Here is a 67042-nt window from a genome sequence, read left to right on the forward strand (position 1 = left end):
ATAATAGTCCATTGTGTATCTGTACCATATTTTTCTTTACCCATTCTTTGGTAGATTGATATCTAGCTTGTTTCCAGGTTCTTGCTGTAACATTCTTAAATTGAAAGTTTTCTTCGTGGTTCCTTTATGTAGGTTTGTACATGGAGATAGATATTTTTAATTTTTCTTATCACAATATGTTTGCTTTCTACACATAATGTGACTGATAATTTTTCTAAGTATAATAGTCAAGTCTGTCATTTTAGGACTCTGAGTGTGTACAACACATCATTCCAGGCCTGTTCTGCTTTTAGAGACTCCATTGAGAATCTATTGTCATTTTACTAGTTTTGCCTTTATATGATTCTTCTTCCTTTTCCATTCCAACTTTTAATATTCTTTCTTGGTTTTGTACTTTGAGGCTTATTATTATTATTATTATTATTATTATTATTATTATTATTATGTGGTGAGGGGGTCATTCTTTTCTGGTTGAATATATTTGTTGTTCTATACACTTTTTCTCCCTTTGTATGCATTTCCTTCTTTAGGGTAAGAAAATTTTCTTATATGATTTTTTTGGAAACATTTTCTGAACTTTTGAGGTAGGCTTCTTCTCCTTCGTTTATCCTTAATAATTTTAGGATTCATCTTTTAACAATGACCTGTTATAATGAGGGCCACCTGTTTGTTTTGACTGCTCAGATTCCAGAAATAATCACACAGAAAATATATTATTTATAACTCTGTTGGCCCATTTCCTCTAGCTTCTTATTGGCTAACTATTTCTTTTAATATAACCATTTGGCAGTGGCTTATTGGCAAATTCTGGTGTCTGTTTTTCTCTTTTTCTGCTTTTCTGTTTAAATAAAAAGGAAGATTTCAACTTTAACATCTCTGTGTGATTTTCTTTGGGGCTTGCCAGCTTGTTGGGGCACTGGGCGGGCCAGAAAACCCAAGTAGCAAACCGGCATTCATGTTACACTGCTATTCAGGTAAACTCTTTATCTAAATATATTTCATTGCAATTGGTCACTGAAAAAGAAATTGATACAAGATATTCATCGGTATGGCTATAGGATAGGGCCATTCATAGAACCTTCATCTGGAGATGGATAGAGACAGAGACAGAGACCCACATTGGAACACTGGAGTGAGCTCCCAAGGTCCAAATGAGGAGCAGAAGGAGGGAGAACATGAGCAAGAAAGTCAGGACCACGAGGGGTGCACCCACCCACTGAGACAGTGGGGTTGATCTATTGGGAGCTCACCAAGGCCAGCTGGACTGTGACTGAAAAATCATGCGATAAAACTGGACTCTCTGAACATGGCAGAAAATGAGGGCTGATGAGAAGCCAAGGACAATGGCACTGGGTTTTGATCCTACTTCATGTTCTGGCTTCGTGGGAGCCTAGCCAGTTTGGATGCTCACCTTCCTAGACCTGGATGGAGGGAGGAGAACCTTGGGCTTTCCACAGGGCAAGGAACCCTGACTGCTCTTTGGACTAGAGAGGGAGGTGGAGAGGAGTGGGAGGAGGGGGATGGAAATGGGAGGCTGGGAGGAGGTGGAAATTTTTTTTCAATTAAAAAATGTATTAAAAAATAAATTGATCCAAGATTAATAGATAAAGTTAATGTTCTACAAAAAGCTATCCTTTTATGATAGCTTTGATTTAAAATATTTAGACACACTCACTAACATGTGTCATATTAACTATTATAGATCTTTATGTTATTTCTCTGCACTTTTTTGGATTAGAAATTATCTGAGCTACATAACAAATAATCTGTAAGATAGAAGGTATTTAGAATAGCTTTCACCTTCTATCCTACAGATTATTTGTTATGATTTATAAATATTGATTATTGATAATAAATTCTATTATTGACTGATAATATAAATATTGATCAAATTTAGAGATTATTAAATCTAATTAATTTTAGAATCATTACAATGAACACCTGTCATTCTTTCAATCATCTTCACACTTTCAGTTATCTACATTTGTTGCTGTTCTAAGATATATTCACATGCTTTCTTTTCTTGTTAAACAGAAAAGGGAAGCATGCAGGGGCCTGTGGAAGTATACAGCATATGGCAATGGAACATTCAGCTATCAATTCACAAGAGGAATAATTATCTTATGGAAATAATCCTATCTAGATAGGCTTACAGGACTTCTGACTCTGAACACCAGTTGCCCGTATTGTAATATCTCTCATGTCATTTCATTTCTTCCATAAAAACAGCGTTGGGTGTTTTCCCACTGCTTGTGTGTTTATTTTGTGAAAATATTCCATTTATTGGGCACATATATAGCTGTGGTCAGGAAGATGACTTCTGCTTATTTTGTATAATTCTGATGAGTAGAAATAGTATCATATTTTACATTACTCAGAACTGACATACGATTCTCAACCCAAAGACAGACCCTGGTCCGTTTCTTGCAGGTCGGGACACTGCAGTAGGAAATACAGGTGTGTGTGAGCTACCTAAGATGAGTGATGGGCATTTATCAGGTTGTGGTAAGAGAAACAAGTTCAATTAATTGGTGAGCTAAATATCCAGCCACACATTACACATGGAATGTTAGTTTAAGATATGTTACAATGGTTGATGCCACAGAGTATTACTTTAACTATGTGAGGATGATGTGGGAGTGTCATATATCAATCTGTTGATTTCATTGGTTAATTAATAAAGAAGCTGCTTGACCTGATAGGTTAGAACATAGGTGGGTAGAGTAAACAGAACAGAATGCTGAGAAGAGAGGAAGTTAGGCAGATGCCATGTGGCTCCTCTCCAGGGCTGACACGATGAAGCTCCTACCCAAGTTGGATGTAGGCTAGAATCTTCCTGGTAAGTCACCACTTCATGGTGCTACACACATTAATAGAAATGGACCAAACAGTGTTTAAAAGAATACAGTTTTTGTGTTGTTATTTCAGGTATAAAGCTAGCTGGTAGCCAGGAGCTGGGAGGTGGGAAACAGCCCGCAGCTCCTTCTACATGAGGATGTTTTACATTTGTTCCTGCCGCCTTTTTGATGATGTAAAGATGTGTTACATTAGTTTGTTTTGCTTATGTGTTTAGTGATATCCTCTGACACATGAATAACCCAGACATGGCCAAACTGATAACTAAAACTGGAAGTCTCTCTCTAAGTAGCCTCTAACTTTCAATATCTCTTCATTAAAGGTGAGACACTTTTGAGCATATTCCCAGTACTTTCATGAATTTTGACTGGTGTTGGCATTTTGATAAAGGTAATGAGTTGAGGTGGTGAGAATGGCTCCCAGCCATTCTCTAGACTCTGTGGTGAATTATCTCTACCATATTTTAAACCTGAGAGAAGTGGAGACAGCACCCAGGACTGGGAGACCAAGATGCTTAGCATTTTTAAAAGCCCTTCTGGACAGAAATAGATTTCAGATACACAGCTTTTTGTTTCTATCGCCTGCCTTCACCAAGCAGGGTAGGCACTTTGTTTGTGACCTGCCCACCAGCACGGAGGCCTGATCTCTCAGCGCCAGGAGATACAGCATTGGGGTGAGTTTCTGGCCCCGGGATGACAGCCTCAGAAGGGGAGCTCAGAGGTTCCTTGGCCCCCTATCCTTCTTGGGCTCTCTGCAGGGCCTCCACTCCCTGCATACCTCTTCTTTCTTCCTAGCCCACCCAGCTCCCATCCAGAACCCTCCCCACTTCGGCCCCACTGTCCTCTTTCTGCAAATAACATCACCCAGCCCAGCTTGTCTGGGCACTGGGTCCGAATCCTCGGGGCACTCAATCAGGCGGTACTCCCTTTGTTTCTATTGCCTGCCTGCACCAAGCAGGGTAGGCACTTTGTTTGCAAGCTGCCCAACCAGCACGGAGACCTGATCTCTTGGCGCCAGGAGAGCCAACGTTGGGGAGAGCCAGTGTTGGGTAGGCAAGGAGACCTGATCTGATAAAAGAAGATTCATAAGGGAGCATTTGGAAGAAGAGATGGGCAGACGCCAAGGCAAGAAATCGCCCAACAAGCTGAAAAGCAACATGAAGCCACCAGAAACCAGCGACCTCACAACGGGAGGACATGAACACCTTAATCAAGAAGAAGTAGAAAAGATTGACTTCATGAAAGTGATTGATGCCGTTAAACAGCATGCAAAAAACGCCCTTATAGAAATGGATGAGAAATATAACAGAAAGTTTGAAGACTTGAATAAATCAATGAATGATACTCTAGAAAACCAAGGAAAAACAATCAAACAGATAGAGGAAACATTTCAAGACTTGAAAACTGAACTGGAGGCAAAGAAGAAAACACAAACAGAGGGCAGGCTGGACATGGAAAATTTAAGTAAACAAACAGAGTCTACAGAAACAAGTATAACCAACAGAATACAAGAGTTAGAAGAAAGAATCTCAGATTCTGAAGATACCATAGAGAAAATAAACACACTGATCAAAGAAAACAGCAAGTCCAACAAACTCTCATCACAAAATATTCAGGAAATATGGGACACAATAAAAAGACCAAACCTAAGAATAATAGGAGTAGAAGAAGGAGAAGAAGTGCAGCTCAATGGTCCAGAAAATATATTTAATAAAATTATAGAAGAAAACTTTCCCAACCTAAAGAAAGATATACCTATGAAGATGCAAGAAGCATATAGAACACCGAATAGGCTGGATCAAAAAAAAAAATCCCCTCGCCATATAATTATCAAAACACAAAGCATACAGAATAAGGAAAGAATATTAAGAGCTGCAAAGGAAAAAGGCCAAATTACTTATAAAGGTAAACCTATCAGACTTACACCTGACTTCTCCATGGAAACTATGAAAGCCAGAAGGTCCTGGATAGACGTACTGCAGAAACTAAGAGACCATGGATGCAAGCCCAGATTACTATACCCAGCCAAGCTTTTGTTCACTATAAATGGAGAAAATAAAATTTTCCATGATAAAAACAAATTTAAACAATACGCAGCCACAAATCCAGCCTTACAGAAAGTAATAGAAGGAAAATCACTAACCCAGGAGTCCAACAATGACCACAATAACTCAGACGTCTAGAGACCCTTCACAAACACAAATCAAAGAAGGGAAACACACAAACTCTACTACTAAAAAAATGACCGGCGTTAACAACCACTGGTCATTAATATCACTTAATGTCAATGGACTTAACTCACCTATTAAAAGGCACAGGCTAAGATCTTGGATAAGAAAACAGGATCCAACATTCTGCTGTTTACAAGAAACACACCTCAACCACAAAGACAGGCACCTACTCAGAGTAAAGGGCTGGGAAAAGGCTTATCAAGCAAATGGACCTAAGAAACAAGCAGGTGTGGCCATACTAATCTCTAACAAAGTAGACTTCAAACTTAAATCAATCAGAAGAGATGGAGAGGGGGCATTTTATACTCATAACAGGAACAGTTCATCAGGATGAAGTCTCAATCCTGAACATCTATGCCCCTAATATAAAAGCACCCATGTACATAAAAGAAACATTGCTAAAATTCAAGGCAGCCATCAAACTGCACACACTAATAGTAGGAGACTTCAACACTCCTCTCTCACCAAAGGACAGGTCAATCAGACAGAAACCTAACAGAGAAATAAGAGAATTAATGGAGGTCATGAATCAAATGGACTTAACAGACATCTATAGAACTTTCCACCCAAATAGCAAAGAATATACCTTCTTCTGTAGCTCATGGAACCTTCTCAAAAATCGACCACATAGTCGGTAACAAAGCAAACATCCACAGTTACAAAAAAATATTAGTAACCACCTGTGTCTTATCAGATCACCATGGATTAAAGTTAGAATTCAACAACAATGCTACCAACAGAGCCAACAAACTCATGGAAACTGAACAGTAAACTACTGAACCATACCTGGATTAAGGAAGAAATTAAGAAAGAAATTAAAGTCTTCCTGGAATTCAATGAAAATAAAGAAACAACATACTTAAACTTATGGGACACAATGAAAGCAGTCCTGAGAGGAAAGTTCATAGCACTAGGTGCCCACTTAAAGAAAACAGAGAAAGCTCACATTGGAGACTTAACAGTCCACCTGAAAGCTCTAGAAAAAAAAAAGCAGACTCACCTAGGAGGAGTAGAAGACTGGAAATAATCAAACTGAGGGCTGAAATCAATAAAATAGAAACACAGAAAATAAAACAAAGATTCAATGAAACAAAAAGCTGGTTTCTGGAGAAAATCAACAAGATTGACAAACCCCTATCCAAACTAATCAAACGGCAGAGAGAGAATTTGCAAATTAATAAGATCAGAAATGAAAAGGGGGACATAACCACAGACACAGAGGAAATTCAGAGAATCATTAGATCTTACTACAAAAGCCTATATGCCACAAAACTGGAAAATGTAAAGGAAATGGACACTTTTTAGATAAATACCATATACCAAAGTTAAACCAGGACCAGGTGAACAATCTAAACAGACCTGTTAGTCGCGAAGAATTAGAAGAGGTTATCAAAAACCTCTCTACCAAAAAAAGCCCAGAACCAGATGGTTTCAATGCGGAATTCTACCAGAACTTCCAAGAAGAACTAATACCTATACTCCTTAATGTATTTCACAATATAGAAACAGAAGAGGCATTGCCAAATTCCTTTTATGAAGCTACAGTCACTCTGATACCAAAACCACACAACGACTCAACCAAGAAAGAGAATTACCGGCCAATCTCACTCATGAACATCGATGCAAAAATCCTCAACATAATACTGGCAAACCGTATTCAAGAACACATTAGAAAAATTATCCATTATGATCAAGTAGGCTTCATCCCTGGGATGCAGGGCTGGTTCAACATACGAAAATCTATCAATGTAATCCAGCATATACATAAACTGAAAGAAAAAAACCATATGATCATTTCATTAGATGCTGAAAAAGCATTTGACAAAATTCAACATCCCTTTATGATAAAAGTCTTGGAGAGATTAGGGATACAAGGGTCATACCTAAATATAATAAAAGCTATATACAGCAAGCCGACAGCTAACCTCAAATTAAATGGAGAGAAACTTAAAGCCATCCCACTAAACTCAGGAACATGACAAGGCTGTCCACTCTCGACATACCTCTTCAATATAGTGCTTGAAGTTCTAGCAATAGCAATAAAACAACATAAGGGGATCAAGGGGATTCGAATTGGAAAGGAAGAAGTTAAGCTTTCGTTATTTGCAGATGATATGATAGTGTACATAAGCGACCCCCAAAACTCCACCAAAGAACTTTTACAGCTGAAAAACAGCTTTAGTAATGTGGCAGGATACAAGATCAACTCCAAAAAATCAGTCGCCCTCTAATACACAAAGGATATGGAAGCAGAGAGGGAAATCAGAGAAGCTTCACCTTTCACGATCGCCACAAACAGCATAAAATATCTTGGGGTAACTCTAACCAAGGAAGTGAAAGATCTTTTTGACAAGAACTTTAAGGCATTGAAGAAAGAAATTGAGGAGTATACCAGAAAATGGAAGGACCTCCCTTGCTCTTGGATTGGGAGGATCAACATAGTAAAAATGGCAATTCTACCAAAGGCAATTTATAGATTCAATGCAATCCCTATCAGGGTCCCATCAAAATTCTTCACAGATCTGGAGAGGACAATAATCAACTTTATATGGAAAAACAAAAAACCCAGGATAGCCAAAATAATCCTATACAATAAAGGATTGTCTGGAGGCATTACCATCCCTGACTTCAAACTCTATTACAGAGCTACAGGAATGAAAACAGTGTGGTACTGGCATAAAAATAGAGAAGCCGACCAATGGAATCGTATAGAAGACCCGAATTTTAACCCACAAACCAATGAACACCTCATTTTTGATAAAGGAGCCAAAAGTATACAATGGAAGAAAGAAAGCATCTTTAACAAATGGTGCTGGCATAACTGGATGTCAACCTGTAGAAGAATGAAAATAGACCCATATCTATCACCATGCACAAAACTCAAGTCCAAATGGATTAAAGACCTCACTATCAGTCCGAACACCTTGAACCTGATAGAGGAGAAAGTGGGAAGTACCCTACAGGAGATGGGCACAGGAGATCGCTTCCTATGTGTAACCCCAACAGCACAGACTTTAAGGGCAACATTGAATAAATGGGACCTACTAAAACTGAGAAGCTTCTGAAAAGCAAAGGACACTGTCACCAAGACAAAAATGCAACCTACTGACTGGGAGAAGATCTTCACCAACCCTGCAACAGACAAAGGTCTGATCTCCAAAATATATAGAGAACTCAGGAAACTAGACTTTAAAATGCTAATTAACCCAATTAAAAAATGTGGCACTGAACTGAACAGAAAATTCTCCGCAGAGGAAGCTCAAATGGCCAAAAGACACTTAAGGTCATGCTCAACCTCCTTTGCGATCAGGGAAATGCAAATCCAAACAACTTTGAGATATCATATTACACCTGTCAGAATGGCTAAAATAAAAAACTCCATTGATAGCCTTTGCTGGAGAGGCTGTGGAGGAAGGGGTACCCTCATCCATTGCTGGTGGGAATGCAATCTTGTGCAACCACTTTGGAAATCGGTGTTTCGGTTTCTCAGGAAATTCGGGATCAACCTACCCCTGGACCCAGCAATACCACTCCTGGGAATATACCCAAGAGATGTCCGATCATATGACAAGAGCATTTGTTCAACTATGTTCATAGCAGTATTATTTGTAATAGCCAGAACCTGGAAACATCCTAGATGCCCTTCAAAGGAAGAATGGATGAAGAAAGTATGGAATATATACACACTAGACTACTACGCTGCGGTAATAAACAATGACTTCTAAAATTTTCCATGCAAATGGATGGAAATAGAAAACACTAGCCTGAGTGAGGTAACCCAGACCCAAAAAGATGAATCTGGGATGTACTCACTCATAATTGGTTTCTAGCCATAAACAAGGGTCACGGAGTCTACAATTGGTGATCCCAAAGAAGCTAAGTAAGAAGGTGAACCAAAGGAAAACATATAGTTGTCCTCTTGGCTATGGGAAGTAGACAAAATTGCCGGGGAGAAAATTGAGATCTTGGGGGTGGGGTGGGATGGTGGTAAGCGGAGATGGGGAGAGTAAAGGGAGAAGGGGAGAATGGGGGGAACTTGGGGAAAAAGGAGGATTGGGATAAAGGAAGGTTGGATAGGGGAGCACGGAAGCACAATTCTTAGTTAAGGGAGCCACCTTAGAGTTGGCAAGAGACTTGAACCTAGAGTGGCTCCCAGATGCCCAAGCCGAGGTCCCCAGTTAGTTCCTTGGGCAGCTGAGGATAGGGAACTTGAAATGACCCTATCCTATAGCAATACTGACGAATATCTTGCATATCATCATAGAACCTTCATCTGGTGATGGATGGAGGTTGAGACAGAGACCCACACTGGAGCACTGGACTGAGCTCCCAAGGTCCCGATGAGGAGCAGAAGGAGGGAGAACATGAGCAAAGAAGTCGGGACCACGAGGGGTGCACCCACCCACTGAGACAGTGGAGCTGATCTATTGGGAGCTCACCAAGGCCAGCTGGACTGTGACTGAAAAAGCATGGGATAAAACTGGACTCTCTGAGCATGGCGAACAATGAGGGCTGATGAGAAGCCAAGGACAATGGCACGGGGTTTTGAACCTACGTACTGTGCTGGCTTTGTGGGAGCCTAGCCAGTTTGGATGTTCACCTTCCTAGAAATGGATGGAGAGGGGAGGACCTAGGACTTACCACAGGGCAGGGAACCCTGACTGCTCTTTGGACTGGAGAGGGATGGGGAGAGGAGTAGGGGGAGGGGGAGAAGGGTGGGAGGAGGGGGAGAATGGTGGGAGGAGGGGGAGGGAAATGGGAGGCTGGGAGGGGGTGGAAACTTGTTTTTTTTTTCTCCTTTTCTCAATAAAAAAATGGAAAAAAAAGATTTCAGATACACAATAGGAAAGACAAAGACATAAAAGACCTCTAAATGAGAAAGAGTGTGTTTAAAAAATATACATAGGCTTGGGAGAGAGAAGAAAAAGAGTATAGAGATTAGAAAAAGAAGTAAATTAATTAAAAAAATAAACTAAGTCATTAAAGAGGAGTACAGACACGTTTTTCTGTTTTTCTCTAAATCAAAATGAAAGGTTTTAACTTTAGCATAGTAAAATTATATAGAACAAAAACAGTTATCAGCTGGGAATTATATTTACAATATCCAGTGTATTTGTATTTGGGAAATTAAGAAAAACACTCCTTATCCTGTCTTGGTGAGTCCAAAGTTTTGTACCTAATATAACTTCTACAATATTTAAGGAGAACTGTAACTATAACTGGTTTTCAACTCCATCAATGACCCCAGAAGAATACAATATTACCTGAGCAAACAGGAAATGTAGTGCAAGGCACTTCTAAAATTATAAAAATGAGAGACAACTCCAAACTTTGGTGGGTTGCTTCTACTTAAATTGCTATTTCTACTCAGTGAACTGGATTTTTTTCAGGCCAAATGTGTAAATTTGTGCCTCATGTCTGATTGCCAAATGTAAATTGCATTTTATTGGCCTACCTACCAGCTCCTAAATCATGACACTGAGACTTATTATTAGTTAAGAATACTTAGCTTTATCTTAGTTCTTATTTAATCTGTTTCACTTAATCTATATTGGCTTAAAGTCTTTTTACCTTTTTTTTTCTTTTTATATATTTTATTTTCCTACAGCCTCTATTTTTTCTGTATGGCTTCTAGGTGTGTATTGCAAGCAAATTCCAAAACTCTAGAATTGTCATAGACATCTTGCTGCCTAGACAGGCACTCAAAGTTCTTCTGTCTTGTTGGGGCATCCATCTTTAGCCTACAGGACCATTGTATCTAGCACACTTTTCCATTAAGCAGGAAATTTGAAAATCTGTTTTATTACAATGTCAAATCCACCAGTGTTTTTCTTCTGTGTTTTACAGAATGTCTGGCAGCAGACAATTTCACAAAGCAAGAATCCCAAAGACTGTCTCCACTTCTTTAGGCAGATTCAAAAGTCATTTTTTTTTGTGGTAATGAAAGTCCATTCAAGCAATTCAGTCCAAAACCGTTTCTTGCCCAAATGGCTAACAAACTCCATTAGGGGCCTATTAAAAGCCCATCATTGTCTTGAAGAGATTAGTGCTGCCAGGAGCATATGTGTCTCATTGTCATAAAAAGTCCTGAGTTTTTAAAACATTTTATGTGCCATATTCTGTAGTCTTTGAAAGGTTTTTTTTTCTTTTTATTTATTTATTAAAGATTTCTGCCTCCTCCGTGCCACCACCTCCCATTTCCCTCCCCTCCCCTGATCATGTCCCCCTCCCTCGTCAGCCCAAAGAGCAATCAGGGTTCCCTGCCCTGTGGGAAGTCCAAGGACCACCCACCTCCATCCAGGTCTAGTATGGTGAGCATCCAAACTGCCTAGGCTCCCACAAAGTTAGTACGTGCAGTAGGATCAAAAACCCATTGCCATTGTTCTTGAGTTCTTAGTAGTCCTCATTGTCCACTATGTTCAGTGAGTCAGGTTTTATCCCATGCTTTTTCAGACCTGGGCCAGCTGGCCTTGGTGAGTTCCCGATAGAACATCCCCATTGTCTTAGTGTGTGGGTGCACCCCTTGTGGTCCTGAGTTCCTTGCTCGTGCTCTCTGTCCATCTGCTCCTGATTTGAACCTTGAGATTTCAATCCGGTGCTCCAATATGTGTCTCTGTCTCTGTCTCCTTTCATCGCCTGATGAAGGTTAATATTTAGGAAGATGCCTATATGTTTTTCTTTGGGTTCACCTTCTTATTTAGCTTCTCTAGGATCACGAATTATAGGCTCAATGTCCTTTATTTATGGCTAGAAACCAAATATGAGTGAGTACATCCCATGTTCCTCTTTTTGGGTCTGGCTTACCTCACTCAGTGTAGTGTTTTCTACTTCCGTCCATTTGTATGCAAAATTTCAAGAAGAAATATCCATCTGAAATACATCTTTGTACATCTGGAAAACCCAGCTAACATAACTACAAGCTTGACTATTATAGATGACTATCTATTAGCCTGAATTTCTTAATTATAAATTACAGTTTTAAATGAGCTGCATTATTACATTGATAAAAAAAGAAATATACATATAACAAAATTGACCTTAAATTTATATCAATAAACCAAGATCCATACCAATGCAAAGTATTGATCTCTATATCATATCCCTCTTTAAATGAAAACACATATTTATAAACAGTCATTTAAGGAATTTGGGCATAGTTCTCGTCAACCTGCTCCATGCTCTTTGTTGGGTAAAGTATGTTTGGGGGTGTTCATTGCAATGTTTTAGAGGGTCTTGTTCCATCACACTACAGTTTCTCATCCTTTGTGGAAACAAAAGCAGAACCTCCTTTCCAAAGCAATAAATCCTTAGACCCAAATTTTGGAATCAAGATAACTCTCAAATATGTATGTTGGTTTAGCTTTAGCAGTCCATACAATGAAATATCTCTGTGTACTTAGCTCTTTCATAGTCAAAATTTAAAGTAAACACAATAATATACACAATCTAGACTCTCTGTGTATATTCAATCTTTATGTGTCTTATTGTTCTTTATTCCTTTAATCTATAACTGTCTGTACTGTCTCTGAAAGACTTTGTTTCATTTTTTAAATGTTTTACTTCTTTTATAACTCTCTATACTTTTTCTTCTCTCTCCCAAGTCTATGCACATTTACCCAACATTGTGACCCATTTAGAGAACCTTTTCATCTGAATCTCTCTTTTTTCTTTTTTAATCTTTTAAAAAAACATTTTATTATAAAAAAGTTCTTTAAATTTTATTATACATACCATATCAAATTCCCACTCCCTTTCCTCCTCCCATTCCCTCCATTTACTCCCCCACCTCCATCCACTCCTAAGAGAGGGAAAGGAACATTGCTTTAGGGAAGGTCTAAGGTCTTCCCTACTATATTTAGACTAAGCAAAGCATCCATCCATAAAGAATAGGTTCCCAAAAAGCCAGGAGAAGCGGTAGGGATAAAATCTGAAGCCATTGCCATTGTCCTTTCAGTCTGCCCCAGAAATGCAACTGTCAACCACATTCAGAGGGACTAGTTTGGTCCTATGCTTCTTCCTTCCTTGTCCAGTTGATGTTAGTGAGCACCCATTAGCTCAGGTACTGATTCAGTGGGTGTACTCATCAGGGTTTTGGTCAAATTCTCATTTCTCTCACTCTTCAACTGGACTTTAAGAACTCAGTTCAGGGCTGCAATGCAGGTCTCTGCTTCTGTTTTCATCAGTTGTTGGATGAAGGTTCTATGGTGATATTGAAGATATTCATCAGTCTGAATACAGGGCAAGGCCAGTTTAGGAACCTTCTCCTTTATTGCTTAGGGTCTTAACTGCGGTCATCCTTGTGGATTACTGGGAATTTCTCTAGAGCCAGGTTTCTTGCTAACTCCATAATGGTTCCCTCAATCAAGATAATCTCTTTATTTGCTCTCATCTCCATCCTTCCTCCATCTCAACTATCCCAATTTCTCAAGTTCTAATCACCATTTTCCTTCACCCTTCCTCTTGCCTTTTTACCCTCCTTTTTTCCCCAACCCCTATGCTCCCAATTTTGGCTTGATCTTGTCTATTTTAAATTTCCAGGTGGATATATTTATATTTTTCTTAGGTTTCACCTTGTTACTTAGCCTCTCTAGGATCATGAACTATAGGCTCAATATCCTTTGTTTATAGCTAGTAACCACTTATGAGTGAGTAGATACCATATTCATCTTTTTGGTTCTGGATTACCTCACTCAGGGTGGTGATTTCTAGTTTGATCATTTGCATGCAAAATTCAAGATGTCATAGTTTCTTACCACTGAGTAGTACTCTAATGTGTAATTAAATGTGCCATATTTTCTTTATCCATTCTTTTGTTGAGGGGCATCTAGGTTGTTTCCAGGTACTGGCTATTACAAATAATACTGCTATGAAAAGAGATGAACATATGTATTTGTAGTATGATTGAGCACCTTAGGTATACCCAAGAATGGTACTGCTGGATCCTGAGGTAGGTTGATTTCCAATTTTCTGAGAAACCACCATACTGATTTCCAAAGTGGTTGTACAAATTTATATTTCTACCAGCAAAGAATGAGTATTTCCCTTAGTCCACATCCTCTCAAGCATAGGCTATCATTGGTGGTTTTGATCTTAGCCATTCTGACAGGTGTATGATGGTGTCTTAGAACTCTTTTGATTTGCATTTTCCTGATGGTTAAGGATGTTAAACATTTCCTTAAGTGTCTTTTGGGCATTTTGATTCTTCCTTTGAGAATTTTCTGTTTAGTTTTGTATCCCATTTTATAAATTGGGTTATTTTAAATATTGATTCTCTATTTTTTTGAGTTCTTTATGTATTTTTGTCTGATGTGATGATGGTGTAGGCTGCCTTTTCTTATTCTTTGTCCTTTGCTTTAGAAAAGCTTCTCAGTTTTAGGAGGTCCCATTTATTTATTCTTGTTCTCAGTGTCTGTGCTACTGGGTTTATATTTAGAACATGGCCTCCTGTGCCCATGCATTGAAGGCTACTTCTCTCTTTCTCTTCTATCAGGTTTAGTGCAGTCAGATTTATATTGAGGTCTTTAATCCATTTGGGCTTTAGTTGTACACTGGGATAGATATTGACCTATTTTTATTCTTTTACAGGTTGACATCCAGTTATGAAAGCACCATTTGTTAAAAATTCTTTCTTTCTTTCCATTGCATAATTTTAGCTTCTTTGTCAAAAATCAAGTGTTCATAGGTGTGTGGATTAATATCTGCGTGTTTGATTTGATTTCATTGGTCAACCTCTCTGATTTCATTCTAATACCAAGCATTTTCCACTACTGTAGCTCTGTAATGGAGCTTAATGTCCATTCTGGAGGAATGGTGATGCCTCCAGAAGTTCCTTCATTGTACAGGATTGTTTTAGCTATCCTGCAGATTTTTGTTTTCCATTATTAATTTGAGTATTGTTCTTTCAAGGTTTGTAAAGAAATGTTGTGGGATTTCAATGGGGTATTTCATTGAATGAAGAGATAGCTTTTGGTATGATTGCAATTTTTATTATGTTGATCTTATCTATCCAAGAACAAGCAGAATCTTTTCATTTTCTGATATCCTCTTCAGTTTCTTTTCCAAAGACTTAAAGTTTTTGTTAAATAGGTCTTTCACGTTTTTGGTTAGTGTTACCCCAAGATATTTTATGTTATTTGTGGCTATTATGATAGGTGATGTTTCTCTGGTTTCTTCTCAGCCCCCTGATCATATGTATATAGGAGGGCTACTGATTTTTTTTTTGAGTTGATCTTGTATACTGCCACATTACTGAATGTATTTATCAGCCATAGAAATTTCCTAGTAGAGTTTTTGAGGTCGCTTATATATACTATTACATCATCTGCAAATCATGAATGTTTGACTTCTTCCTTTCCAATTCAAAGCCCCTTGGTCTCCTTTTGTTGTCTTATTGCTATAGCCAGAGCTTGAAGAACTATGTTGAATAGATATGGAGAGAATTAATAGGCTTGTCTTGTTCCTGATTTTAGTGGAATTGCTTTGAGCTTCTCTCTATTTAATTTGCTGTTGGTTGTCAGCTTGCTGTATATTGCTTTTATTATGTTTAGATATGGAAGCAGGGGTACAAACCAAAACAAGTCAAAGTCTGGTCTAAAAGAGTATCAGAAAAATTTCAAATCATAAAATTGTCTCTCCCCACTTCTCTTCCCCTTCTGTGTTTCTGTCTCTGTCTCTGTCTTTCTTGCTGTCCTCTCTCACTCTTTTCCCTTCTCCCCTTCCCTTATATAACCCACTTAAATATCCAACCTCACTCCTCATGGCATAATTATTCATGTCTCTGTTTCTTGCCCACTGTGTGGCTCCCTGCCCAGGACCAGTCACCTTCAGAGACCTGTGTTGTGGTCTCATGGCATGCCTCTCCATCTGTTTCTCCTTGTGGGATTTGATGCACCTCGTAGCCCACTGCAACCATTGGAGAACTGTGACATCTCTGCTTGAGACTGGCCAATCTCCGGACCCACTACCCACCAGTCGGGAACCTGTAGCATTTTACTTAATTCATTACAGGAGGTCCCTCTGTCTATGTGTTGCTTTTATTAGTTTATGAATAAAGAAACTGGCTTGGCCTGATAGGGTACAACAGAGCTAGGTGTGGGAAACTAAACTGAATGCTGGGAGAAGGGAGCCAGAGTCAGAGAAATGCTATGTATTCCTGCAAGACACAGATGCTGGAACTTTACCTGCTAAGCCACAGCCACATGGAAATACACAGATTAAAGGAGATGGGCTAGTTTAGGATATAAGAGTTAGCCAGAAAAACACTTTATTAGCCAAACAGTGTTGCAAATAATATGGTTTCTGTGTGATTATTTCAGGGCTGAGCAGCTGGAAACAAAAATATGGCCCTTTACAACAATTATTATTATGCTTAGTTTTATTTTCAAGATTTTGCTTGTTCATTGACTGATTGATTGATTCATATTTAGTGTGTGTGTGTGTGTGTGTGTGTGTGTGTGTGTGTGCGTGCTATGACACATGTGTGGAGATCAGGTGACAGGGAAGAAGTACAAAGATCCAGTGACCCTTCTCACCAAGTACATCAGCTGGGTTTTCCATCCTAAAGTTAGGGCTTAGGTAAAAAATCAGACTTATCATATGTCAGTAGTCTGCAGGTAAGGAGGAGATCTCACTTCTGACATAAGACATGCACCTGCCAAGGCATTTACAATGTCATACATCTCTCTCCAAGAAAATTTTCTCCTCTGGATGTCACATGACTTAGGCTTTCTCTTCTCCCAGCAAAATATTCTTGGAGGAATTCAGTACATTGATATCTCTTCTCTTGATAATCTCATATGCAGTACAAAAGGCACAAGTGTCTTTGTGTATCTTCATCACTGCCAGGTCATGTACAAGTCCCTATTTGCTGTTTCAGTGCCTCAGGCTTGAGTTGAGATGATATAGTAATCTACATTTTTATCATTTCTATATCATATCCCTTTTTATCTCTAGAAGGATTAATCATTTATAACCAAACCCTTTTAAAAGAAAACATACATTTATAAGCAATATTTGGGAATTTGGGCATAGTTTTTTAAGCTATTTTCTGCTGATTGGGAGTGTTGGCAATCTTTTGGGAATCCTGAGAAAATTCAGAATTATGATTAAAGCTTAATTATTGTAGTCTGTGAGACTGTATCATCTCATTCAGTTTCCTTGAAACTGTTCTGGATGTTGGATCACCTGGACCATTCCTTCCATTGGAGATCTCAGAAGATATTGCTTGATCAAACCATACTAACCTGGAAGGAATCCACAGCTTCTAATCTTCTGTGGAAAGAAAAGCAAAACCTCTTTTCCAAAACAGCATATTCTTAAACCTAAATTTTGAAGTAAAGATACCTTTATGTTGGTTTTGCTTAGCAGCTCCCACAATGAGATGTCTTTCTATAGTTAGCCCATTGAACAGTCAAAAAATTGAACAAAAAATAGTATACCCAATCTAGCCTCTCTGTGTATTTTTCTTCTTTCATGGGTTATTATATTTTTGTTAATTTATTTCTTCTTTAATTAATAGTTTATTTAATTATTCTTTTAATCTATGACTGTCCCTCTTCTCTCTCAAGTTTATACCATTTATTAAATGTAGTATGATATATTTAGAGGTTTATTTTTGTATGAATCTGTCTTTATTGGATATCCATAATCATTTTCTGACAAGGAGATTTTGTAAAATGCTAAGCAGGTATAGCTAGTACCAAAGTGGAGCCTTTGACTGCTGACTTCCCCCACTCAGATTTCCAACATGGCAGAGGTTTGTCTACTGCCAGTTCTTGTTTCCATGTTAACCACCCCCACTCTGAGAATCAGTGGGTCCATGCTGCCACCAAGCATCTTGCAGCATGCTGCCCCAAAACCCATTTAAGTACTCTAGAGTAGGTCCTCCAAAATGTTATTTCCATTCTGCCTGCACAGACCAGAAAGTTGTTTCTTAAAGGAACCACACATCTGCTCTTTGCCAATGTTAAGAGACTGGCCAAAAAAATGAGGCTACAGTGATGCCATTTCTGACTCTGTTTTTGTGTATCTAGAATTCTTTTTTTTTTATAGTTTCTCAGACTTATGTGTATGTAAGTGATCTGCAAGGGCACCATATGTAGTTGAAAGTTTAACTCTTGCCTGTCTGTTTCTGACTAACTATTCAGAGGCTTATGTTAGTTACAAACTGTTTGGTCTCTTAGCTCAGGCTTATTATTAACTAGTTCTTACATCTTCGATTAACCCATTTCTATTATTCTATATTTTACCATGAGTTTTATAGCTTGTTAACACACAGCTAGTTTCCCCGGTGATTATTGCTATCTCTCAGATCTGTCTACTCCCTTAGATTCCCTACTTGGCTCTATTCTGTCTGGCTATTGGCCAAATCAGCTTTTTTTAAATTAACCAATGGTAATAAATTCACAGCATACAGAAAGACTTACCACATCAACTAACTTATTGAATGCTATTAAAGACAATTAAGCCAAGCAAGTTATGAGTCATCTTATAAATTACCATGTTTTAATGTGTTCAGCACCTTCATCTTAATCACTAATGTAGTTAATTACTGGAATAAGCATAGTCTCCTGTGCATGTTTATTTTTTAGTTTATTTTACTTTATTATTTTTCAGCTGGACTGGAACTGAATGAGCATGTGATCAAACCAGACTCTCTGAACGTGGCTGACAATGGGAGCTGACTGAGAAGCCATTGATAATGGCACTGGGGCTTGTTTCTACTGCATGTATTGGCATTTTGGGACCCTAGTCTGTTTGGATGCACACCTTCCTAGGCCTGGATGGACGGGGGAGGTTAGAACTTCTCACAGGGAAGAGTATCCTGCCTTCTCTTAAGACTGAAAGAGGAGGGAGGAGGGTGAGTTGGGGAGTGGGACGGGAATGGGAGGAAGTGGAATTTTTTAATGGAAAAATAAATAAATAATAAAAAAGAAAACTTGAAATATCAAAAAAAGAAAACTTGAAATTTCATTGTATTATCCATTGCACATTGTAAAATTATGTAAGGCATACTAATTTACCTTTATAATAAACACTAAACTCAATTCTGAGATACTTTCTGACTTGACCCTTTCTCTAGCCTATGTCTCCTATCCATCCCTCTTTTCTCTAGATGGTTTTATTTCTATTTTCATTTTAAATTCTTTTTCCATTTCACATACCAACTACATTTCTCCCTCCATCCTCTCCTCCAGCACACGCCCTACCTTGCCCTCACCTCACTCCATTCACTCCCAAGAATGGGTAAGCCTTCCTATGGAGAGAAAACCAAGCCTGGTTTATCAAAATGAGGCAGGACCAAGTTCCACTCCACTCTCCCCCCTCCTTCTCCTGCATCAAGGCAGAGCAAGACATCCTACTATGGGGAATGGCATCTAGAAAGCCAGCTCAAGCATCAGGGATAAATCCTGGTCCCACCACCAGGGACCTCACAAACATACCAAGCTTCACAACCATTGTTCACTCGCAGAGGTCCTAGTTCAGTCCTGTGCAGGCTCTTCAAGTGTCAGTCAAGAGTCCATGAGATTCCACAAGTTTACCTAAGCAGTCTCTGGGAGTTTTCCTGTCATGGTCTGGACCTGTATTCCTTATATAATCCTTCCCCTCTCTTCATCTGGACTTCTGAAGCTCAGCCCACTGCTTGGCTGTGGATTTCTGCATCTGCTTCCATCAGTTACTGGATGGAGGTTCTATGATGACTATTATGGTAGTCACCAATGTAATTAGTGGAGAAAGTGAGTTCAGGCATCCTCTACACTATTGCTAAAAATCTTAGTTAAGGTTATCCTTGTGGATTCCTAGGAATTTCCCAGGCAATAGGTTTCTTCTTAACCCCATAATGGCTCCTTCTATCAAGATATCTCTTTCATTGTTCTTCCTCTCTGTCCCTCCTCCAATTCACACATCTCATTCCCTCATGCTCCCAGATTCCATTCCTCCCTGAGCTTACCCAGAAAATCTCATCTACTTCTTCTTCCTAGGACAGCCATGTGTCTCTTTTAGGGTCCTCCTTGTTACCTAGCTTCTCCCGGACTGTGGATTGTATCTGATATCCAGTCGAGAAAACAGTATAGAGCAGTGGCTGATCCAGCTGTAGCTGTCTTGTCATTCTTCCAAGGGTGATGAAGATCAACCACAAGGCACGCTCCAGGTCGGAACACCCAAGAGAGCATGTACAACCTTTCTCCTGCATTTTATCCAGTCTCATCTTCATAAAAAACCATGCCAATGACAAATCATCCCAAAATACTTTGGCCAAACAGATCAAGCTCCACCACTGTTTTTAGCTAATAAAGAGGGCTCTAATTCAACATCAGTTATATACAGTAAGAATTATCAAGTATTATCCAGATGAAAGAACAAAAATGAACAAAAATGAAACTACAACAAAAACAACATTAAGCAAGAAATACATTCTAAATGTCCAGACCATAATAACACTCCAATAGCTGTCCTATTCTGAAGAATCCAAGTCTTGTACCTAATATGCCTTTAGCTAAGGTACAAGAGAATTGTAACTATAGCTATCTATTCTTCAACCCCATCAAAGCTCTGAGAAGGAAAATAATATTACCTGAATAGGCAGGAAGTCCAAGCAAGTGACTACCAAAAATTATAGGAAATAACAGAATGAGTAGCTGCCTGAACAGACAACAAATGTTTCTCTCTAACATTGAGGCATATAGCTTAGGCTATAGGACTAGAATATTATCATTACTGTATTCAACCTCACCAATATCAGCACAAACTTTTCTTCTGGAGGAGATAAGAACACGCTAGAGGGACAGATAAGTAATCAGTCAGTGACTCACAGCTCCTGAATCAGGGGAATCTACAATGGACCTTTGGAGGTTGTTTTCTTCAGGGTGATGAATGCACTCACATTTTATTATTGTTAATCTTAGGGTGCTGGGTAAGGGTTAGCCTCTACCATTATGGTTTCTCTACCATTTGGTTTCTCTTTAGGGTAAATTCAAAATTTCTCAGTTTTAACATTAACCAATGCAATTTTGGTAAGATATTAATCTAGTTCTGTTGAGTACTACTATTATCATAGTCTCAATCTCAAGATTTTAAATTTCCTTCAATTGTTTAATATGATTAGACTTAAAAGTGCTTCTCATGGTTCTTAAAGCATCTCTGTCCCATCTATATTGTTGTAGGAGCTGCGGGCCACTTCCCGCCGCCCAACTCCCACACGGCTAACTTTACCTGAAATAACTACACAGAAACTGTATTCTTTTAAACGCTGCCTGGCCCATTAGTTCCAGCCTCTCACTGGTTAATTCTCACATCTTGATTAACCCATTTCTAATAATCTGTGTCGCACCATGTGGCTTACCAGGAAGGATTCTAGCCTACATCCGTAGCAACTGACTGACTCGGCTTCTTTCTCCCAGCATTCTGTTCTGTCTACCCCGCCTACCTAATTTTCTGTCCTATTAAAGGGCCAAGGCAGTTTCTTTATTTAACCATTGAAATCAACACAAAACAGATGACTCTCCTCCATCACTATATCTCTATCCCTCTGGAATGAGTGCTAATGCTTTTAACCCAGAATTATATTTTCCACCAAAAACCTTCAGAATGAGTCAAAAGCATGAATATATTGCCTTTTTTATAATGTGTATTCAGCACAAATTACACATAGTTGGACTGATAAAGTATCTAAAATTTTTATTTCTTTTTGTAAACTTAAAAAACAAATCTTAAGAGAGACCAAGACCATCCCCCTTACATCCAGGCTTAAAAAGGTATGCATCCAAAGAAAAAAGGATCCCAAAAAGTCAGTACATGCAATAGAGACAAGTCCCAGTGCCATTATCATTGGCCCCTCTGTCTGCCCCAAATGTCAACCACATTCAGAGGGTCCAGTTTGATCCCATGCTCATTCATTCCCAGTCCAGCTGGAGTTGTTGAGCTACCATTAGCTCAGGTACACTGTCTCAGTGGGTGAACCAACCCATCATGGTCCTGACTTCCTTGCTCATATTCTCCCTCCTTGTGGTCGTCAACTGGACCTTGGGATCTCAGTTCAGTGCTCTGATGTGGGTCTCTGTCTTTGTCTCCATCCACAGGGCTGGGTGCCTTGCCCTCCTTTAGGATTGGAGGGTGGTGGAGGAGAGGGTGTGGGGGGATTAGGAGGGAAGTGGGAAGAGGAGAGGAAGTGGGAATTTTGATTGTTATTATTTATAAAGTAAAAAAATAAATCTTAAAGAAGAGAAAAAAATCTTGCATCCTTCATGAAATCAACCTTAATCCACCTCTCAAAGGTCAAATGGACTCCAGATAAGTATTCCTGTCAATCAATAGTCTATCTTTTCACACCTATTGTCTATGCTTGTTGACGGGATCTCTTCCTCCTTCCTCTGCGTATGGAATTACCCTTCCCTAAGTAACAAAACTCTGAGCCTAGAAGTTTCAAATGCACATGGAAGATAAAAATATTCCCTAAACTCCTTAACTTCACATTCCATCACTCCTATGTATCTGTTCCAGCAGATTTACATTAATTAAAGGCTACAAACATCTCAAATGCTGCCTACTCTTTCCCAGGCACTGGTGGTCCCACAGAACCTGGGCAGTGAGCGAAACAGCCTGCTCTTTCTGAGCTTGGTGAGCATTCCAGCTTTCTTGGATTCCCAAAGATATTGATGCCCCCAGATAACAGGAAACAGTCTAAAGAGTAAGGTGTCCCCACTCTTATCTGACCAATCACCCCGTCCTATTTACTTACCTCTTACAAAAAAATATGAATGAAAGTTTTTCAACCAAGAACTACCCATATTCCAGAACCACGTGCTCCCCCATCACTCACCAGGCCTAGATATTTTAAAACATTTTATCTGTGTATAGATTGCGTAGGATGCACGAACATTTGCTTCTGCACTGACAGTCATGTGTATATAGACGTATGTCTGCATTCACCACTGCTATAGTGGCTAAGGGGGAACAGACAAAATGGCTTTCTTTGGAATTGATGGGAAAGCTTATGAGTGATGTCATTTGCCATGAGACATAAAAAAATAACAGCAGATGGAAATTGATATTTTAGTGGTCAGCCCACCAGGAAGAATAACTCTGAGGGGAAAAGATCCTGTGAAGTGACAGACAGAAAAAAATGATTTTAAAGGGTTTATAGCTTCGTGCTTTATAAGACTACATCTCTAATAGATAACAAAATGACTGCTCCTTTCTTGGCATCTGTAAGGTACAGCTCACAAATTAGGGAGCTGACTGAGAAAAATGTTCCATTCTTGCTATGTGATGAGTTATTTATATTTATTTCATGTGAGTTATTGGAATAACTCTGTTTTTATCATTTACCTAAGAATTGAAATGTGACATTCAAATGTTGCTGCTGGATCACTTGATAGATTCTGTTGGGTAAATATATCTGTGAAGAACAAAGAAGAACTGAAGAATTCAATGTAAGAGAATAAAAAAGGATCCATCAAGAGAATTTATAAGTATCTTTTCCCCAAAATATTCAGGTAGAAAGTCTTAGTTGATTTCTTTCATACACTGGGCAATTTAGGAGTTTGCTCTCTCTAGGTTATGATTGTTATTTCTCATTTAATAAATTCCAATGCTGTGGGGAGATAATATAGCTACTAAAATAATAAGAATGATGCTTCCTCTGACTGTTATTCTTGCTGTAGAGAAGACGGGAGCTTAGAGACATGATAAGAGATATGGAATTTAAATACATGCCCAGGATTATACATGAAGAAACAAGTCAAAAACAAATTTAAAATATTTGTATTTTGTATAAGAGCAAAGCATAAAATGACCTTACTCTTCCTGTATATTATACCTCTTTCTCTACAGCTTTCTGCTGCTCCTGTTCACTGTGTATCTCTTTAAAATGCAAGTGCTTCCAGTAACTGTAGGGGATCCCCAGCTAAAGAGTGTTCTCACCCCATCCACTTCAAAAATTTCTTTTCATATGTGTGTTCTGGGAAAGAGTATAGGCCTGTGTGTGTGTATGGTAACAAACTTCTACAAATAGTGAGTATTTGCCTCTTTGTGTGTTGTGTATGTAAGTGTGTGCACTTGCATGATCATGTGGAGGTCTGCGTTCAGTCTTTGGTGTTGTGACAGGGTATCCCAGTGAAACTCAGAGCTGGGCAATCGTACTAGATGAGTTGGCTCTATCCAGCGATGCGTTTGACTAAGTCTCCCACTGTAGTATAAATAGTAATCACCATGCGGTATGACCTTTAAGTTTTGTTTTCAATATAAAAGTATGTACTTGAACTGTGTATGACAAGAACATTGCTGTCTGAGCCATCTCAACAGTATTCCCACTTTACATTCTGAAAATTTCTTGTTATATAGTCCAGCAGGAACTTTGGGAACTCCTTTTTCTTTCACCTCTTTTTAAAACTGATGAAATGTCTGTTGAAATCAGAAGTACAAATTTAATATGTGTTGTCAAGGATATACAAGAGACAGAAACATAATTGTGAATTATTATATAGTTGGACACTATACATTTTATGTGGAAGCCATGTTAATTACAGGTTTAGCTAAATGAGAGTATAAGAGATGGTCACAGTGCTACAGAGAATACGAAATGGCAAATATTTGATGATTACTTCAGAGACTATAAAATGGAGACCTGATGATTTCCATGGGAAATTAGAGAGCAGAAGCTGTGAGAATGTGGAAGGACGCTGTATGCCTTCCAGGAAAGTGTTAAATACAAGGTTTGAGGGTGATTTCAGAGAAGAACACAGCAGGAACCAGGCATCTGATCTTCATTAGACAGGAATGAAGCAGAGCTGGAAAGGGGGAGGTAATACAGCAAATCCATTGACCTGTGGGGTAACATTGATTTCATTTGGGGGAACCAGAGATTTCAGCTTGAAGTTCTGTAAAATGGTGGTCAGGAACAGAAACAGCTCCATGCGGGCCAGACCTTCTCCTAAACACACTCGTTTTCCTGTAGGGGAAAAAAGTCAAAAAAGGTAACTATGCCTTGTATGTGAGTGAGTGTGGGATGCAGTATGTTTGGAACTAGCATTAGAGACTAATGTAAGTGCTGAGTTATTGGACGGTTGGTTAGTTGTAGGGGTGGGTTAGAGGACAATTGTTTAAGCAAATAAAAAAAGATGGCGTGTCAGGAGCTGTGTAATCCAATCTCAGATCAGCATATATAAGCAAGTCCTATGGGTCTCTGCAAAGGAATTCCAGTGGAGACGGTATGTCACTTGTCAGGAAAGAGTGGATCTGGGCACATAGAAGGACAGTGACAGATGTGCTAGGCTGGTGTGCACTCGTCTCTCTCATTATATTGATGAATCTTTTGGTGATTTTTACTTTTACTTTGGCTGTCACACATGCAACAGCTCTAATTTTCCCTGCAAACTCCATTCTTCCTCAAATGCTTTCCCTAAGATTCCTCAGGGGTTAATCCTTCCCAATTTTCTTATTTGGAAATATTTGCTATGCCTTATTGTGGAAACTTTTCTGATCAGTAGAGGCAGTAAAAATTAACTGGATATGCCTTATAATTGTTTTCAGGGAAAGGTAGATAGCAATACACCGTGAAGAAAGGAACTCAGAACGGTAATGGCAAGAATAATTGGTTCACATGAGGAAACAATACCTGGAACATTAACCATACCTCACAGTTCTGAGGAGATTGAGGAAATCAATACACAAGAAAGGGAATTACACAGTACCAACCGTTGAGAATAAGGTCCCTGGATACCGAGTAGGATATGGTATACTACAAGAGGACAAAATATAATGTAAAGTCTGGGGTGGATAAATCATTTTAACCACACACAGGAGCAATTTGTTGGTGGAAGTAGAAAGGTACAGTGAAAATGGGAGAAGAGTATGTTGACAAACTTTGTCTTTTATAAAGAGAATGAGAGCAATAGCACCTTCTTGAAGGCCAGAAAAAGATATAAAAGTATTTCCTAGAGATACAAAAGAATTGTTGAGGTTTAAATATTGTTGTCCTTAGAGCAGTGTACCCATGTCTATAACCTTTAACTTTTAAACTGTAACTACCTGCCCGCTTACATATGTGCTGTAAGAACAGAATGTGCTTGGCTAGATAGTTAATTAAACTTGCAAAAATGTCAGACTCTATACCTAGACTGAGGTTGTATAAAGGATGAAAATATGTGTTTGGGTAGTAGATGAGGGGAAAAAGAGTTTTTATGATGGGTATGATGTAATTCTTAGAAGTCAATAATAGAAACCAATAATAAAACTATTCATGGAATCCTGGTAGAACAAGCTCTGATAATGCATAAATAAAGATGGCTCATGTTATTTGGTGCTAATTGTGTGCATTCATTATCTAGTCATTAAGTGGCCCTTACTTTGAGGCAGGATGCTGGCACTGAGTACATGTTTTTCCAAATAGCATACGATCTTAAGAAGTATATTGTTGAAGACAGGTTATTCAGAAAGACAAACAAACCAGAGGAATGAATGAGCCATATAATTATATAGCAACATAAATCAAATTAGTGTAGCAGATTTTTTCTGATCATTTCACATAATCATTGATGATCTACCTTATTCTGAGCAGTTCATAAACCTTTCTCTAAAACTGAATACATACATGAACACAAAGCATTTTCAACAGACGCAAGAAAGTTAAAAGAAGACCTTGCAAACCATCTGATTGCCATTGACGAAAGACAAATACCACCACCTAAAGAAACTCTTGAATGTTTAAAAACTCATGGAAACTGAACAAAGCTCTGCTGAATGAAAAATGGGTCAAAGGAGAAATTAAACACTTTTAAAGTTGAATAAAACTGAACACTGAAAACGAAGACCCACAATGAAGTCCCTCCTAAAAGGTTAAGTCATAGACCTCATTGTCCAACAAAACAAAAGCAAGTGAGAAAAAGAAAGGGTTGTAAAGAGAAAGAGATACAGAGAGAACTCGCATTAACTGCACACCTGAATGCTCTAAAAGAAAATGAAAAAAATAATATCCAGGAGGTAAAGATGGAAAGAATAATCAAACTGAAGGCTGAAATGAGTAAATAGAAACAAAACAACAAGACAATGCAAAGAATTAGTGAAAGTTAGAGTTGACTCGTTGGGAAAAACAATACACTTGATAAACCTTTAACAAATATACTAAATATACTAAAAGGTGAAGATAAAAAATATAATTTAATAAAAGTAGATTTGAAAATGGCATACGAAAAAAACCACTAACTAAAGTCAGATGACAATAAGGGCACAGTGGAAGAATATGTATCTAACTACATTGTAAAACCTAAAAGACAGATACAAATTTTTGATATATACAAATTACAAGAGGTAAATCTGGTTTAAGATAAGAGATTCAAATAAACTTATGACTCACAGTGGAATTGAAAAAGTAATTAAAAGTTTTCAACCAAAATAAGCCCAGGGTCAGAGGTACTCTGTGAACCAATTTATCAATTTCAAAGAACAGTAAATAAAATTGACTCCCAACTACTCTGCAAAATAGAAACAAAAGGAACATTGCCTAATTATTTTATGAGGTTACAATTACTCTGATATGGAAACCACATGAAGACCTAACTGAAAAAGGGAATTCCAGGCAGATAGGGGTGGTGAAGGCTTTTTCTCAGCATTGGGTAGTCAGAGGCAGCAGTATTTCTATACATTCACGGCCAGCCTGGTCTTCAAAGCAAGTTCCAGGAAAACCAGTGCTTTTATACAAAGAAACCCTGTCTCAAAAACAGACAAAACAAAACAAGGAGGGAGAAGGAAAGAGAGAAAGCATTGCAGAATTATTTATAAATTTGCCTCATGACCAATCATGTAAAAAATCTCAATAAAATACTTCCAAACCAAATACAGGACCACTTTCAAAAGATTAAGTACAATATTAAAATAGGCTTCGCTTCAGAGATGAAGGAATGGTTCAATATACATACACAAATAATTTGATTCACCATATAAGGAAAGTAAAAGATAATAAGACAATTGTCTTTTCATTAGTAAAGGGTTTTTCCCAAACAGCACATTCCTTCCTCTGAAATGTCCAGAAATAGACTAGGGATTAGGAACTGAGGTCAACATTATAAGAGTGACTTAGTATTAGCCCATAGACAAAGTCAACCTAAACAGAAAATCTTAAAGCATTTCTATTAAAATCAGGCACACGATAGGAATGTCCACTTTCTCCATATATTTGAATATAATATCTGAAGTATTAGTTAAAGTTATAAGACACCTGAAAGAAATCAGGGTAGGCAAATAGGAAAGGAACAATTAAAAATATCCCTTACTTGTAGATGTTATGATTATAGCTATAAATTGCTAAAATATACACCAGGACCATCGACAGCTGAAATGCTTTTTCATCAACGTGACCGTATACAAATTTAACACAGTAAAATTAGCAGGTTTTCTATGTACAGTTGAGAATTGTATTTAGAAGGAAATTAAAGAAAAAATGTTTTTCGCAATATTCTAAAACAATGAGGACAAGAACAACAAAAATAAAAAAAAACCTAAGTAAACCAACCAACAAACCAACAATCAAGCAAACAAACAAACATATTTTTGAGTATTTCTAACCAAATAAGTGAAATATTTGTAAGATAAAAACTTCAAGACATTGAAGAAACAAAGATATCAGAAGATGGAAAGTTCTCTTGTGCTCATGAATAAGCAGGATTAATATAGTGAAATTGAGCACCACATCAAATCAATCTACAAATTCAATCCCATTTCCATAAAAATTCCAACACAAGGGTTTATGAAAACTGAGAGGAGAATTTTCAGCTTTACATAGAAACACAAAAGACCCAGGATAACTTAAAGTGTCTTGAATGCTAAAAGAATGACTACAGGTATCACTATCTCTGATTTCAAATTATACTCCAGAGCTATTGCAATAAAAATCAGCCTGATATTGGCACAAAAAGAAAGAGGTTGAAGGGATCATGTTACGAGTTTATTGTAAAAATCACGCGATTCATGAAGGAACATCCATGTCAAGTTATATATCAGAATACATACTGTAGGTGTGAAGATGCAATATATGGGTCCAGCACCCTACTTGGTGCAGTAGCAGAGACCAAAAGCTTCCAAAGAGTCTCCTGCCACAACTACAAGGATTCCATGACCTCATGGGAACCTGGAACTTACTTACACCTAGACCTAGGATTGTATATATATATGTGTGTGTGTGTGTGTGTAATGAAATTCTCTATTGTCTTTTAAAAAAATAAATGTTTGAATATGTACGTGAATGAATATGTCAAAGTTACTTGTTAAGGAAGTTCAGAGGATGGCTCCAGGTCTCCTGGAGCAAGGAATACAGGTGGTTCTGAGCTTCCCAGGATTAGCGCTGGGCAATTGATTCAGGTTTATGGCAAAGGAAGCAAATTCTCTTAATTGTTGATTCATTTACCCAGCCCTTTATTATCTTTGCAATAATGGTTAACATTAGTCAAAATCCCAGCCAGGACTGGGAATATGCTCAAAAAGTCTCCTCTCTAATGAAGCAATACAGGCAGCTAGAGGCTACTCAGAGTAGATCCAGTTTTCAATCATGAATTTTGCCAATTATAGGTTATTCATTCTTCAGATCATGTCACTAAACTTAAGCATACTAGCAGGACATAGTGCACTCAGTGCTTTAAGAGTGTGTTTCATTGCTGGGAGAGACTAAGGGGCAACTGGCAGTGGCACCAGGATTTATCCCTACTGCATGTATTGGCTTTTTGGGATCCTATTCTAATTGGATGTATACCTTGCTCAGGCTAAAAATAGTAAGGAGGGCCTTGGACCTTCCACAAGGCAATGTGCCTTGTCCTTTCTGAGGATTGGTTGTGGGATTGGTGAGAGGGTTTGTGGGGGAATGGGCAGAGGGGGAGAGAGTGGAAATTGGATTGGTATCTTTTATTTTTTTAAACCTAATAAAATAAAGAAAAAGATAAGGGGTGGAAACTGGAAGAGGCATAAAAGTGCTGTATACTAGTTGTATACTAACAAAGGAATGTGTACGAACTTGTAAGAGAGAATAGTGGAGGGTGAGAATTAAAGGCATTTGTTGACTGGGTTGAAATATAGGTGTGGTTTTGAAGAGAAGTCTTTGTGTAAATATATAAAACTCAAACAATAAATGAGATTGTAAAATGATAATAATTTTTGTCTTTCATTTATGTCCTTTTTGTCAGATAGAAAGTCATAAATTACAATGTTGATTCATATTTGTGTTTTATATTTGAAGTATTAGAGAGAAAATTGTGCCTATTTCTCCCTAGCAACTGTCTTTGTCAGGGATGGGTGATTCTCTCTAAACACAAGTCCAAGCACATCAACCTCTTTTTCATCTGTTTTCCTGAGTGGGCTTCATCCTATCAGAGCTTTTCTGTAGTTTTTTTTTTAATGTGTTTCTACATAGCTGATCCTGGAGAACTGTGAAACAACAAAAAAGTAACATTATGGCAGTCTTTATTTAATGGTGATTGTTCAAAGGCTAGGTTACATTTATTCTCTATGATGATTGTCTTTTGTATAAATGACATGTACACATAAAGAAAGACTGCAAATTGTATAACTACTAGCATTCTTTACTTTATTGAAGTGTGTAAGTGTAACCTCCAAATTTGATCCTAGCAGGGAAGAGGTGTCAAGGACAATGCATAGGTACTAATCATGCAAATACAATTTTATGAGTCCCTTAGGTGTCACTGTAAAATTTCCCACAGTTCCTCTTTTCACCAAAGTCATGAAAATGAGGTTATATTACCTGCTGAGAAAGGCATAAAGTAGTCACTTTTCTTAAAGTTTCCTTTTGCATCCAGAAAATGACCAGGATCAAACGTCTCTGGATTGGGGAATTCGTTGCTGTCATGCAAAACTGATGATAGTGATGTTATAATGGTCGTTCCCTGCAAACAATTCACACAAAGCCACCAAGTTACAAAGATATCATGTCTCCATACAGTAGGTACAAAGAAGATCAGGGGCATCTCAACAGACAGAACATGCAGGGAACAGGGAGGAGTCTGAGAGAAGCCACAGTGCTATGGCTAATGTGCCTCAACTGAATTTGAAGTCAGAACTTAGGTTTTGGTACTAATACTTTGAGTCTGTTCCCTATTCCTGCACACTTGGACATGGGTGTTTCAACACCTGCTGCTCTAGTTTATCAGTTGGTTTATATAAGTCGCATTGGTCATGATATCAAGTGGAGAGCTGGACTGTATGTAAATAGTATAGGAACTCATTCATGATGGGACACAAACAAAGTCTAGACACACAGACACCAATTGGTTACTCTCATGGATAGAATTCAGATATAGATGCATTCCTATAGGTCAACGATGGAACAGCCGCTTCTCACATATACTATCTATGTATATAAACACACATATACAAGCAGGAGGGATGCTGTTTATGAGGGACCAGAACTAATGGAACATGAAAGGAAGCAATGTAATTTTTTTTATTCATCCTTCTTTCATATTCTGTATCCTCATCTCCTTCCAATCCCCCTATTCCCATAATTAACCCTCTCGTTCAGAACCACTGCCACTCTGTTCCCCTTCAGAAAAGGCAGTCCTCACAGAAATGTCATTTTAGCAAAAGTTAACAATATCCAATAGAGCTATGCAAAAATATCCATATCAAGGCAGGAAGATAAAACATAATAGGAGGAAAAGGGTAGAAGAACAAGAAAAAGTGCCGAAGATACCTGCACCGCCAGTGTTTGGAGTTTCACTAGAAACCCAAGATAAACAACCAAAGCTACTTTCAGAGGACATAGTGCATGCAGATCCATACAGGCTCCATGATGGCTGCTTCAGTCTCTGTGAGCACCTGTAGCCCTCCTGAGCTAATTCTGTGTGCTGTGTTCTCCTGGCATCCATGACTCCTCAGACTCCTACCATCCTTCCTCCTCTTCCACAAGAACCAAAACTCTGCCTAAGGTTTCACTGTCGGTCTGCATCTGTTCACATTAACTGCCAGCGGAAGTCTCTCTGACGACCACTGATCTATATAGCAGATTATCTTCAAAGAACATCTATTATTTTTCATTTTTGTTTTATGCCAGGTCTTTTTCACTCTACCCTAGGTCTCTGGGTGGTTTAATTGTTTACTGTGCTTCCGTCCAGGTGCGTTTGACTTGGGTCTCCTTTCCTGGCATGGGCCTCAATTAGACAATTCATTGGTTGGCCACTCCCACAAGTTCAGAGCTACCATTACCCCATAACATCTTGTAGGCAGGACAAATTGTTGGCTAAGGTTTTTGTGGCTGATTTGTATTCCAGTCCCTCACTGGAAGCTTTGCCTGCTAGTAGAAGATGGATGGTTTAGGCTCCTTAGCCCCTATTACTAGGAGTCCTAAAAAGACACTTACAGATTCCAGGGATTTCCCCTGAACAAGGTTTCCACCATTATCCCCAAATGCCACTAAATTTTAGTTATTTTGTCCCATGAACTCTTCTTCCATCACCCAACAAACATGATCCCCCCCTTTCCCATTCCCAATAGCCTTCAGAACCCACCAAATCTATTCTACTTTTCTTTCCAGGTTCATCCGTGTAATTCGCCTTGAGCCCTCCTTGTTATTTTGCCTCTCTGGGTCTGTGGATTAACAGTTATCCATTAACTAATAGCTACTATCAACTTATAAGTGAGCAAATACCATGTTAGTTTTTTCTGAGCCTGGGTTACTTTACTTTGATGATTTTTTTCTAGTTGCATCCATTTGCCTGCAAGTTTCATGATATAATATTTATAGCAACTGATAATATTCTGCTAGTAAATAGACCACAATTTTTCTATGGGGTCTTAAATTAGGGGCAATCTATAGTTTTTCTTGTTCATGGATCTTATAAGCAAAACTGCTATGAACATAGTTGTGCAAGTGTGGTTTTGGTAGGATGGATCATCTTTTTCAGTGTTTGCCCATCAAGTGGAAAATTTGGTTCTTGAGGTAGACAGATTAATAATATTCACAGCAACATGCATATTAATTTTTGTAGTGTATTTAAAAGTTTGTACTCCCACTAGCAATGTAGGAGCATCCAGATTGCTACACATTCTTGTCAACATGTGTTGTTACTTGTGCTATTGATTCTAACAGGTATAAGATGAAATCTCAAAATACTTTTGGTTTACATTTCCCTGATGGCCAAGGATCTTGAAAATTTAAGGTTTGCTCAGTGACTTATGATTCCTCTATTGAGGCTCTCTCTCTCTCTCTCTCTCTCTCTCTCTCTCTCTCTATATATATATATATATATATATATATCCTATATTTAAGTAGAGTTTTTTATTTCTCATTTATAGCTCTTTGAATTCTTTATATATCTTAGATTTTGGCTGTTAGATGTGAAATAAGTGGAAACTTCTTACAATTCTGTAAGCTTCTGTTTTCTCCTATTGAGGGTGTCCTTTGCCTTACAGAAGCTTTTCTGTTTCATGAGGTCCCATTTATTAATTGTTAATCTTAGTGACTGGGATATAAGTTCCTGTATAGAAAATAGTCTCTTGCCGGGCGGTGGTGGCGCACGCCTTTAATCCCAGCACTTGGGAGGCAGAGGCAGGTGGATCTCTGTGAGTTCGAGACCAGCCTGGTCTACAAGAGCTAGTTCCAGGACAGGCTCCAAAACCACAGAGAAACCCTGTCTCGAAAAACCAAAAAAAAAAAAAAAAAAAAAAAAAGAAAGAAAATAGTCTCTTGTGCGAGTATAGTCAACGCTAATATGTATTTCCGCTCGTATCATGTTTAGTGAGTCTGGTTTTATATTGAAGTATTTGATCCACTTGTTTTAGTAATAAGTCATTTCTGTCCCATTATTTTAGTCTATTTACTATTATTTAGTTATATGTAGAGTCATAAATTAAGTGTTGTTATATTATGCTAGACTTCAGTACTAAAAACCACAATTCATATCTCAGGAAGATTCTTTTGCCACAACTTAATCAGATATAAATAAATCCCAAATTATCCAAAGACATTGGTTTGACAGGTGGATATTGCAGTTACATTGATCAGAAATGAAATGCGTGTTCCCTATTCACTCACTCAACTTCATCACATATTTGTGTCAACTCCATCTGTGCTCTAAATGAATCATGAATTGAAAGCATAATTTACATTTTGAGTTTCCCAACTCCCTTCTAGTCTGTAATTGCTCACACATTCTTTGTGTACTGATAAAAATTTTAAAACATTCTATTTTAGTGAGGATAGAAATTAAAACCCAGTTTTATTTCATGCTATCTATAATTCATCAATTAGTTCAATAATAACATAAGCAATAGTATAGAAAAAAAGATTAAAAATAAAAGTATACATAAAATATTACGTGGAAAAATTAAGTATAATGTACATTCTACATACATTTTAAGATAACGCATTTGTTCAACTAGTAAAATATATGAGTTTGAGTGAAGTAAGATCAATATAGGGATTAAATCAATTTTTACAACTTTATTTAAAAATACAATTACAAGAATATTCATTATTCATTGAAACTCAAAGAAAATATTTTCAAACTACATCAGTGAAACCAAATCATTTTGCAGAAAAAAAGCACAGCTAAAAGTATAATTTTTTTCTATTGCTTGAATAATGCAGGATATAACCTCCTCAAAGTTTTTATTAATTTTTTTCTCTATGATAAAAATCACAAAATTTTCTTGAATGAATTTGAATGAAAATTGGAAAATCATGTGGAAATATATAACCCCAATCTTCATCCAAGCAAAATATAGAAGGTTGAGCAAAGTAGAATTATCACTACGGTGTCCCTGCCTGCTGTAGGACTGCCTTCCTGGTTATGAAGCAGCATAAGGAACCCAAAAAAACAGTGTGACTCAGAGGACCGGAACCACACTGTGACCTGGGAGCATCACTAGCACAGAAGTGCAGTACAGAAGAAATAAACTTACCTTGGGGATGAGGTAGTTCCTGAATTTAACATCACAGGTCACTTCATGGGGTAGGTTGTTGGGGGCGATATCAAGGAGTCTCTGAACCTCATGAATCATGGCGTCTGTGTAGGGCATTTGCTTCCTGTCCTGCAAGCAGGGGCTGCGTTGTCTGCCAATCACACGGTCAATCTCTTCCTGGACTTTAGCTGGTTAGGAGCAATGACAAATGTTGAAATAGGAGAAAAGTAACAGGGTGTGTGTGGGTCTCCGTACAGTTTTACTCCAGTTACCTTATTAATCATCAGTGGGCGGGTTTAACACCAAACACTACTTGGAAATATATTTGTATTTTAACAACAACTGTTTTTATATTGAGTTATTGGTATGGAAAAAGAAAATGTCAATTAAACACACATTCTAGTTATAATTGCATATCTATTAATACAAACACATATCACACACATGTCAGTACACATGTACACATGCATCCTTTCGTTTCTCGATAATAGATCTTAGATTATCATACTCAGTAATATAGACACTCATTGTGGAAAGAATTGCAGATACATAAATATCATTGCCTATATCAAATATTAGAGTTAGGTTTCATTTTTGATACTTATTTTGATTACTTCATGTCTTTTCACTCTAGTTTGTACTTTTCCCTTTTGTCATTTACAATATATTAAAGCTGTTGGCTGCTCCACCAGACAAGAAAACTTTTGTTATGTTTGAAAAGATTATTGTTCAGCAGAACCTTTATAGACTCTGGTAAAACTTTCAAATACTGATTTAATTTCAACATCATTGAAAATATACTTCTAAATGTCCAAACAGTCTTGATTTCTTCACAGAATGTAAATTTTCACAGGAAAAATGCATAAAACACTAAGATTACTTATTAACTTATGTGAGGTGATGTCTTTTTTCTTTACCACATAACTAAATTTATGAGAATAAAGAAAGTAATTCCAAGAATTCATCTTTTCTAAAAGCCTGAAATTGGTGAAGTCAATATTCAGCCACAGTTCCATATATGCTTTAGGAGCCTAGAACAGACTGCCTGCCAGGAAGCACAAATAAAGGACAATTTTTGATGGACATTTCTTCAGCTGTGGTTTCTTCATTTTTCTCAGTTGTGCTCCCCTTTGCAGCCAGTGGAACTGCAAGTTAAATATTGAGATTTTTGAATAACACCACACAGGGTACTGGCAGCATCTTGCCAGCATCTTCCAGAATGCTTTGATTTACCACGTACAATCTCACCTGTGACATGTGGGTACTTCAGCAGGAGCAAAAGAGCAAATCTCATTGTTGTCTTTAAAGAATCTGTTCCACCAAGATACAGATCAATCAACGTGGCTGTCAGGTTTTCAGGTGTATATATCGATTGTTGATTGCGATTCTCCTAAGAATGATTTGATATTGTCAACTAACAAATTCTCCCCTGCCACAGCTAGGCTACAATTGAATATACAATATTGTACAATTCTAGATTGTTGATATCACAGAATCTAGAAGGTACAGCAGTGGCTGAAATAAATGGCATTTCAGAGACTGTGGTATAGATATCTAAACTTCATTATTCATACTTATATTTCCTGTTGGTCAAAATTGCACTTCTAAGATTACATACCTGTGTGTGTGTGTGTGTGTGTGTGTGTGTGTGTGTGTGTGTGTGTACAATGTTGAACTGTTAAGACTGTGGAGAAATTTATATGGACATAAGAAGACTCATTTGTAAGAGGAAACCCTGTATATTAAAGATGGTAAGAACATTGGCAGGTACTTGACTCTAATGCTTCATGTCTACTGTATGACAACAACATGAAGGTTATAAGTCTCTTTCTACCTGAGTTCAGTAGACATTTGATTTAAGGCACTCATAACTCATTTTCCCCTTAAATAAGAAAACATAATTTGAATTAGAATAAATAGGAGAATTGGGGAAACAATGCTACCTTTCCAAAGCTCTTTCAAGATACTTAAAATATTCTCAAAGTTTTTATGGACTAAGTATAGCTGTACATTCATTACTGAGTTCAAAGTGTTTAAATAGATGAAGCACAGCTAGCAAGATTAGGTTCCCGGTCAAGATGACTTAGCTCCATTCCATTAAGGAGTAAAATAGCAACATGATCTATGAATTAAGCAATGGTGAATGAGATACAAATGAGATACTAAGTCATGAAGCTAGAACATGACCCAGTCATGGCCTGCAAGGAATAAATCAAAAGGCTGAATATTGATTTGACTAAGCTGTAAAGATGCTGTGCTACAGGATTGTCAACAATGTTACATCTTGAGATGCTGAGGCAAGTTTAGAGATGAATCATCATTATTTTATAATTATCAAATTGATAACATTTTCATGACTACAAGAAGGCCTCTAGTGTATTAATATTGTATAGCTAATACTATTAAAATAATTTACATTCCCTTCACTGCAACTTCCCAAGAAACTCATCTATTTCCTTTTGTAATACATCTTCATGTGATTTTCTAACCATAAATTGGCATTGCTTATGTCCAAATTAACTTTAATTAACTCTAAAGAAATATACTTAAAAACTAACAATTACATTTATATATGCTTAAATGCATTTGGATATACAGTGGTGCAATTTTGGCTCATATTTTGTTTATAAGTACCACTTGTTGAGTGTAAGGATTGTTCAACAAAGGGAACACATGCATGCTAGTAGAACCTTAGTTTCTTGCTCTAGTGAGGAAATAGTTCTAAGAAAATAGTACCCTGAATGCAATTTGACAAACCAGTAAATTTCTTAACTGTGTTAAAAATATTTATCCTAATACCCACATAGTAGTGGTGTGGGATATACTTCTGTATATGTGTTAGTTTTATAATTGGGGAATTAATAAAGTGGCCTTGGCCTATGGCAGGGCAGATTATAGCGAGGGTTGAAGGACGGGCGGGGAGGGAGAGAGAGAGAAGGCAGAGTCATGGAGAAACCATGTAGCTGCTGAAGGATAGGAAGCCAAAACCTTACAGGTAGGTCATAGCCTCATGGTGATACACAGATTAGTATATATGGATTAATTTAAGATGTAAAAGTTAGTTAATAAGAATCTTGAGCTAGCTGGGCAGTGGCACATGCCTTTAATCTCAGCATAGAGAAGGCAGAAGCAGGCAGATCTCTGTGAGATTGAGGTCAGCCTCGTGTACAAGAGTGAGTTCCAGGACAGGCTCCAAAAACTACAGAGAAACCAGGTATTGAAAAAACTGAAAAATAAAAGAAATCTGAGTTAATAGATCAAACTCTGTTATAATTAATACAGCTTCAGTGTGATTATTAGGGTGTGTGCTGCCAGGAAACAAATATATAGTCCTTGTTTACAAAATGGCACCCACTCTCTGGGGCACGGATCCACATAAGTCCTAAAAAAACTTAAAGAAAATAGGGCCTCTAGAACTACCAAAACAGGAATCAAGCACAGCTTCTTGGTAGCCACATTTTTTTTTTAGATTTTTTTCTGCTTGCTGGTGGTGTGCAGAGACATGGCTAGGCTCTTTTAATAGAAGGCTTCCTGACAAAGCATTAGCAGCAAAAACTGCAGAGCCCTTTTAGGAGCCAAGACCCTGTTTCATGCTGGCAGCACACAAATAGCTCTATATTTGATGGAAGGTTTTGTTATGGAGCATTTAAGTGGGGTTTGTAAGCAGAGTGCTTCAAATTGCTTAATGGCAACATAGACCCACTGTTTCCCTAGAGCTGGGGTAGTAAGCATGGCTGACAGAGCCTGTGAACATGATTCCACCATGTTGGACTGGGCAGAGCACACAGTCAGGGCCATGAAGTTGGTCCTATTCATGCCTGCTTAACATTTAAAAAAGTGATTCTGGTCAGAAAATGATTACAGACAAATAGTAAAGAAAGATACAGATAGAAATAAAATGCTGAACGGGTCAGAGTGTGTTTAAAAAATGTACATAGGTTTGAGAGAAAGAAGAAAAAGATTATTGTTATGAAAAGAAATAGTTTAAAAATAAAACAGCTTCTATAAAGAGACAATAAAAGTAATATAAAAGAGTATAAACAGTTGTGTAGAAGGAACAGTGAGCTGCATTCCGCCACCTGGTTCCTAGCCGCCTGGCTAGCTTATGCCTCGAAATAACAACACACAAATTGTATTCTTTTATACACTCCTTGGCCCATTATATCTAGCCTCTTCTTGGCTAACTCTCACATCTTGACTAACCACGAGGTGGTAGCTTACCAGGAAGATTCTAGCATATGTCCATCTTCATCCTGTCTGCCTCAGAGAGGAGAGCTATGGCATCTGGCTCACTTCCCTTCTTCCCAGAATTCTGTTCTGTGCCTACCTAATTTTCTGACCTATCAGACCAAACAGTTTTCTTTATTGATTAACCAATGAAATAAAAGATTGACAAATGACCTCCCAACATCACAGTTGTAGATTAAAGGTGTAAAAACGATAAAATAATCCACATAAAAATGGAATATACACAGGGAATCTAATTGATGTACATTATTGTGTTTTCCTTGACATTTTTGACTGAAGAGAAACATTTGATTCTGGGGGCTTCTAAATTAAACCAACATAAAGTCTCTTGAATTGAAAATTTGAGTCTAAGATTATGTTGCTTTGGAAAGAGCTTCTGCTTTCGTATTCACAGTAGATGAGAACCTGTGGATTCCTTTCAGGCTAATAGGTTTTGATGGGACAAGATTCCCTGAAATATCTCTGTTAACCCTAAAAATACATTTCCCAATGAATAGAAGGAAGCAATTTGAAGAAAACTATGCCCAAATTTCCCAAATGATTGATTATAAATATTTGTTTTCATTTAAAGGGGAATATAATCTAAAGATGAACACTTTGCATTTGGTATGGATATTAGTCTATTGACACAATTTAAGGTTGATTTTGTTACACTTTGTGCATGTATTTCTGTTCATGTTTAAGATAATAAGTTTGCACAGCTAATTTGAAAATACATTGTATAATTAAAAAATACAAGTTAATAGATTGTCGATTACAATAATCAAACTTCAGTCTTATTAGTTAAGTTTTCTAGATATATAGAAATATATTTCATTTAGATAGATAAACTTCAACACTTCAAAGACCTACAGAATATGGAATTTAAAATGTTTGAAGAACTTAAACTTTTCTTGATAATGATATATGTCAGCTTGGGGGAGCAACAATCTATTTAAAGAGGTTGATGGGAATTGAAGAAACTCGTTATGGAATTTCCCCTTCAGTGTGGCAAGGCTAGCACTTTGGGTAAGAAACACTCTTAGGTGGACTTTGTGATGGTAGCTATATGATCTGTATATGCAGGACCCAGAAAAAATTGATTGCCGATCTTGCTAAAGAAGATGAGACAGTACTTCAGTGTTCCTGCTCCACCAAAGAAAATGCCAGACATCCTGATGGACACAAAAGAAAGTGACTGACGAAGTACCAATATAGACTAAGTAGTCTTTCAAATTTCATGCTTCATGGAAGAAGTCTGCTGGATACTATGGATCTATATGCTGAAGGTGGATGCCTCAACATTAGAGAAGAACTCTGGGTGATTGTCCTGGCAGCATGATGTCTCTGTCAATTCTAGAAGTTTGGAAGCTGCTTGCAATGACTTCCTGCTTACTTAGGTAAAATTATATCATTCTGGAGTCTTTTAAGAATTGAAGAAAGATATTTACAGTTACAGTTTTCCTTAGTTATGATAAAGGATAAACTAGATATAAAACTAAATATTGTAACTATTATTCTTGCTTGATAAATGTTTTGTACATTTTATTTTTACCATGTTAAAATTAAAACTTTCCTTTTTATTTAGACAGAAAAGGGGAGATGATGTGGGATGTCCTCCTGTATATGCGTTTCTTTTATTGGTTAATGAATAAAGCTGCCTTGGCGTGTGGCAAGGCAGAATATAATCAGGATGGAAGAGATATATGGAGAGAATAGTCAGAGTAGGGGAGAGATCATGTAGTTGCTGAAGGAGAATGAGACCAGAAACTTAGCAGTAGGCAACAGCCTTGTGGTGATACACAGATTAATGGAAATGGGTTAATTTAAGATGTGAGAGTCAGTTAATAAAAACCTGGAGATAATAGGCCAAAGTTTTGTAATTAATATAGTTTCTGTGTGATATGTTTTTTTGGAGCAGAAGGAGACATTGTTACCTATTAGCTTGTGGAAAACAATTGTCTATGGGATGTTCAGCCCCAGTTATAACATTCATGATAAACCCATTACACTTGAGACTTAGGGTATATCTTAGAATATGAGGGAGAATGATAGCAATAATCAGATGGTAAGGAACTTTGCTACAGGATGACTTTTCTAGATATGACAGGGCAGCTACACTCATGAATTCTCTAAAATATGGCTGTTGAATATAACCTAAATAGTTATAACATCAAGTGAATTACGATGTTGTGAGAAGAATTACTTGGGACGACAAGCCCAGATGATGAGTTGCAATTAAAATCCTTGGAGAAAGACAGATGAGCACCAGAAAAGGTTATCCAATGTTAAGTGGTCAATCCTAAAATATACAGACGCTCAATATTAAATGTGATCACACTGTTGAATTTATATACTTATCCTTATGCACTTACACATGTAGCCACAATCATTAAAGAACATTCGATCTTGAATATCAAGGAAGGTTGGTGCATGGTAGGTGTTGGTCGAAGGAAAGAGCAGGAAGAAGTGGTGTAATTATATTATATTTAAATAACATACTAAAAATAACACTGGCATTCTTTAGATCAGTTAAAAATAAAGAACAAAAAGTAGTAGAGGAGTTAGATAACTCTTTTAAGGCCTATAATAAATTAAAGAAGATATATAAAGATAAATCAGGAGAGCACTCGAGCAATGGTAAGAAACCCAGCCTTACAGACATTAAGGGCAACATTGAATAAATGGGACCTCCTAAAACTGAGAAGCTTCTGTAAAGCAAAGGACACTGTCACTAAGACAAAATGCAACCTACTGACTGGGAGAAGATCTTCACCAACCCTGCAACAGACAAAGGTCTGATCTCCAAAATATATCGAGAACTCAAGAAACTAGACTTTATAATGCTAATTAACCCAATTAAAAAATGGGGCACTGAACTGAACAGAGAATTCTCAACAGAAGAAGTTCAAATGGCCAAAAGACACTTAAGGTCGTGCTCAACCTCCTTAGCAATCAGGGAAATGCAAATCAAAACAACTTTGAGATATCATCTTACACCTGTCAGAATGGCTAAAGTCAAAAACACCAAATATAGCCTTTTCTGGAGAGGCTGTGGAGGAAGGGGTACCCTCATCCATTGGTGGTGGGAATGCAATCTTGTGCAACCAATGTGGAAATCAGTGTTTCGGTTTCTCAGGAAATTCGGGATCAACCTACCCCTGGACCCAGCAATACCACTCCTGGGAATATACCCAAGAGATGCCCTATCATATGACAAAAGCATTTGTTCAACTATGTTCATAGCAGTATTATTTGTAATAGCTAAAAAGTGGAAACAACCTAGATGCCCTTCAATGGAAGAATGGATGAAGAAAGTGTGGAATATATACACATTAGAGTACTACGCTGCGGTAAAAAAACAATGACTTCTCGAATTTTGCATGCAAATGGATGGAAATAGAAAACAGTATCCTGAGTGAGGTATCCCAGACCCAAAAAGATGAACATGGGATGTACTCACTCATAATTGGTTTCTAGCCATTAATAAGGGTCACGGAGACTACAATTGGTGAACCTAAAGAAGCTAAATAAGAAGGTGTACCCAAGGAAAAACATATAGTTATCCTCTTGGCTACGGGAAGTAGACAAAATTGCCCGGGAGAAAATTGGGATCTTGGGGGCGGGGTGGGATGGGGATAAGGGGAGATGGGGAGAGAAAAGTGCAAAGGGAAGTATGGGGGGAACTTGGGGAAACATTGGGATTGGGATAAAGGAAGGTTGGATAGGGGAGCACGGAAGCACATTTCTTAGTTCAGAGAGCCACCTTAGGGTTGGCAAGAGACTTGAACCTAGAGTGGCTCCCAGGAGCCCAAGGTGATGTCCCCAGTTAGTCCCTTGGGCATTGAGGATAGGGAACCTGAAATGATCCTATCCTATAGCAATACTGACGAATATCTTACATATCACCATAGAACCTTCATCTGGTCATGGATGGAGATAGAGACAGAGACCCACACTGGAGCACTGGACTGAGCTCCCAAGGTCCCAATGAGGAGCAGAAGGAGGGAGAAGATAAGCAAAGAAGTCAGGACCGCGAGGGGTGCACCCACCCACTGAGACAGTGGGGCTGATCTATAGGGAGCTCACCAAGGCCAGCTGGACTGGCACTGAAAAAGCATGGGATAAAACCGGACTCGCTGAATGTGGCGAACAATGAGGACTGATGAGAAGCCAAGGACAATGGCACGGGGTTTTGATCCTACTTAATGTGCTGGCTTTGTGGGAGCCTAGCCAGTTTGGATGTTCACCTTCCTAGACATGGACGGAGGGGGGCAGACCTTAGACTTTCCACAGGGCAGGGAACCCTGACTGCTCTTTGGACTGGAGAGGGAGGGGCAGAGGAGTGGTGGGAGGGCGAGAAGGGTGGGGGGAGGGGGAGAAGAGTGGGAGGAGGGGGGAGGGAAATGGGAGGCTGGGAGGAGGCAGATATTTTTTTTTCCTTTTCTCAATAAAAAAAAAAAGAGAGAGAGCACTTCCTGCTAACAAACAGACAACTCCTGCAAAGGAAGCAGGTATTCTGACTGTATATCTTCTACTGTCCCTCTGTTGCCCTATATCTAATCACCCAGTCTCATTTCCAGGAACTACATATGCTAACTTTGCCTACTCCCCATAATAACTGCATCACAGTCATATAAAGAAAAACCACAAGTTACAAAAGAAAAAAATTTCTCATGTTCAAGTTGGGGGAAGGACGGAGTGGAGAGAAATGAAAGAGATATCGCAACAGAGGGAATCATGGGGTTATGGAGAAACCTGATGCTAGGGAAATTCCAAGGATTCCACAAAAATGACCCATAGCAGTAGTGGAGAGGGTGCCCAAACTGACCTTCCTTTGTAATCAGAATGGTGAATTCCCTAACAATCATTATAGAAACTTCATCCAGTAACTGATGGAAGCAGATGCAGAGACCACATCAAGTACCAGGATGTGCTATATGAGTCCAGTCAAAAAGACGGAGGACGGTTTATATGAGAAAATGGGGTCAAGCCCAAAATTGTGGAAACTCAAGAACTCTAGACCAACAGCTGGGGAGCCTACATGGGACAGAACTAGGACCTTTTTATGTGGGTCACAATTTCGTAGACTTTTTTTTCCCTGGGACCCCTGCCAGTGGAACCAGGATCTGTCCCTAAAGCATGAGCTGGCTTTCTGAAGCTAACTCCAAATGGTGGGATATCTTTCTTAAACTTGATGCTGTTGGGGAGATGCTTAGTCCTCAATTGAATGTGCCAGGCCTTGTTGACTCCCCATGGGAGGCCTTACCCTTTCTGAGGAGTGGATGGTGTGGGTTAAGGAAAGGGGTTGGAACAGAAGGATGGAAAAGATGGGAAACTGTAGTTGGTATAAATTAATAAAAAAATAGAAAAAGAAAAATTTACCAAATCGAATAAATTCCATGAGTGCAATTTGAAGTAAAAAATTAAACTTAGGTATGACCTGAACTATAGAAATTAGTGAACTAAAATGAAATCAAAAGTAATCACATTTAAATTGTTGTAAAATATTTAGTATTGCATAATTATATGCATGAAAGATTGACACACTTAGAACCATTTCTGGATCTAAGAAGTTGAAAAATATATAAATAAGTGGAAAATCAATTCATGCACAGTGCTGAAATTTGGAGTAACATTAAAAGTTTGGAGGTATTATTCCTCAGAGTAATCTAATGAGTCACTTCTATCTGTACTAAAAATCAAATAAGAAACAAGTCCACAGATTCAAGTGAAACTATGGAGAAAGATCTGAACCCTCAAAATGGAAGCCTACAGCAATGAATGCAGTGTGGTGTTGGCACACACATCAAGATGCAAAATACTTTGATAGCCAGATATACACGGGATAATATGTAGGCGAGGAAAAAAAGGTAAAAGTCTCTTAAACATGAAAGAAAACTTAAAAACCAAAAATAAAGATTCTGCAAGATGTGAATCATAAACTGTTAGTTGAAAATTTTGTGTGTTCTCCCCAAATATAAATATGAAATGAATATGAATCAGAAACTCTGTGCTGGAGATATGCACAAAGAAACTGAAAACCTGCCATCAAGAATCACATGCACACATGTTTCTGACTCAGAAGAGTCAGAGGTAGAAATAATGCAAAGACAAAGAATGACGAATGAGTGTGTTGTTCTCCTGCTTGTAAATGAAGGTTGCAGTAACAGGTGACCACAGTACAGAAACAAGCTGAAATTTTAGGAGCATCCAAGACATTATGCACGTGCCGAAAGACAGAAAGTAAATGCCCTCTACTGAGAAGTGTTTTAGATGTCAGTATACTCTGCCAGAGAGATACAGGAAAGTCCATAAAGAGAAAAATTACACTCACAGTTACTAATGATGACATGGAGTTTGGAAAGAAATTGTTAATGGCTTGGTGTGTTTGGTAGAGTGACACAACATTTTGAAACTAGAAGGTCGTCAGTGCTTCAAATTGGAGACTGGTAACATATGTTAATATTATCTCTGTTTTTCAAATTGCTCAACCCCCTTAAATAATTGACAATTTAAATGCAGTCTGTGTGAATTTCTACTGGCCTCTTTACAAATATTGACAACATATCTTAAATTCATGTGGAAATTTAAAGGATTCAGAATGGTTAAGCATTCTGTGAGAAACATGTAGCAAATTTCAGGGATTCACAATTCTGGATTTTAAATACTGATATAATAATTCAATAAAAAAGACTTCAGACACTGAACCACTATAAAAATATACAAACCATGAAAATGGAAGTACAACTGACTCGCATCACACCAGAATATTTATCATTAGTTTTTTTCTAAATAAGAGTGCAAAGTAAATTGTGGAGAAACACTTTCTGAAATTACACATTGCTAACAGTTAATCCTGAAGCAAACCCAATCTCTAACCGCACTGGTATTAATTTATTAACTCATGAGGAATTATACTCAAAGCTTTACTCTTTCATCCACCTACTATTCCCCATGGTACACATCATTCATCCTTTAGAAGTCATATGTGGCGTCGATCAGTAAAAATGTGTACTGATCTCTTTTAATCTATATGATATGTAAGTGATCAAAAAACAGTCATTGATGATATTGGTGCTCAAAGTAGACAGAAAAGTTTATGATTTATGACTATATTGAAATTTGTTTCCTTTTGTTTGCCTTTTGTGTAGTTTTTCTACTATGCTAGATTTTTATGAATTTTTCTTTTTTGGTTTTAAATAAAAAAACGGGGTCAATGGGCTTTTATTAACAATTTTAACCATTTTTTTTTCAGGCTTACACACACATAACAATACTAAATTGTTTTTCAAATGATACTGACATGGTTTTAAACATCACTTCAAATAAGTATAAAATACTTTACCAATTTAATAATTGAACAAATGAATATTAGCACTTTACCTGCCTTCCTTTAATTAGGAAATAATCAATAAAGTCCCGAGGGTTGGTAGCATCCAAGGATTCCTCATGTTCTTTTATTTTTGCCGAAAGGTAACTCTGAATAGAAGTCAAGTTTTTATAATATGTATTATGGGTCCCTGGACAATAATCAATCAGAACAGGGAACATATTGCAAAGCTGCAAGAAAATGCAAGAATTTACAAAAAATAGACACTGTATTGACCTAAGTAAAATATATTAGTAATGGGTCATATGAAGGATTTGAATTGCTAGATAGAGGAATGATTCATATTCATCATAAATTCATTGTTTACATTCTTTATTCTAATAGAGAGATTTGAGGAAGAAATTTCTCCCATAATAGTTAATGATCTTAGTATAATTTCCATATTCACCATATCTCTTAACAAAAATTTTGTTCATGTAAACTCATTTAAGGCTCAAATGAATCCTGTCCTACAGTTTGAAATACATGTGATTTAAACACTCACACACTTTCAATGTGACAATATAAGTTAAAAATTTGGGGGTAACATTTACAGAAAAATCTAGTGCCCCAGATTCAATATCTATTGATTATCTTCAAAATGCAATGACTCTTTAGTGGTGGGTTTGGTTCAAAGAAATGTGTGTTTGGTAAAATTAATTGCACCACATAGGCCTTAGGGTTTTCTCTTTGATCAAACAATCATTTTGTATGCATAGAGCAAGAAACTTTCGTTCATACTAGAGCAATTCTATGAGGATATTTATGGTCCACATAGCATTAAAACATACATCTTTCCATTTTTACTGACAACCTATAAACTAGAATCCCAACTGACCCATTGAATGACAGGAGTACTCAGTGTTTACTGTCAGCTTTCTTTGCCAATAGTATTTTTCCTCCTTTGAGAGAATATTCTGTCTACACTGAAATAAAGCTCCCTAGTATTATGTTCAGAGTTGGCTTAATGAAAAGAAGATAAAGTATTTGGTTAGTAAAAGGCCCTTTGAATAGGTGTGGGAGGTCCTTCTGTCTATGTGTTGCTTTCATTGGTTGAATAAAGAAACTGCCTTGGCCTTTTGATGGGGCAGAACTTATGTGGGTGGAGAAGACAGAACTGAATTCTGGAAGAAAGAAAACAGAGTGAGAGAGCCGCCATGGAGCTGCCAGAGTCAGACATGCTGAATCTTTCACAGTAAGCCACGACCTCATGGTGACATACAGATTATTAGAAATGGCTTAAATCAAGATGTGAGAGTTAGTCAATGAGAGGCTAGACCTAATGGGCCAGGCAGTGTTTAAATGAATACAGTTTCTGGGTGATTATTCCATGTGTAAGCTAGCTTGGACAAGACAGAAAAAGGGGCCCTGCTCTCCTAAATCAGAGAATGACAGATCACTCTTATATAAACAAATGCAGTATTTTAAGAAATAATTCAGTAGTAAATACAGGGAGATTCATGGATAAGAAACAATTAGGCTTGAGTTAGTTGGCATCAGCATCTAAGTTTTTGCTATTTGTATACTTATGGGTTTAGACCTCCCTTCCAAGAATTATTTCCATAATACATTAGCCCTTCTCAGCTGTTTACCTCCTTCCCTCATGATCCATATTGAATTTGAGCTGTAAGGAAGAAAGACCATAAGTGTGTTCTCATAAGGAAAGGATATTGGATTTACCTGTGCCCAGAGAGAGCTCAGAATCTTACTGTTCGCATTCAGTTTTTCTATCAAGCTAACAAAAACTTGATCATTATATTCAAAACGATTTTGGAAAATAATGGAGCAAATGACATTGCAGGGAGCACAGGTCAAGATGAAGGAGGGATCATAGGGTGAGCCTGAAGAGTTAGAAACAAATGCCAAATATTAATAAAATATATGAAGAAGAAATGTTGCTCTTTGTTAACTACTGAAAGTAATTTAAACATTTTAAATGGAATGTAATTCTGAATATTCTTAACTACTATAAATCTACCTGGTGAATAATACACAATCATATCTACATTACTTTTCAGTTCATCTTCAAACTTACTAGTTTAATAAGAAGATATCACGTCTATTTTACTGGCTGGTTTAACCTGAATTACGTGCTATTATCTGAAAAATGATTTTTATTTACTTATTTAATTCTGACTTTGGTTTTCCCTTCAAAAAAGACAATTGGGGATCGTGGAGTAAATAGTACTCAGTAACAATTATTTTGGCAAGATTGTAATCCAAACCTGAAGTACATACAGGCTATTATATATAAAAATGAAAGGCATTAAATTGTAGGTTATTCTAGGGAGTAAAGGGGAAGCATACCATACCCAACATACAGTATTACTAAACATACCAAAATTCTATTATGAGATTAAAATGTGAAAATCTCTACTCATTTCTGCTAGAGAGTAAATGCTCCTTTTTCTGGATTCTCCTAAGTAGTAGTATAAGAGTTTACGTTTAACCACACATCAAAGCTTTAATCTCAGGACAAATCAACCAGAGAACACATGAAAAATGTTTGTTGGTTTATAATTACCCTGGATCATCCAATGTGCAATGAACACAGTTACAAGCAATGAACACAGTTACAAGCAAACGTTGGGGTGGCCATATACCAACTGAAAAGTCATAACTCGATGACTAAAAATTTTTTTCTTAAAATAAGCAGATCATTTTTACTTCTCGTGAGGAGGTCACACTGTCATTTGATCATCTGAATTACAGCAATTACCCATTGCCCATTTGAAAGGATACTGATGACACTTTTAGAGCATTCTGTATCCTAATAGGTAAGGTCACTAAAAAGTTTTGTTTGTATTCTACAAGTTGTGTAACAGAAAAACCTACCAAGTTCAAGGATCTTACAATAAATGGCACTACATCCTAAAAATTAACCAATTACATTAACAGACTATTCACAGTCCAAAGATGGAACAATGACTAATATTAATTATTTATTTTGTTAGCTATATAAATGAGGTATGATGAGTCCAATACTAGTGTTCTAAAACATTTATCAAATGAACAAACTTCCATTACTCAGTAATGCATAAGGACTCTCTAGTTATCGTTTTGGGCTTACTTCAAGATCATTCACAATAATAGCATTTTCATATGAGTTGTAGCATGATATTAAACCATTTCATCTCTTGTATGTACATGGGCACTGCTGGCTTATAATAAAAAAGGTTTTCTGGCATTACGTTTTTAAGTTAAGTTACATCCATCTATATATGTGGCACCAACATCAATGTCCTCATCTCATTTTTGGCAGATAACACCATTTTAATCTTTGGTATACTTACATTTTTAAATATACCACGTAAATATGTTCAATGTTATCTTTTCTTTTATCATGAGAAGATACTTTTTCCACATCTTTCAAAATTTTATTATTGATCCTATTTGAACACAAATCACTTTGGCAAATCCTTTTGAAATATATATTTTTAGAGTCTATTTCCATCCATCTGGGAAAGATTTGTACCACTTAAAGGTCTGCATCACACATCTCCTTTATGATATGTCGTATCCTTGTCTTCTTCACTTTTCTTTTAATTCTTCAATTGTTGTCACCATTCTCACTAGGATTTTTGATAATGAATGTCCAGAGTTTATGATATATGTGAAACCAATTTGATACCCACAGACATTATAAGAATCAGCTATTGTTTGTCCCTTTGGCAAGACATGCAGATCTGTTTCAAGATTCTCACAGTTAGGACAGAAAAAAAAACTTTTATAAATATATCAAAATGTCTTGCAGCTTATTTGTCTTATAAGAGCCAGTGAAAATATAGTAGTGATTCTTGACATCAAAATGGGTCTGTGCTTCTAAGGTCACAAACAAAATATTTAGGTGGAACTGCTGGAGGCCTTTGAAATATTATCCATGTTGATTATAACTGACTGAGATATAACTGAATTGATTACAACTCTTTTCATTCTAGTCTTATTCCTCATCCTTGGCAATCAAATGAGGCAAGTTATTGTAATAAAAGTGTTTGAGACAGTGCGATTGACTTTGACAGGTACTTTGGCATATCAGTTGTTTTAACATAGAGGTCAATGTTTCTTTCATTGTAATTTGTTATGTTTTGTTTTTCTAAAGAATAAGGTCTTGTAGCTCCTGCAGCCGGGACTGACATAATTTACTTCAAGTGTTCTTTCTTACTTACATGAAAACATTTTTTACTACTAAATTTTAATCTTTTTGCTTCTGTGAAATATTTTCTGAGAATAGGTACCAGTGACGACTCAACATCTCCTTTCTCAAATAAAGATATAAGCCCTTGGGGCTCATCACTGAAAGGGAAAAGAGTCCCTGGAATCTGTCAGGATTGACAGTTTTTCTGTGCTTGTGTGTGCAGGGCTGAGAAGCCTATGGGCCAATCTCAGCAATGCTCCCATCTGTGTCAGTAGTACCTAATCCTGGAAAACTGGAGAGGACAATTCTGTGAGCCATAGGTGAATCTGAGTTCCATGCAAGCCTTGTCTACAGATCTACTTCCAGGCCATTCAGCTCTACACAGAGACATCCTATTTCAATAAGCAAGGGAGAAAAAAAAACCCAAAGCAAAACAAAAAATTACAATCTATTGTGCTAGTAATTGGAATATATGGAATCATGTAGAAACATCAAAGAATTAGGAGAAAAAATGAAAAATAGGGAATATCAGTGATCTATGGGAAGAAAATGTAAATGCAACAAGTTTAACTATGACATGATCTGTTTACATAACTAAATTGTATCATAGCCTATATTTGCAAAGTCCATTACAGGTAAAGCAAAAATCACGAGAAAACTATTGAAGACTCTCCTTTTCACATATACATGATTAAAACTGTGAATTTAGCTGCTTACAAAAGAATTATTTCATGTTAATACCTGTAGTGAAAGTATGATAAAAGGAAAACTGGATGGTAAGTAGAAAAAATAGAAGAAAACGGAGGAGAAAAAAATCAGTGTGACTTAAAACAAAGTTCATAATCTGTCATTAGAAACTTGTCTCCACGTTCTCATCCCAGAATCCAGTGGATTTTCAACAATATAAAGAAATATTATTTATTATGCCAAACTTCACATTCAATACATTTGGGCAAACTGACAGTTGTGGATATTTTCATTGCTATTTTAGAGTAAGTATCGTGATAGTGTATCCAGAAATGACTAAAATATATATATTACATAGATCATGTGATTGATTTCACCAGTATAGAAAATGAGTAATCGGGTTCTGTGTTGATTAGTTTTAGTCAAGTTGACACAAACTACAGTTAGCAAAAAAGAAAAAAATATCAGACGAGTAAATGCTCCATCAACCTAAACTGAGTTCTTATCTTTTCATGCTGTTCCTTCATTTCTGATGATGTGGAAAGAATCAACATCCTATGGATGATATCACACACTTGGCTAGATTATTTTTATGACCACACAAAAGAGAATATCTCGATAGGAGAAAATGACTATTTCTGTTTTTATTCCTTTCAGTGGTGAATTTGCTGTGACCAAGAGACAAAAATTGTTTGTATTGAAGTTGATCCTAATTAATGTATACTCAAATAAGGGCAATTGATTTGACAAAGTTGGTTAGTAAGCATAAGAAATTCTTAGAACTTACTGATATTTTACCATACAATTAACATAGTACAATACTCTAATCAATATGCTTTGTTAAAGCAGAGCATATGGAAGGTAAGATTTTGACATTGTTATTGTATGTGTGTATGTCAATCATATATACAATCTGATAGGCAGTCTTTTATTATATTTTTCAAGAATGCTAAAACAAATTCACTTACTGATGCACAGACATAATAAGACTGTTCATTCATAAGCAACAGGAGTAGCATCCAGAGTGTTGGCAAAGAAACAACCATCACTTTTCTAACACAAAACCTTAAAGGGGAAAATGACATGAAGAATGAACACACACAGGGAAATGCTAGAGAACCAACCAAGCCAACTTTTTAAGTAAAATTACTAAGTTTAGTTATTTCCAAGTGTAAATTTATTTTGAATATTTGTGTTGAAACATGTTTTATTAAGGCCATAAATCAAAGCCTAAATGTTATGCAAGAAGAAATAACAATACCGTTCTGATACCATGCAAACAGCTGAGATACACTAATCAAAAAGAATTCTACTACACTCATATGAGAAATAAAATTATTACATCATGCCACAGTTGCCAAAAACTACAAACAAAATACAAAATGGACCCTTAGACACTTTAGAGAAGAAGTCTAGATCATTGCTGTTCAAGAAAGAAAGAAAAGTGTAGAAATGGAATATGAAGGAAAGAAAGCTAATTCAATCTTTGCTAGGGTTCTTATGTTTGATCAGTAACTATTGCTATTGGAAATTGTATTGCGGCGAGATGATAAGCAAAGCAAAACCCTTTTTTTGATGAGTGGAATGTATGGCTCCATAATGCTATAGAAAATTAACATGAGACCCATACCCATGACATCTCTTTAGAAAACAATGCTTTGAATAGGATGGGAAAAATTGACTGATGCAGATATACATAGAACACGATGTAAACGTCAGCTTATAAACCTGCACTTACCATTGGTTTTCTTCAGTTCCTCCACAAGGAACTGTGCTTCTTCTTGAATTTGGTTCTCAATACTTCTTTTCCCCATACCCAGTTTTCTCAGGGTTAAGAGTGAAAAGTGCTTTGTTTCTTTCCATGCATCTCCATTGCTAAAACCAATGCCTAAAAAAATTGGAATAGAAGACTATGGAGTATGTCTGCGAGATAGATAAAGGAACAGACTGGTCACACATATAGAGTCCCAAACTTATTCCTGAAGAGCAAACATGACGTAATTTCCACCCTCCTTCTCACTATATATACTACCAAGGAATACACAGAAGCACATGCATACTTACCAAAGCCTTTCAAAACCATATCAAAAATAGGGACTTTTCCTCTTCCACTAAACTCCTCCCCATGACCTATGAGAGCTTCTTTTATTGCCTCATAGCCGTGCAACACCACAGCGGGTTTCATGCCAAAATACAGAGTGAACACAGGGCCATAGATTTTAGAGAACTGTAATGATAATAGGAAACAAATATTCTAAAATTGTCACTGTAGTTGACCTCTTCATACTGGCAATAGATCTGTGTTAAAATATTTTTATGAAGAAAAACTAAGTTTGAAGTTTGTATATACCTTTCAATATGATGATTGTTTCATATAAATGACCTTCTGGGTGCCAAGCAATATCCCAGGCCACTTAAGTCTAAAGAGAAAGAACCACCTTACTATGATATTCAACAGATCACTTTGTCATATTTTACAAAGTACCTGAAGTAAAAATTTCACACTCATTTCCTGGGTTCTAATGCAAAGGAGTAGAGCCTTCAAATCCACACTATGCTTATCCATTTTTTGGATAATGCAGATCATTCTCTCGCTAACTACATACTGAACTAATAGTCACATGACTTCTGTGGACCCAGCTGTGAATACTTTCTGTTAAAAATTACAAAACCTGTGAAGAAGGGTAAACATCTAAACTCTTGGGTCAGCACAAGAGTTCAAATACAGTCCTCATCTATTGTTACAAAAGTACAGAGTAAGCGTCACAGAAGCTGCACCACAATATACAGAACTGTAGAAAAAATATCCTCATCATGAAGTATTTTTGGTCCCAGGCATAGGATTTGTATGGAATCAAAGGAGATCGGAAAACCACAGTATAAGCTACGCCACACTGTTTATGGTTTCCTTTTCCTATGTAATCACCTGCCCATTACTTTACTTTTAATCAGGATCCATTTAATTCTACAGAGTAGGGCATAAATGAAAAATCCAAGAACAATGTTTTCTACAATTATGACTCATTTAAATAAATATTCATTTTAATGCTAATTCCAATTGGTCCTAATATTAAACACCTAGAGTCAGATATTAGGGGTGAAAGCTGAGAGATCAGAGAAACAGTGCAGCCAGCCACTAGAGGGACTTTTACCTCTGTAGAATTCTCAGATTCAAAGGTGTGATCCTGTCTTTTGAACCTCAAACTGCATCTCCAGACTGAATCCTCAGACTGAATGCACAGACTGTATCCTCATATGGCATTCTCAGAGCACATCTGAGCTCTTGTTTCCTCCCGCCTTGTGTTCCCTCTCTGCCCAACTATATCACTTCCCTTCTCTACCTCCCTGGTACTTGATTTAAAGGTGTGAGCCACTACCACATGGCTCTGTTTCCTTTGAGACTGGACCAGTATAGTGTAGCCCAGATTGGCTTTTACCTCACAGAAGTCTGCCTGCTTTTTTCTTCTAAGTCCTGGAATTAAAGGTATGTGCCACCACTGCACATATATTTAATTAGTTCTAATTTAATTAACACATACCTGAAATTAGTTCTATACTTTGTTCTTTAGGCAATATTTATTTGTTAGATCACAAAATCTCACTATAATCCCTCTGTCTTCAACATCAGTAAAATAATAGAAAATGTTTATGAAAGAAGGATTTGAAAAAGTAGATAAAACTTTTAATTCTGTGATTATATTATAAATCAGTGTCCTTAATATTCTGTAACCTGAAATCTTGCTTATTACTAATTCCAACTGCAGTACTATAGGCAAGTCTCAGAAAAGACAAAAACAACTTTACTGTTTTTCACTTTGCACCCATTTAAAAATATGTTCTCTAGTACTAGAGTTTCTCTGAAAGCAGCATCACTCATATCTCTCTATACAAAGTGCCAGACAAGCATGAAGTGTACTCACATTGGTAAAGGCTTGGTGAACATTTTTTACATCTATCTGGTGGATGTTGCCAATAATTGGCAGAGGAGTAGGTCCAGGAGGTAGCTTTCCTCGTGTAGAACTTTGTTTCCAGTGTGAGAAGAGAAGCAGACATGTCAGAATGAGCACCGAGACCATGACTAGATCCATGGATAGCCTTCCCACAGGCACAAGTGTGATCATGTAGTACAGAGGTTTTATAATGTGGCCATGGGATCTGACCTCTTGTACTTTGGAGCATAATTGAGAAACCAACTAGGTACTGTTTCAGCTCTCTTCCAAGTAGACTCTGTCCCTGTGATAACAAAAGTTAAAAGTGAACAGTTATTTCACCTTGTCCTTTTTTAGGGTGCCTCTTAGTGATTTTCACCTATTTTTACAGAGTTATGATGATATATTGTTGATAAATATGAACAATGAAATTGATATTTTGAGATCCTGTCTTTATTTGAAAATAGTTAATTTTTAGAATATTTTATTCTGAAATTATAGAATAATTTTGTCATTTTACAGTTTCATTTTCTTCATCCAAAATTGTCCATATTTGCATTTTCTTATCTTTCTACTGTGTGTCTTTTGTTTTCTTAGTTTATAAAATAAGATTTATTTAGTTTGTATACAATTTTTTCACTTATTTTGCATACCAAACACAGTTTTCCCTTCCCTCCTCTTCTACCAGTTTCCCCCTGCTTTCCATCTACTTGACTCCCTTCCACTCCTCCCCTTTCTCCCTTTAGAAAGGGGCAGAACCCACAGGCTGGAATAAAGCATGGCACATCAGATGAGGCAGGACCTAGCTCCTCCACTTGCATCAAGGTTGGGCTAGGAAATCCTCCATGGGGACCATGCTTCCAAAAGTCAGCTTAACATCAGGGACAGTTGCACTAGGCTCCCATTTTTGTGGGTCTAGAATCCATTTTTTAAAGCTGTCTTCGACTTGACATTGGAATTCTGGCAACTGGCACTCAAATCTATTTCTAGAGTCAATGTGTTCATTTCCCTTCTGCTCTGACCCGAAATAACCACACAGAAATCTGTATTAATTACAACACTATTCGGCTAATAGCCTAAACGTATTTTTGGTTAACTATTATATCTTAAATTAACCCATTTCTCTTAATTTTTGTATTGTGATGTGGCTGTGGCCTACTGGCAAGCTTCCAATAGGCTCAAGTAGAGGTGTCTGTCTCCAGAGGTGGCTACATGGCTTCTCCCTGACACTTCCTACTCTTTCTATATATATCTCTTCCAGCCTGGCTATATTCTGTTTAGCCATTGGCTGAAAGCAACTTCTTTATTAACCAATGAGAGCAACACATATACAAAGAATATATAGAGAAAAATTAGGTACATGAATACCAGAAGATTTATGTTGGTTATTTGAAAGGTAATTGCATTGGTCAAGCAAAGGCTCCCTCTGTAAATAAGGTACCTGTTTGTTCTGATTGATCTAAGCAGTTTCTCAAATTTCTTATTACGGGAAATTATCCTCTTGATACTTGCCAACATCACATTTTATCATTCATTCCTAAACTGGTTCTGTTAATTCCTAATCATTTATTTATTTACAATGGATTCATTTTATTTATTGAAAAAATATTAATCCAATTTGTGATTTAAAACCTGGGAGATAGAGATTCAAATTTCTAATCAAACTAGAACCTGGAGGTGGTAGGAAGTGTAGGGCTTGAGGCCACACCAATTGAGCTTCACATCTTTGTCTGCACAGAAACATTCCACTTAATTGTAACAGTCAGTTCCTAACAACTTTGTCTAACGTTCAATATTGACCTTATTCAGTGCCAATTAAAATAAACAAGAATCTAGTAAATAATGTCAACATTTTTGCAACATGACTTTCACAACAGTTTGATTTTGTAAATCATTGAACATTATTGAGCCAAATTCTTGGGTATTTCCTTTATCTACAAACAGCAAGCACTGCTTTCTAACTGACTTATATTGCTATAAAATTCCCAAATTTACACACTTTATTTTGGTCAAAATAAGCTCAGTATGCTTCTTTAAAAGCCTCATCATTTAGCACTGGAGAAATAGTTGTTGTTTCTCAGTGCATCCTTTATTTCTGTGATGAAGATCTGTAAAGATGGTTTGTCTCCTAGAATGCAAGCATTAAGTTTCTTTTAGAGAGTTAGCATCTTTAAAAAATACTTTCATAAGGACCTTGGGAGCTCCGTCCAGTGCTCCAGTGTGGGTCTCTGTCTCTATCTCCATCCATCACCAGATGAAGGTTCTATGATGATATGCAAGATATTCGTCAGTATTGCTATAGGATAGGGTCGTTTCAGGTTCCCTATCCTCATCTGCCCAAGGAACTAACTGGGGACATCTCCTTGGGCTCCTGGGAGCCACTCTAGGTTCAAGTCTCCTGCCAACCCTAAGGTGGCTCCCTTAACTAAGAATTGTGCTTCCGTGCTCCCCTGTCCAGCCTTCCTTTATCCCAATCATCCTATTTCCCCAAGTTCCCCCCATCCTCCCCTTCTCACTTTTCTCTCCCCATCTCCCCTTACCCCCCAACCCACCCCACCCCAAGATCCCACTTTTCTCCCCAGCAATTTTGTCTACTTCCCATAGCCAAGAGGATAACTATATGTTTTTCCTTTGGTTCAACTTCTTACTTAGCTTCTTTGGGATCACCAATTGTAGACTCCGACCCTTATTTACGGCTAGAAACCAATTATGAGTGAGTACATCCCATGTTCATCTTTTTGGGTCTGGGTTACCTCACTCAGGATAATGTTTTCTACAGAGACCCACACTGGAGCACTGGACTGAGCTCCCAAGGTCCCAATGAGGAGCGGATGGAGGGAGAAGATGAGCAAGTAAGTCAGGACCACGAGGGGTGCACCCACCCACTGAGACAGTGGGGTTGATCTATTGGGAGCTCACCAAGGCCAGCTGGACTGTGACTGAAAAAGCATGGGATAAAACCGGACTCTCTGAACATGCCGAACAATGAGGGCTGATGAGAAGCCAAGGACAATGGCACGGGGTTTTGATCCTACTTCATGTTCTGGCTGTGTGGGAGCCTAGCCAGTTTGGATGTTCACTTCCCTAGACATGGCCGGAGAGGGAAGGACCTTGGACTTTCCACAGGGCAGGGAACCCTGACTGCTCTTTGGACTGGAGAGGGAGGGGGAGAGGAGTGGGGGGAGGGGGAGAAGGGTGGGAGGAGTGAGAGGGAAATGGGAGGCTGGGAGGAGGGGGAAACTTTATTTTCCTTTCCTCAATAAAAAAATAAAATATAAAAAAATACTTTCATAAATTCCATTCATTTTGTACATTGCATTGAGGTTCTATTTATTTACACCTGATCATCATTGATTCACCTATCATTTCACATCCATCAAATGGTCAACTAACTCCAAAAAGAGCTTCTTTAATTTTCTTGAAGTAGCTTGATGCTGCCAAGAAAGGATGTGTCTCACTGTCATAAAAGTCTTAAGTTTTTAAACATTTAAATGCCATATTCTTAAGGACTCTGAAAGATTTGAAGAATACCTATCTAACTGAAATATATCTCTGCATATCTAGAAAATTTAACTAACATGACTACAAGCTTGACTATTATAAATGGCTAACTATTAATCTATATTAACCTAAGGCTGCTTGTTTCTTTCCTGGCTGCTCAGACCCAAAATAACCACATAGAAATCTGTATTGATTGAAACAATGTTTGACCAAACCTTAATTGTATTTCTGGCTAACTCTTATATCGTAAATTAACCCATTTCTTTTAATCTGTGTATTGCCACGTAGCCTACTGACAAAGTTCCAATAGACTCCAGCCAAGGCATCTGTCTCCAAAGGCAGCTACATGACTTCTCCCTGATACACTGATACTTCCTACTCTCTCTCTCTCTCTCTCTCTCTCTCTCTCTCTCTCTTCCAGCCTGACTATATTCTTTTAAGCCATTGACTGAAAACAACTCCTTTATTAACCAATAAAAGCAACACATACAAAAGGACATTCCACACCACTCAATGAGTAAAGAAGTGAAGTTACTTGTATATCAGAAGAATTAGTTCAACATAGTCTACGAGGAATTCTCATATCTCTGGAACTGCCTAGGGTATGGCTGTCAAATGTAGGTTTTATCTCAGTCTCTATCAATCTATGTAACAGTAAAGACTCTAGAGTCAGATTTGAAGGTAAAATCCTCCTAGATCAGAGAAACTAATAAACAACTAACTAACCTTCCATTTTGGCAGACACCAAACAAGAGTAACATCTCCTCAGACATCCCAAATGAAAGAAGAGGTAAATTTCTAAGCGACTCCCTACTATTTTCTGTGCATCTCTTTATCCTTATTTCTGACTTCTCTGTCCTTTCTCTGGTACTTCCTGTCTCCAGTCACTTGCTCAGCCCCTGTCCCAAGGGAAATTTTATTAACACAACTTTGGAGTTTCACAGTAAGGCCAAATATCCTAAAACACTTCCCCATTTTTTCTAAATAAAAAGCAAACGTTTTAACTCTACCCCAGCAAATCTATTTTTCATCAGAAAAATTATCTTGTAGGAATTTCATTCACAAAATCTAAAGTTCTGTAGTATTTGAAAATTTGGAGAAAGTATTCTATTATCTATCCTATCTTGGGGAGTCCAAAGTTTTATACCTAAACCACGTTCTATCATAACTTTTGTCATCCTAAAAATATCCTTTTATACTAGCATAGTTTCTTAGATAAAAAACTTAAACTTTTATTTCTCTCAACCTTATAAATTTTACATCTCATTTGCAACCTTCTCTTCTAAATTTGATGACAAAAAGGTACAACTATTTAGTTATAAATATCTTTGAGAGACACAAGCCCAAGAAAGATAAAATATTACCTGAAAACAATTTTATTTTGAGATTATTGCGCAATCATACCATTTTCTACTTACCTTTTCTCATCCAAATGCTTCAATTTTTATATTTCCTTTTTGTATGGTAATCTTTTCAATCTATGGCTTCTTTTGTTTTATTGGTTATTGTATATACATATATATGCCACATGCACAGATACATATAAATTATTGTTTAAATTCATAAAAACATACACATTTGTGTATATATATATATATATATATATGCACATACACACATATTACAGAAGGTATGGCTGGTATTAAAGTGTGTCTTCCAGTCTCAACATCCAGATTGAAGACATGCTGGTTACTGACTGAAGACAAAGATCATAAGAATATCTTTCTGTTTTAAATTAAGGAAAAACGTCTCTCATTGGTATGCTCTCTATTTTTGGAATATAATTAATTCTGGATGAATTCAAGTTGAAAACGAAGAATAACATCACACCCTGCTTCCTTTCTCAATATACTATGAAAGTTATAAATATACAATATGTATATTTGCATGTTTTAGTTTATACATATGAGAGAGACAATATAATTTTTATCTTTTTACGTTTAGAGTACTTCTTTACATATGATGATCTTTAGTTTCATTTACTGTTCAAACAAACATGATTCCATTCTTCATTATGGGTACACATAAAATTCTATTGGGAACATAATGATATTGTCCAAATATGTATCTTCCTTCTTTATTAATGGTTGGGACAACCATGCTTGTATATAATATGTATTTCAAAAGATATAAAAATATATATTAATTCTGTATAATGTTGTTTTAATGTAAGTTTCTGGGACTAAATATTTGGTATTTGCTACACCAATATGTGAAACTTTCCTTGAGAAAAACACTTTCTCACACTCTCCACATTCTTTTATATTTTAATTAATTAATTAATTTTGAAAAAGTGTGCTTTCTCATTTAACTACCAATCCAAGTTCCTTTTCCCTATCCTCCTCCAACTCCCTTCACCTTTCTCCCAGCACATCCCCATCCATTCCTCAGAGTGGGTAAGGCTTCTCATGGGAAGTCAACAAAGCCTAGTATATTGCTTTGAGACAGGACCAAGGTCTTCCCTACTATATCCTGACTTCTTCAAAAAGAACGTGTACCAAAAAGTCAGTATAAGCAGTAGGGATAAATCCTGGTCCTACTGCCAGTGGCCCCACAGTCTTCCCCAGCCAGACAACTGGTACTCACATTCAGAGGACCTAGTTTGGTCTTATGCTGGTTCCTCGAGTATCAGGCCAGAGTCAGTGTGCTACCATTAGCTCGGCAAGCTATTTCAGTGGCTATTCCTATCATGTTCTTGATGCCTTTGTTCATAAATTACTCCTCCCTCTTTTTGACTAAACTTTTGGGAGCTCTGCCCAGTGTTCTGCTGCAGATCCCTGCATCTGCTTCCATCAGCTGTTAGAGGAAGATTCTATGATGACATGTAAGATAGTCTTTAATCTGACTACAGGCAAGGTCAGTCCAGGCACAATCTCCACAATTGCCTAGGGAATTAGCTGGGGTCACCTTTGTGGATTCCTGGGAATTTCTCTAGTGCCAGGATTCTTGATAGCCCCAAAATGGCTCCCTCAATCAATATGTCTCTTTCCTCGCTCTCCCTCTTTGTTCTTTCCCCATCTCAACCAGCCTGTTCCCTCAAGTTGTCCTTTACTGTTTACTTCTCCCTCCTCTTCCCTTCTACCCCACATTCTCCTACAACCACTATGCTCCCAAAATTCTCAGGAGATCTTGTCTATTTCCCCTTCCCATGGAGATCTTTAAATGTTTCTCTTAATGTTCTCCTTGATAACTAGCTTCTTTGGGGTTGTGGACTATAAGCTCATTATCTTTCGCTTTACATGTAATATCCACTTATGAATGAATAATACTGTGTTCCTCTTTCTGGGTCTGGGTTATCTCATTCAGGATATATTTCTCTAGTTCCATCCATTTGCATGAAAATTTTAAGATGTCATTGTTTTTTTACTGCTGAATAATAGTCCATTGTGTATCTGTACCATATTTTTCTTTACCCATTCTTTGGTAGATTCATATCTAGCTTGTTTCCAGGTTCTTGCTATAACATTCTTAAATTGAAAGTTTTCTTCGTGGTTCCTTTATGTAGGTTTTTACATGGAGATAGATATTTTTAATTTTTCTTATCACAATATGTCTTACTTTCTAATTTGATTGATAATTTTTTTAAGTATAATAGTCAAGTCTGTCATTTTAGGACTCTGAGTGTGTACAACACATCATTCCAGGCCTGTTCTGCTTTTAGAGACTCCATTGAGAATCTATTGTCATTTTACTATTTTTGCCTTTATATGATTCTTCTTCCTTTTCCATTCCAACTTTTAATATTCTTTCTTGGTTTTGTACTTTGAGGCTTATTATTATTATTATGTGGTGAGGGGGTCATTCTTTTCTGGTTGAATATATTTGTTGTTCTATACACTTTTTCTCCCTTTGTATGCATTTCCTTCTTTAGGGTAAGAAAATTTTCTTATATGATTTTTTTGGAAACATTTTCTGAACTTTTGAGGTAGGCTTCTTCTCCTTCGTTTATCCTTAATAATTTTAGGATTCATCTTTTAACAATGACCTGTTGTAATGAGGGCCACCTGTTTGTTTTGACTGCTCAGATTCCAGAAATAATCACACAGAAAATATATTATTTAAAACTCTGTTGGCCCATTTCCTCTAGCTTCTTATTGGCTAACTATTTCTTTTAATATAACCATTTGGCAGTGGCTTATTGGCAAATTCTGGTGACTGTTTTTCTCTTTTTCTGCTTTTCTGTTTAAATAAAAAGGAAGATTTTAACTTTAACATCTCTGTGTGATTTTCTTTGGGGCTTGCCAGCTTGTTCGGGCACTGGGGGGAACATGTTACACTCCTATTCAGGTAAACTCTTTATCTAAATATATTTCATTGCAATTGGTCACTGAAAAAGAAATTGATCCAAGATATTCATCAGTATGGATATAAGATAAAGCCATTCATAGAACCTTCATCTGGCGATGGATGGAGATAGAGACAGAGACCCACATTGGAACACTGGAGTGAGCTCCCAAGGTCCAAATGAGGAGCAGAAGGAGGGAGAACATGAGCAAGAAAGTCAGGACCACGAGGGGTGCACCCACCCACTGAGACAGTGGGGTTGATCTATTGGGAGCTCACCAAGGCCAGCTGGACTGGGACTGAAAAATCATGCGATAAAACTGGACTCTCTGAACATGGCAGAAAATGAGGGCTGATGAGAAGCCAAGGACAATGGCACTGGGTTTTGATCCTACTTCGTGTTCTGGCTTCGTGGGAGCCTAGCCAGTTTGGATGCTCACCTTCCTAGACCTGGATGGAGGGCCTTGGACTTTCCACAGGGCAGGAAACCCTGACTGCTCTTTGGACTGGAGAGGGAGGGGAAGAGGAGTGGGGGGAGGGCGAGAGGAGTGGGAGGAGGGGGATGGAAATGGGAGGCTGGGAGGAGGTGGAATTTTTTTTCAATTAAAAAATATATTAAAAAAAGAAATTGATCCAAGATTAATTGATAAAGTTAATGTTCTACAAAAAGCTATCCTTTTATGATAGCTTTGATTTAAAATATTTAGACACACTCACTAACATGTGTTATATTAACTATTATAGATCTTTATGTTATTTCTCTGCACTTTTTTGGGTTAGAAATTATCTGAGTACATAACAAATAATCTGTAAGATAGAAGGTGTTTAGAATAGCTTTCACCTTCTATCCTACAGATTATTTGTTATGATTTATAAATATTGATTATTGATAATAAATTCTATTATTGATTGATAATATAAATATTGATCAAGTTTAGAGATTATTAATTCTAATTAATTTTAGAATCATTTCAATGAACACCTGTCATTCTTTCAATCATCTTCACACTTTCAGTTATCTACGTTTGTTGCTGCCCTAAGATATATTCACATGCTTCCTTTTCTTGTTAAACAGAAAAGGGAAGCATGCAGGGGCCTGTGGAAGTATACAGCATATGGCAATGGAACATTCAGCTATCAATTCACAAGAGGAATAATTATCTTATGGAAATAATCCTATCTAGATAGGCTTACAGGACTTCTGACTCTGAACATCAGTTGTCTGTATTGTAATATCTCTCATGTCAAACAGTCTAAAGAGTAAGGTGTCCCCATTCCTACCTGACCAATCACCCCGTCCTATTTACTTACCTCTTATAATAAAATATGAATGAAAGTTTTTCAACCAAGAACTACCCATATTCCAGAACCACGTGCTCCCCCATCACTCACCAGGCCTCCAATCATTGTCTCCACTAAAGGCCAATGTGACATGTCATTACCAAAGTCCAATGGTACACAAAATACCTAAAGGCCAATGGGACCCAAAATAAATAAATATAGGCCAAATTTACAAGTTTCCATTATCACCAGTGTTTTGTGTTTTCCTCTGGGTGTGCTCCGTATCACCCTCTAAAGCATGCGCTATCACAGCCTACTATCTATCTATCTATCTATCTATCTATCTATCTATCTATCTATCATCTCTTTCTCTCTCCCTCTCTCTATCCTTTGATTTTATTACCTGTTCGGAGGCAGTCATTATCATGTTGTTTTCCCAATAAATATCTTGCTTATGTCTATTACACGGTGTGATTTTCTGGCATTCATTCACTCTATAATTGATAGGATAACCTTTAGATAAAAATTCCGTATGCGTTTATTGTAATAATATACAAATGTTCCTAATAATAAATACAATTGCCATAGTCTGTATACTGATACTTGTATGTATATTTACAAGAAACATTATATGTTTTTATAGATATAATTAAATTTTTTTTGTGCCTGTGTTTGTATATACAGTTTTGAGCAGGCATCTGAATAAGCCTTAGAATAGTGTTGGAAGTGTATCAATGTTGTTGTAGGCAATTGTGAGCCTCCATATATGAGTACTGAAAACCATGTTGTAGCCCCTTTCAAAGCAGTAACCCCCTTTATCTCCTTATTTGTCTCTCCTGTCCAATTTATTATACATTTTCTTAAAATTAAACTATGTAAAAGATTATTCTGTGTTGTTTTAAGTATCTTGAAATATTTAGTGCCATATCTTTTAAAAGAAAAATTAAATTGAACAAAATATAAGCATCTTCATCCAGTATTACAGAAAACCTTATTTTAAAACATTTTATCTGTGTATAGATTGCATAGGTTGCACGAACGTTTGCTTCTGCACTGACACTGATGTGTAGGTAGACATATGTCTGCCTTCACCACTGCTATAGTGGCTAAGGGGGAACAGACAAAGTAGCTTTCTTGGAATTTATGGAAAAGCTTATGAGTGATGCCTTTGCCATGAGACATAAAAAAATAACAGCAGATGGAAATTGATATTTTAGTGGTCAGCCAACCAGGAAGAATCACTCTGAGTGGAAAACATTCTGTGAAGTGACAGAGAGAAACAAATGATTTTAAAGAGTTTATAGCCTCGTGCTTTATAAGACTACATCTCTAGATAGATAACAAAATGACTGCTCCTTTCTTGGCTTCTGTAAGGAAACAGCTCACCAATTAGGGATGTAACTGAGAAAAAATATTCCTTCCTTGCTATGTGATGAGTTATATTTATTTCGTGTGAGTTATTGGAATAACTCTGTTTTTATCATTTATTTGAGAATTGAAATGTGACATTCAAATGTTGCTCCTGGATTACTTGATAGATTCTGTTGGGTAAATGTATCTGTAAAGAACAAAAAGAACTGAAGAATTCAACATAAGAGAATAAAAAATGATCCATCAAGAGAATGTATAAGTATATTTTCCCCCAAAATATTCAGGTAGAAAGTCTTAGTCGATTTCTTTCATACACTGGGTAGTTTAGGAGTTTGCTCTCTCTAGGTTGTGATTGTTATTTCTCATTTAATAACTTCTAGTGCTGCGGGGAGAGAATATAGCCACTAAGATAATAAGAATGATGCTTCCTCTGACTGTTATTCTTGCTGTAGAGAAGACAGGATCTTAGAGATATGATAAACAATATGGAATTGAAATACATGCCCAGGATTAAACATGAAGAAACAAGTAAAAAGCATATGTAAAGTGTTCGCATTTTGTTTACAAGCAAAGCATGAAATGACCGTACTCTCCCTGTATATTCTACCTATTTCTCTACAGCTTGCTGCTGCTCCTGTTCACTGTTTATCTCTTTAAAATGCAAGTGCTTCCAGTAACTGTAGGGGATCCCCAGCTAAAGAGTGTTCTCACCCCATCCTCTTCAAAAATTTCTTTTCATATGTGTGCTCTTGGGAAAGACTATAGGCCTGTGTGTGTGTATGGTAACAAACTTTTGTACAATAGTGAGTATTTGCCTCTTTGTGTGTTGTGTATGTAAGTGTGTACACCTGCATAATCATGTAGACGTCTGCGTTCAGTCTTTGGTGTTGTTACAGGGTATCCCAGTGTGACTCAGAGCTGGGCAATCGTACTAGATGAGTTGACTCTATCCAGGGATGCTTTTGACTAAGTCTCCCATTATAGTATAAATAGTAATCACCACCAGGTCTGACCTTTAAGTTTTGTTTTGAACATAAAAGTATGTACTTGAACCCTGTATGACAAGAACATTGCTGTCTGAGCCATCTCAACATTTTCCCACTTTACATTCTGAAAATTTCTTGTTATATAGTCCAGCAGGAACTTTGGAAACCCCTTTTTCTTTCACCTCTTATTAAAATGATGGAAAGTCAGTTGTAATCAGAAATACAAATTTAATATGTGTTTTCAAGGACATACAAGAGACAAAAACATCATTGTGAATTATTATA

The 67042-nt window shown here is 37.2% G+C and overlaps 1 protein-coding gene across 2 annotated transcripts; it reads right to left on the reverse strand.

Moving 5' to 3' along the window:
* Positions 1-24490: 24490 nt before the first annotated feature.
* On the reverse strand, positions 24491-55518 carry LOC121453987 (cytochrome P450 2C26-like). 2 transcript variants are annotated; one of them, XM_041661140.1, is made up of 9 exons: positions 55326-55518; positions 53470-53632; positions 53144-53293; positions 48264-48424; positions 46598-46693; positions 36233-36374; positions 34985-35172; positions 30828-30969; positions 24491-25034 (listed from the first exon to the last, which is right to left on the reverse strand). In XM_041661140.1, exons 1-9 carry the CDS (start codon positions 55491-55493, stop codon positions 24853-24855), a joined length of 1392 nt encoding a protein of 463 aa, XP_041517074.1. In that variant the 5' UTR covers positions 55494-55518; the 3' UTR covers positions 24491-24852. The 2 variants fall into 2 exon arrangements, with proteins under 2 accessions (XP_041517074.1, XP_041517073.1); XM_041661139.1 differs by having other exon boundaries at positions 46598-46774.
* Between the last annotated feature and the right edge of the window lie 11524 nt (positions 55519-67042).

This window comes from Microtus oregoni, unplaced genomic scaffold, assembly GCF_018167655.1.
Source record: "Microtus oregoni isolate MIOR12 unplaced genomic scaffold, Mior012 000012F_ref0000307, whole genome shotgun sequence".
In the NCBI taxonomy this organism is placed as follows: Eukaryota; Metazoa; Chordata; class Mammalia; order Rodentia; family Cricetidae; genus Microtus; species Microtus oregoni.

What these genes read in the sequence shown, in the direction of transcription:
- LOC121453987 (XM_041661139.1), bottom strand. Translation starts at nt 55,493, where the DNA reads ATGGATCTAGTCATGGTCTCGGTGCTCATTCTGACATGTCTGCTTCTC. An exon ending in TATGGTTTTGAAAGGCTTTG is followed by an intron (nt 53,294 to 53,469) that starts GTAAGTATGCAT and finishes CAATTTTTTTAG; the next exon opens with GCATTGGTTTTAGCAATGGA. An exon ending in GAAGTACCCACATGTCACAG is followed by an intron (nt 35,173 to 36,232) that starts GTGAGATTGTAC and finishes GCTCCTAACCAG; the next exon opens with CTAAAGTCCAGGAAGAGATT.